Source organism: Prunus mume, linkage group LG7, assembly GCF_029339155.1.
Source record: "Prunus mume cultivar Tortuosa linkage group LG7, ASM2933915v1, whole genome shotgun sequence".
Taxonomy (NCBI): Eukaryota; Viridiplantae; Streptophyta; class Magnoliopsida; order Rosales; family Rosaceae; genus Prunus; species Prunus mume.
This window is the reverse complement of record NC_142704.1, coordinates 4209856-4280989: the sequence shown is the minus strand read 5'-3', so window position 1 is coordinate 4280989 and position 71134 is coordinate 4209856. Positions and strand designations below refer to the sequence as shown.

Sequence of the window (71134 nt, the reverse complement as noted above, 5' to 3'; positions counted from 1 at the left end):
CTATTTTGGAAAGGAAGTTAGTCAAACGTGGTAATGCTGCGGGGGTGGATGTCCTAGTACATTGGAAGGGTCACACACCAGAGGATGCCACGTGGGAGGACTACCATGACCTACAGGCCAGATTTCCAGAACAGTTTTGGATAGTTAGTTAGCCACGTGTCAAGTGTTAGTTGGGGAATCTGTTACAATTACTGTTGTATCCTTGAAGGGGGCTTTATTACCAATTTGGGGAGCCATTGTACGTGTTGTTGAGAAATATACAAAAAACATTCTTTGGGTTCCCTCTGTTCTTGGTTAATGTCTAAGGTTGAAAGATAGAGTCCTATCAGGAGAGAGGAGAAAGGAAAGAAGAGGAGAGATTGAGGCAAACTAGAGAGGTAGATGAAATTGGAGAAGAAGACGAGAGCTCCAGACCAGAGCGTGAAAACGAAGACGTGCGTGTTTTGTTTTCGCGAGAGATGGGCTCGTTATTTTGGGCCGCCTTATTTAAGCACTGCCTTTTAAATGGCCTAAGATAAGCCGCTCAGACTATAACGAGGGGTAAGTTAGGGAGCTTCTACAATGAGGAGTTAAAGTGAGGAGACCGATCCGACCGTCAAAACATTTAAAATATTTAAGTCCCATGATTTCTTTACATTTTTTGATGGTGAGATTTGACCTCCTCAAATAACCTCCTCACTTTAAGCCCTTATTATAGCCTTTCCGGGGTAAGTTATAAGGAGTTCACTTTATAGTCATTAGATCAATCCAAGGGCTGGGGAGAATTGGAATAAAGTTGTACAATCGGGTAGGTGAGGAACCCAAACCCGAATTTAGTCGTCCCAAAAAAAAAGAAAAGAAAAAAAAGGCAAGTATGAAGTTTGAACAGAAAAAACCCATTGATCTAAAACTCATAGCTCAGAGAAATCGCTAAGCTCTGAGAAACGGTTGAAGGCAACGGGCAACGACGATTGAAGGCAAAGGTTAACGACGGTTGAAGGCAAGGGTTGAACGCAACTCCATTATCTAAACCGTGAAAAAGTATTTACTTTGAGTGGAATGAGCAAAGGCATGCATTCTGAAACAGTGAAAGACGAAGCAGTAGAAGGAGAAGGAGAGAAGCCGTATTCATTGGAAGTGATAGGTTCCATTTGTGGAGCAAAGCCGCACAAAGACCCAGCACAGACACCTTGCGATTGTTCAATACCCAGCATTTGATGAGTAATTTATGGAATTTTAGTTGAGGGTTAGAGTAACCGTTTTCCCCAATTTGTATCATGAATGTTGTTGGATTTGGCATCTCTTCTTTGTGCTTCACTTGCATGTTAATTTTTGCTTGGGTATGTGTTAAAAAACAAATGAAAATCAAGTGAATAACATGTCAATAATGATATGAATAAGGTGATGGTGTTGAATTGGAGGTCTTCAAAACCTTCCACATTTGAAGCAGTGCAGAGTGCAGATTATCTCTCTGGCACTAGAATATATATAATTTTTGGAAAAAATATTATTTCCGTTGTTACTAAATTTGCCTGTGAAAAATGAGAACAGATAATAATAAACTCATGAATAAAAGTGCAAAGCATTTGAAAAAATGTTGATCTATGACGATTATGGCGGACTGAAGAAAAAGCTAGAAAGAAAGAAGGATGTGGCAATGGCTTAGCAAGCAGATAGCAGAGCAGATGCTTTGCTTTGCTTCCTTCCACCATCTTTCTTATTTATTTATTTATTTTGTGTTGTATATGAGATGACAATAATTGTCATGTGTGTGAAGTGCAGAACTTGCCTAGATTGCACTCACACTCACTCATGCATCAATCATTGATTAGAGTTTGGATCCATAAATAAAACACATGATATTGCTTGTAATTCACAGAATCATTGCATTAACAGGTATTTGCGCAAAATTTTTCATATTGCTTCGATGATGTTAAAGCTTGTGATTAGTAATCCCTATGCTCATGTACTTTGTCAAATTTGTAATGTGCTGGTTGACTGGTTATGTAAATACCAATGTAACAACCCGGTCATTAATTAATATTTAATTACTAATTTATTCTATTAAAAGACCATTATACCCCTAGAATATTTTATTAGTTTAAAAGTTGACTTTTTGACCGGGAAGGAATTTGAGGATTTCAGATATACCGTTGCGTAGAGCGCGACGAAACGAGTCCGTCGACACATAGTGGACTCGAATCGGAGTTGTAACGAAGGAGTTACGATCAAAAGAAGTTCAGTCGCATAACCGTAAATATTTCGAAGTTGAGTTCTTAAAAACCCAGATTTCTCCTATGTCGGCAGCTGTACCAGCTGACTTCAAAATGTGATATCTCTCAGCTCCGACCACCAAATGGAGCAAGACCAGTGCCAAACGAACCACCTCACTCCCCTCTTTCAGTCTCAACCCATCCCAACTGTGATCTGTAGGTGTGGTCGCCGGAATCAGCCACGAAACCGGCGGTGGTGCTTTTTTTAGTAAACTTTCGGGAGCTTGTTTGGACGCCTTCGGCCACCAAATCAGACGAGTGAGGTATGGTTTTCTAGCTATTTTTCATGCTCTAGCTGCTGGTTGGGTAGGATTTCAGATATTTCAAGCGTAGACCATTCGATTGTTTAAGTTAGGTTTCAGCAGATTTTCGGGTCACTGTTTCGGCCACTTCCGGCCCGTTTTTGGGATATGTCCAAGAATAAAAGTTGTTCCAAATGGGGTGTTTTACCAAATTTAGGAGTTTGGGCCGGCAGTTCGGAGTTTTTTCGGTCGCCAGAAATTGATCAAGCCACCCACACGCTGCCGGCGCATGTGGCGGCGCGTGGGCAGATTGGTGAAGACCACATTCAGTTTTAGAATGATCCTTGTGTCGTCATGAGTGCGTAGGATTTCGCGGATCTTAATTTGGTTAACGTTTGAACCCCTAATGATCTCGCATCTTATGTGATTTCCGGGTTCAATAGTTTTGCACCATTGGATCGTAACCATTTTCAGATAGGTTAATCTAAACATTCCCAGGATCGTATAGTATTTGACGGATCGTAAAACGGAGTCCCATTCTCCAGAATGCCAACCCTAGAACCAGTTTACAAAGAAACTGCCTTACATATCAGAATGTAAGAAAGAACTACGTGTGGCTTGATCCTCGTAAAGGATACGAGGCAGCCTACAGCTAGCAAGTGCAGCCACGAGTTGGAGTCCTCCATTTGTGTTATTGTTTATCGGTATTTTGGTCTTTATTACCCACACCAAGTGTCGATTTTAAAGGTTCGCCCGGATTTCAAAGTGGAATTTGGGTCGGGTCGTTTCAACCAATGTGATTGTGCAAATACGTGGTAGTATATGTGTTCACGTTATTTCATCTTGTATTTCAGGAAATTAGATCCAACGTGGAGTGGTATGGCCAGCGTCGAGGCATATTCCTCACGGGTGAACAACAGCTCACATGCAAATTCATCCCTAGCAGCAATTTGAGTGAAGTTGAGTGCCGAACAATTAGAAAAATTCAAGACATCATGCTTTGGCCATCTTCTGAATATAGATAAGATTCAATTTAGCGAGCATATTGTGCATGGGATTGTGTTGTGTAGAATAGCGGGGCAGGGTGTGAAAGACTTGGATGGACTGAGTTTCTTAATAGGGTGCGACGTTGCTCAGTTCACTCGTCAGATTTCTGTTTGATCACAGTGGCTTCGTTTTGGGAAAGTGCCTGAAGTTTCCAGTGGAGAAAGTGATGAAATTAGACTTCAGAAAAGATACTTTATAGATGAAGGAATTACATGTAATGCTTTAGAAGAAGCATTTCTAAGGTGCACAAAAAAAGATGACATCTACAAGCTAGCTCTTGTTTACTTTGCTGAGTTAGTGGTTTTGGGAAGGGACAAGCATTTGAACATCAATCTAAATTACCTGACCCTTGTAGAGGACTTGGATGCATTCAACAGGTATCCGTGGGGTTCGGTGTCCTTTGACAAAACCTAAGACAGTCTGTTTTCTGCACCAATAAAGTATGTGAAAAGCTTTGAAAATGAAGAGGGAAGAGGGAAGGGGAAAAGTAAGGTAATGGGAACAAGCCGGAGAAATGAGAAGGGCAAGAAGGATAAGCACGGTGAAGTGCAAAGGGGTGACTGGAGTTTTAAAGGTTTCACGTATGCTTTCCAGGTACATGGTAATAATGTTCATGTCAGTTATGTTTTGTGGACTTTAAAACTTAAATACTAACTTTTGTCCTGTGGATTGTGTAGATTTGGGTATATGAATTAATTCCTAGAATGGAGGACCTGAATTACTGCAAGGTTGTTGATTCGACAGCTCGCCCGCGTATTTTGCGATGGAGAACTACTACGGCTGTTCTCGAGATGAGAAAGTTGAACAATTATTTTTTCCGAGCAAAGAGGTTTGGTTTGCAGCCCTTGGAATTATTTACAAGATTCAATGAAATTATGAAGTAGAATGATTGCATATGACTCTTGTCTGTATTCAAATAGTCTATGGAGCTATGTTGAGTGAAGAGAAATGAGACAACCATATTGGAGTTGGCCACAGGATCACCCTGCTGTTGTCTCGGCAGAGTCAATTTCTTCTTCATGTGCTGACCTTGATGAGTTGAACAAGGCGGTAAGCTTGTTGAGGTTCGAGTTGTTTCAAGTAAAGCGGAAAAAGGACGTCCTTAAGTTAAAGGTCATACGGATGGAAAAAATGTTAGACCACTGTTTAGGTCCTCATTTTGAGCAGGAAGTGAGAAGGGACATAGCTTTACTGAAAGAGAGAACGAATTGTTGTGTCGTGTCACATCTATTTAAGGGATATAAGGAAGTGGATGACATGCAATGGGATGAAAGGCCAAGTAACAGAAATGAGGGAGAGGAAAAGGAAGAGGGGGGGATTAAAAGGGGTGAAGGGGCAAGTAAGAGAAATGAGGGAGAAGAAAATGAAGAGGAGGGTGAAGGGGCAAGGAAGAGAAATGAGGGAGAGGAAAAGGAAGAGGAGCGGATTGAAGGGGTGAAGGGGCAAGTAAGAGAAATGAGGGAGAGGAAAAGGAAGATCGAGGGGATTGAAGGGGGTGAAGTGCAAAGAAAACCAAGTGAGGTAGAGAAGCTCAAAGGAAAAGAAGTGAGGAGAGCAAGTGAAAATAAAAAGCAACAAAGGGAGAGGAAGGCAAAGAAAGAGCATTGAGGGAGAGGAAGTGAAAAGAAAAAGCAATGGGGGAGAGGAACTGCAAAGAAAAAGTAGTGAGGGAGAGGATCCACAAAAAAAAAAGAAGGAAGGGCAAGGAAGTGAAAAGACAGAGAAGTGAGAAAAAGGAAGTGCAAAGAAACCAATGTGAGGAAGCGGATGATGAAGTTATGTTGCTTGGCGATGACATTGGCGAGAGCATGGAGGGGACAAAGGTTGAGTTTACTCTCAGGGCCATTGATTTGGATCAACCTACAGCTGTGCTATCTCAGTTGAACGTTTGGTTGAATGATGAAGGTAAAGCAGTGGAACGATGGGTCCAATTACAGAAGAGGAAGAGGATTATTCCTATGTGGAAGATCTTTGAAGCTAGTGAATTGGTTAAAAAAATTTTGCCAGAGACAACCCGACTTCGGACGTTAGACCCAATGAAGGCAATTCCGCATGATGACATGGTGAAATTGCTGAAACTTTGTTGGGAATGACGCCATAACCCAAAGTAAGTCCCTTGTTTTTTGAGATAGAATGCATGAGTGTATATATTTTTTAATTATTGTGTTCTAAAACTTTTTTTGTATTCATAGTTTGGTGATGCAATTTGGCAACGTAGAAGCTGAGATTGAATTCTTCGCTTCCCTCGTCAAAGCTGACGGTTAGCTAAAAGGAGATGTAAGTTTAATTGATTATGCAATTGTTTGAATGTACATAGATTATGAGATTGACAAGAAAAACATGTGCAGCATATTGATTTGGGGTTGTATCTCATCCGGAAGCGACAACAGGAGTTGGAGGAAGTAGAAATATTGGACTGGGCAACGACTGATGTATTTTTTATGGTATGTGATGTAGGATGCATAGGACCTAAATGGTTTAGTTTCCTAATTTATTTGTTAGTTTCCTATATTCTTTAGTTTTCCAAATCCTAGTAGGATTTCTAAGTTAGTTTTCCAAATCCTAGTAGGATTTCTAAGTTTCCTATTTTTTTAGGAATAGGATTTCTGTTTTAGCTGGGGATTTTAATTCTATTGTCTCTAGGTTTTAGTTTGCTATAAATACCCCTATGTAGTTCTTTACAATTCACATTTGAATATTGATTAAACATTCCTTTAAACTCTCTGATTTATACCTGCCTTCTACCTTTTCTTCCTTTCAGCTTTTCTTATCTTTTCTGTCCTATTGCTCTGAGTGTTTAAACTAACACACCCAGGGCTGTGCTACATCAGTATGTCATAGGCCTTGACCAAGTGCAGTTAATAATTACAAATTATCCATACTTGCTTTGTGGAGGGGTTTAACCATTGATTGTTTTCTATTTCACAGAATCACATCCATACTTGCTTTGCGGATAATAAAAGAAAAAAAGAGCAAGTTGGGTGGAAAATTAGAACCAGTTTACTGAACGTTGTAAATGGCAAGGTTCCGGCATGTGGAATGGATTGGCAAAACACATATAAGGTGTATGCCCCTTGTATGTTGCCAAAGTATAAGCATTGGGTGGCTCTATAGATTGATCTGGTTAACTGTAAAATCAAAGTCTACGATTCAATGGTTTCACTCATTCCAGATCGAGCTTAAAGGAAGAACTCGCCCCCCTGTCAATTACGATGCCAAATCTTCTGAACACCCTCGACTTTTATGAAGAAGGTGTTTACGCGAACAAGTGCACCAGAGATTGGTGGTGTCCATGGCCAATACAACGTGTGGATGTTCCACAACAGGCTAATCAGTGAGCACAACTTTTTATTTAATTTTATTACTTTAATTTGTCAATTACGTTAGAATGTCATTAGTTGAATTGATCAAGTTCTTGTTTTGCTTCAGAGGCGATTGTGGTATGTTCGTGTTGAAGTACATTGAGTTGTTGAGCGTGAGATTCCCTTAGCTACTTGCACCTCGCAGAACATGCCCTTTTTTCGGTTGAAGTTGGCTGCAGAGATTGTACGGGGAGATGCTTACATGCCATGATATCGGTTGAACTTGGTTCAGGCACATGATGATTAAATAGGTTTTGGGAATGTCCAATTTCAAAGTCATGTAAATACACAATAGAGACCCACGGGTCCTTTTCGAATTCTACCTCTGCTCCTCAATTCTTCTTCGTCTTTCTCAATCTTAGTGTATTTGTGTACAGAAATTTAGATTTAAGTTATTGGACAATAACAATGTTTTCATTTCGATGCATTATAGCGGATGCATGTTTTCATTTCGATTAGTGTGATATTACGCTATGTTTATTCTCATATTGTGCTAAATGTATATGGAGCTGGATGCAGAGCATAGACAGAAAAATGAAGAATCTGAAATGGAGATGTTGAGGCTTGGTGAGGAGAAAAGTAAATGGATCTGTAAATCTATTGCACGTGGGCAATCTAAATGGAAAGGCAGATGCGTTGTTGAAGTTAGACACATGTCATTCCCATACATAGAATGTGCATATGGAGTGTAAAGTTTTTTTGGATTTAATCAAACAAACATCTGTGTAATATTGGCCTAACTCCTTCACGACATTTACCTAACCTTAACCAAACTGCATTGAATTGGGATTTGAAGACTGCATATGTGAATTGGGATTTGAAGAATGCATATGTGAGTGGGGACTGATGGCTTTTTAAGTGTATTATATCATTGCAAAGTGATATGTCATCATTTATCCAAGCCACCATTCCAAATATCAGATCCCATGCAACATGCCTTGACGTAATCGCAATGGGTTGCATCTTAATAAGGTAATTCTGTAAGGGGAATAGGCGGCTATGGCCTCGCCTCCAATGTTTTATTCAACCATGCCTTCTTTATAGAAACACATGAAAAAATGTCCCCAGGTGCAATGCTATAAAAACTCCCTATTGGTTCCGTACTGCCCCTCGGGTTTGAATCCCTCTCTCCTTTATAATCGGTTAATAAATTGGTTGATTTTTTTATTTTATTAGTTTTGGGCAGCTGAGTAGCATAAAAGTAATGTATATTGGTGCGTCTATATATTGCTTGTCTATTGTGTGCATATCTTACATTTATTGCGTTTGTATTGATTTTTATTGCTTACGAAGGAAGTAAATAACAATACACATGCAACAGACAAGCAATATATACACAACATGACAAGCAATATACACGCAATATACATCAATCCCCAATTACATCAACCATAAGGAAGTCGTATTGAATAGGAAATTCTACTTCACAGTTGTTCTTCCTACTAAAAGAAAGAATAAGGACCGTTTCCCCCCTTAAATCTTACTTGAGTCGTACTTTTGCCCCCAATAAACATGCAATATTGGAGCAACAACATGCGATATACATGCAGTAAACACTTAATCAACCTTCAATAAACATTCAATATCGGTTCAATAACATGCGAAATACATGCAGTTAACAATCATTAAACATTCACTAAACATGTAAACAATCAATAAACCTTCAATAAACATTCAATATCGGAGTAATAACATGCGAAATACATGCAGTTAATAAACCTTCAATAAACATTCAATATCATGCGATTTACATGCAGTAAACAATCAATAAACAATTTATATACACTGAATAATTATACAATCTTCAAAAAAAAGGTATTATCTTATTATTGCATCGTATTGGCCGTGTATTGTCATTTTATCGTCTTCGTATGACTTTATTTTTTTAAAGTAAGTCCAGGAAAGTTTTTACTGGGTTTCAGACAAATAAATGCTTTTGTTTCAAACAATAATTTAAACTCAATGCCTATCCACCTATTTGAAGAACAAAAATTACAAAATGGGTTTGAAAAGTTATTGGTGGTGCGTGCAACATGTGTTTTTAGGGAGAACTTTTACAATCCTTGAAACCGTGCACTTAATTGGTCATTAAAAGAACAAATAATATGACAATTTATACAACTAATAAAACTAATACCAAGTCCTTAATGGACTTCAGCATATTCAGCACTGTAGCATCATACGTGTCATCTTGCTAATCTGCTTCAAAGCGGAGGTTACATCAACCCATTCGAATCCATTGCAACTGGTGGCTCCCTAATTGCAGGCATCATATATGCAAAATAATTATGTCAGAGTTAGATCTAGGTTTTTTTTTTTTTTCACCCACATACATATTCTGGAAAGGAAAACTTACATAGGAGGTTAGACACTTCCAAAATGGCTTCCCTCGATTTTTATCTGATTTTGAAACCCGAAGCACCATTGCAACTCCACAATACTGACACCTCTTTGTTTGAGCGGGAGATGAAGACGAAGACATGTTGAATCTTATTACTTGTACCTCTTCTCACTCAGATCTTCTCACTGAAACCTCTTCATACTCATACCTTCTCACTCATAGTTCTCAATCATACCTCTTCACTCATAACCCTAAACTTCTCACTCAGCTCTGCCCAAATCGAATTATATCCTTCTTTTCTGTGTGTGGGTGGGTTGGTCACGATCTGGACACTTGTACCGTCATAATTGTGACACCTATTACCCCGAAAAGTAATATAATATTTCACTACCAAATATTAATATAAAAATTGAGGGGACACTGCTTTAAATATATTATTTTCTTTATATTTCATTAAGGCAACTAGTTGGATAAGAATCGTCATTTACTAGGGGTAGTGTGGTGTGGGAAAATGAAAAAGTATCTGATGGGACCTTCTGTCACTAGTCAGTAATCCATCACATTTGTGTAAATGAATTTGATGGTGGGAAAAGCCTAAAAATGGCTATGGAAATAGGTTATTAATTGACTTTTGGACTGTCTGACTCCCTTTGCATTTCGATGACGTTTTCCCTTCTCTTGTCTTGAGTTTTGGGTGTTGGGTTGAGTTTTTTTAAAAATGGTCAACTTGGAAAAACCCCAAGGAAACACCTTTTCAAAACACTACAAACAGAGGCTAAAACAAAACCAAAACCCCATATATTCTCATTTCTCCCTTCTTCCACTCCTCAAATCGTTCCATTCCAAAAATATTTCAATGAATTCGAAACATTTCACTACACTCGGAGGAAAAAGAATGAAGCATCTCCATTTGGATATGCCCCAAGCCTTCATCCCGGAGTTGGCTTGGTTTAAAGTGATGTTATACGTGGCAACCCAATCATCGGAAGATCTCTTTCGTATGGCATCTGTGTGCCCATTGTTCAATACATTGGCAAACACTCCACAAGTGTGGAACACCATTTCAATGGAAAAGTACTAAGACCATCCTAACTGGTACCATGCCACAACGCAGATCCGGCATTTCTTGCAACAATGCAGGGCTTGTGAGAACCCTGAGGCGATATTTAGAGAAGCGTTCGAAGTGTTTTTCATGCAGGGTAATGTGGAAGCATTGTCTGAGATGCGCATTGCAGCCACGACAGGCCATATGGAAGCGGCATATCTAGACTACTTGGCATGTCCGGAATTGGTCACTCAAAAGGGGATGCATTAGAATTCTTGTGTTCTTTGAATCAACGTAACAACATTGATATGAAAGGAACTAGGGATGCTTTGAGATGAAGATTACGCCGAGTTTTCTCTGTTGGAAGACATATCGTAGATATGTTTCACTATGGGAAGATTAAGTTCAATCACTGCAGCACTTGTAACAACAAAGAATGGTGTTTTGTTATTCAAGGCTGGCCTACTGAAGAAAAGATAAATCCTGCCTTCTAGACATGTTGCAATCGATGCAAATGGCACCGTGAGAGTGTTTTTTGGTTCAAGGTGATGTGTGTCTATGTTGTGCCAGGGAATCCATACCCTTATAATTAGTTGTAGTATGTTTGTACAGTTTTTATGCATTGTCTTGCTTTTGTTCATGTCTAGGTTGGCTGGCTACGTTGTACAAATGTTGTTTTCTATTTCATGTTTTAACTTATTTTGTCTGGTGTTTGTGCTGTCCTAAACCGTTTTATATATAAATGTATAATATATGTTATATGGTGGAATTATTACTGACATAATAGACGGCTACGAATGACATTTTACTGACACAGATATTTTGCACAACTGTAATCTTAATATTTGGTAAACAAAAACGCATGCATGAAGTGAGTATGTGTCTTTTCACCGGTGCTTAGGAATGACATTTTCCCACTTAGCATGAAACGACCTGACCCAATTTTCACTTTGGAATCCGGGTCGAAACTGTTTAAAATTGACACATGGTAACGTGGGTCGAATGACCAAAATGCCCCAAAACAAGAATGTAAACCCTAAGGCCCTAACTCGTGGCGCGCCGTAACTATAGTCGCCTACATACCCTTATTGAGGATCAAGCCACACGTAGTTCTTTCCTCTCTCGACATGTGAATCGGTTTGTTTTATCAGAAACCTCACTCTAGGGCCGACATTTATGGAGTATCCGAGACTCCGTTTATGATCCGTCAAATGCTATACGATCCTGAAATTCCTAGATCAACATACCGAACATGACTACGATCCAATCGGTTCAACCCTGCTAAACCCGAAACTCACACACTAGGCGAGATCCGTTCGGGGTTCAAACTTTATCCGAATTAAGATATGTGAAATCCTACGCACTCGTCGGGACTAGGAGATTATTCTAGGACTGACCGTGGTCCTCACCCTTCGCCCACGCCTGCGAGTGGTGCCTAAAGCGATAACGCTCGTCGGAAAAACTTCGAATCACGGCTCAAGGTTCCTACCCTAGGTGTAACACCCTATTTGGAGCCTCTTTTGTTCTAGAACTTACCCCAAAAATTGGCCGGAAGTGGCAAACAAAGGACCCAAAGTCTCTCTGAAAACTAACTTAAAAATCGAACAATCTACGCTTGAAATCTCTGAAATCCTACCCAACCAGCAGATAGAGCATGAAAAATAGCTAGAAAATCATACCTTACTCGTCCGATTTGGTGGCCGGATGACGGAGAACGAGAGCTCGAAAGTTCACAAAACCGGCCGTTTTGGCCTGTTTCCGGGCCGGAGATCTTTGTCCGGGCTGCGCAAAACATGTGGTCGGGTTGGTGGCGGTCCTATTCCGACCAGCCTCATGGTCGGCACGTGAGCGGTGATGGTGGCTTGAAGCAGCCTTACCGACCAAAATGGGGAGGGAGGGTTCTGTCAAACCAAGGAGAGAGAGAGGGTTTTAAAATCGACCCGCAAATTACCATTTTGCCCCGAATGTATTTTGACCAAGTTTCTTCGTTATAACTTGGATTTGAGCCTCACTACGTGTCTCGGACTAATCTCGCTGCGCCTCACGCAACGGTATAATCTGAAATCCCCAAAATTCCTTCCCGGTCAAAAAGTCAACTTTTATACTATTAAAATATTGTAGGGGTATAGTGGTCTTTTATTGGAATAAATTAATAATTAAATATTAATTAAGGACCGGGTTGTTACATAGCATATCCCAAATGATTTGGTTACACGTTTCTTAAGTAAAACTTGAACAGTGAATGACTTTGAATAATTATTTCATGATGTTGTAGAATGGATGACTTGTATATTTCTATTTTATTTTTGAAAACATCCCTTAAACCTAAAAAAGAAAAACATTAACAAATTGAAGAAGAGAGAAACTGATTAGCACCAGAAATGGTCTATTCACACGGAAAATAAAAATAAAAATAAAAATTTGGAGTAAATATAATTAACAAATGTACAAGCTAAAAAGTAATATAACAATAATAATAATAATAATAATTTATGATAAATAATAATAAAATACTAATGTAGTGTAACCATGAAACATGGAATTCAGGAGGAAGATGAAGTCTCAATGAGTTCGTAGCAATTTTCGGAACATTATTGTGATTTTTGGGTATTTAGTTATGAATTTTCTAAGAAAAAATAATAAAATAATAATTTATGGTAAAAGGTAAGGATGTGGCCATGTTGACTGACGTACACTTGTCAAGGGGTGAAAGGTGAGGGGCTGAGATCGTGCCAGATGTCCATTTGGCAATTATTTTGGCTTTTTTAGTGCAAAAATCTTTGAAAAAAGGTAATAAATAGTAGAAAAATCCTAAAAATGCCCCGAAAATTACTCCGGCCTCCTTGTGACGTTATAAAACTATGCAACCCATAAATCATCCATTTCACAATTAAAAATTCCAAAATTTTTACATAACTCACTTTCCTCTTAACCCTAAGTATATATGTTTGTCACTTTAACTTCAATAACCTACTTCAACAAGCATCTCCTGTTAATGTTCAGAATTGTTTTTTAAAATGCGTAACCACGAATTGGGGAATTCAGCAAGGGAGATGGAGTCTCAATGAGTTCGTAGCAATTTTCGGATCATTTTTCTGATTTTTGTGTATTTAGTTATGAATTTTCTAAGAAAAAGTAATAAAATAATAATTTAGGGTAAAATGTAAGGATGTGGCCATGTTGACTAACGCACATGGCCACATCCTCCTTCTCTTGAAACTCTTAAATCCCCATAACTATAGCCACACACAACAAATTATCAACACCAAACTCAAATATATCAAACACCAAGCCGAGCACATGCATTCTCATTTGCTAAACTTGTGGGTCTTTAGCTCCCACACTCCAAGCTCTCATGCCAAGCTCATATAATCTCATATCAACATCAGCAAGTCATCTTCAACTCATCGTCGAGCTGCCGGAAACATCAACACAAAACACGCAGTTGCTGGAAGAAGAACAAAGTACTCCCTTGGGACTTGCTTCTCCCTCGGGGTACTTTGGGCCTAGTTCTTGCTAACTCAGAAAAAGGGGCATTGAAGGCTTGATTCATCACTCTATGGCGGTCCAAGAATCAATAAGCCCGGATGAGCCTTCTGACCAAAAAGACACCAACAATATTATATTTTGTAGTGCCTCTAAATTAGTAGACCTGACGTTGTTTATTGTATCTACAGAATGGCCCTAAATGCCCACTGGACATATTTGGAATTCCTTACAAGAGGGTAAACGATCCGATCCTTGTATTTTGTTTTCATAAGAAGGTTACTTTAGTCAAACAGATAAGATCAATACATCACTACACTTCACTTTTCATCTTAAATTGGTTGGGTTTCCAGGGTAGGTGTTGCCTACACTTCAGTTTTCATATTTGACACCATGATAACTGTGAAGTAATCAAAATTGTGTTTTTTGAATACTGAACAGTTGAAATGAAATGTGCACACGATAAAACGAATGTATTTTTCATTAGCTATGCTTAATCGCTCGCTCATGCAGTAATTTGTTTTCCCTATTCTAATTATGATCCGCCTTGCAGTTGCTCATAGATGAAGCACAATATTATTTTTTGTTATGCCTCTGAATTAGTAGACCTGATGTTGTTTATTCTATCTATAGAAAGCCCCTGAATCCTCATTGGACAAGTTGGAAATTCACAAGACAGTAAATTTGTTATTAATCATGCGCTAAAAGTTTGTCCAGCCATAGAATAAATCGAATAGAATTATACTTTTTAAATTTCAGAAAAATATAGCATGAATAGCATACTGGGTAAACTTTAGTCATCACAAGAAATAAGAGTACATTTTTTTCATGTTATCTCAAAAAGGATTTGAGGGCTTATGGGAAGTAGAGAGACAAAAGTAATCTCGCCTTAGGGCAGGATAATATCCATACAAAACACAAGTGCCATCTGCACTCAAATAACTGTTTGAAATAAATACTAGATTACATAACAAAAAACAAAAGTACAAGGTCCTCAGGCATCAGCAAGCTCCTCTGATGCCTCCTCAACCATGCGCTTAGCCGTTGGGATTGACCCACCTCCGCTCGCTCACCCTATAGCCTTCGAATCTGGGGACTCACGACATCAGAGACTAAGGGGAAGCAAAGAGCAACTCCTTGCCGGCGAAATGGGAGGAGGAACCCCACTGGTGTCGGTTTATATCCAAGTTTGGATTAAACCTCGCCACCAACTTCTCTCACCCGAACTGCTCCTTAACCATTGCATCGAGCACAAGGTTCTTAAACTCCTTAGAACCCTTGTACTCCTCGATAGCCCCAGCACGAGTGGCAGCCAGCTCCTCCACCTTCTTCCTCTCATTTCAGCCCTCGGCCGGGCCTCCTCTACCTCCTCCAATCGCCTGCCGTCTCCTTCAGCTCTCGCTCCAACCTTCCTACCTTCACCAAGCGTGTTCTCTCTCGAGGGCGGCCCTGAGCTTCGATGGGTGGCAGGCCGATGTCTCGAATGGCGCCTCGCCAAGGCTACTTCCTTCTCGGCCCTAGCCTCGGTAAGGTACATGTCCCCAAAGTCCTACATAAAACACATCATCAGCAGTCAAGGTTCAACCTCAAGCATACAACTCAAAAGTTAACCGCATTACTAGGATACTTGCATTGACGATGTAAAGGACCGACTCTGGACCCGATCCGAGGAATCCGCAGCCTTCGATTTGAGCAAGCTTCGCTGGCGTCCATCTTTACCCCAGTTAGGAAGGCATTCACATATGGGCACTTCCTGGCGATGCATCGCCAGTGGTCATCTTCTTAGCCTCCGCCAACCGAGGCAAATTTCGTGTCCTCGACTGACTTGCAAGGCATAACTCCTTCACTCAAGCTGCGGCCTTCGTGGGGATCCAGTCAAAGGGCGGCAAAGCACTGTTCCACCCATGATGTCATGGATGGATGTCTCAAGTCCCCTCCACTTTTGTCTAGCTCTGCGTCAGCATACCATCATCACCGAGGCCGCTTCTCGTGGCACGCCCCTCTATCCCCTCAGTAGTGCGGTCGCACCCCTTTGCTCTGGCTCATCTATAAAATTCTCTAAATTTTTTCAAGTGCCTTCCCATTTCCACTTCGCCCTCCTTTTATATTCTCAAAAAGGACGCTTCGGAAGGTGAACAGTCGCCAAAACCCTAATGGTGTGTTTGGATGAAGTAATTCTAATTTCCATGGAAATTGCAAATGACGGAATTTCCAATTACATCATTTAAAAATTCAGTCAATTGCAAATTTCAGCGTTTGGATATCATATATGCGGAATTTAAGAAATGACAGAAATTACAACTTCACCTGTTTGGATAGTCATCACATAATTAGAATTTACGTAAGAACTTTTTTTATTTTTTTATTTTACAACAGTCTTGTATATAAAATTTGATAGGAATAATTAGCATAGCTCAGCACATTATTATTATATATATAATTAGAAAGACTTGTGTTCGCGCTAAATCTGAACAAATAAGAGTTTAGGCTAACTTACAAGTATGCTGATGGTTGAGGATCGGGGTGACTTTCTTCCGTGATGTCCGAAGGTTCGAGTGTTGGCTAGATCCGGATCTGAGGAGGGATACCGGTGTGATACTCGCCGAAGGCACTCCGATGCCAAAGTTAGTAACTAAGAGCGATTCTATTGACAGTTGAAGCACTAGTCAAGTCAGAAAGTCTTACCACTTGGCTGGGCCAAGAGGCTCTATTTATAAAGAGCATTTGTGCCTGCTCTTAGCATTTAGTTTCGATGTGGGACTCGTGGGAGTGTCTTCGGAGATCGACACGTGCTCGGCTGTGTTCCGGCAGAAGTTACGAGGTAACTGCATTGGATTGACGTGATGGTTGGTCGCTCGGCAGACTGGCATGCCGAAGGTTAGCGAATGGATTGATGGTGCGTAATCGACCCCCTGAATGGGTAGAGCGTGCCGAAAGAACATTCGTATGGCCCGATTGGGCTGGTCTCGGCTTTGAGGGTGTTCCATGTGTCATGACGTGAGTGGGCGGTCAGACATGGTACAAACAGTAGTCCCCAAGTTTTCGATCGAGGGACTACTTGGTTGGGGACTTGCTTGTCCCTGAGCTCCGCACATTCGACCCGAACGAGCATTTGTCGTTTGTAAGTCGCTGGTGATGCTCATGTAGTCCCAAAGTCCCCAAGCCAAGAGGTTGGCTTGAAGATTGGAAGGAACGGCAGGAAGAGGTGAGTGAAAACTGACCATGCGTGCGTCAAGGCACAGGAGGGCACGCCTGGGCGATCGGCGGCGAGAGAGAAGGGTGGTGAGGCCGAGCTGATCTGAGAGGCCCATCTCTAGGTGACCGAAAAAAGGGTGATCGAGGGTGCCCTCGATGTGACCCCACCGAAGAGGCCAAGAGGGTCGAACAAGGAAGCAGTACCGTCCTCTGTAAGCCGGACGAGAAGGATGTCGAGGCGAGCCGTTAAACATCGCTGCCGCGGAAGGTGGTACTTGTTCGTGAATGCTTCATCGACGGTGCTCGGATGGAGCTCCCAGAGCTGGAGCACCGAAGAAGTCGGTGCGCCAACAGGGTGTGCCTTCGCCTCCAAGCTGCCGTAAGTGTGCTTACCTTAGTTTTGTCCAAGGGTTGAGGTGATGGGAAAGTGCTAACGTTTGTGTTGTTTTGCAGGCCAACATGGAGATGTGGCTCGGCATGAAGCGGGCTATCAACGCGCTGAGTGCGTCCGTAAGAAGTACGAGGAGGGTGAGCCAAAATTGCCGAGGCTGGGAAGCTACTCCAGGATGAGGATCGGCATGCGGAGGAGAACGCTGCCAAGATAACCGAGCTATCCTCTAGGTTGGCGGAGGCGAAAGGGCGGCAGTGGATGCCAAGAGGCGAGGGCTAGGCAAAGGCGGCGAAGGAGGCCGAGCCGGTCTCGGGCGATGGAGTTGGAGAAGGCCAAGAAACAGGCCATAGCCGAGTCACCGAAACTCGCCGGAGCTCGTGGCATTGCTGGACAAGGAGGTGATGGAGCAATGTGAGGATCTCATTTACCGGTTCAAGTACTTCAATGCCGATAAAAAACTGAACCGAACTCGTCCGGGATCCGCCGCCATTACCCGATAGGGTAACCGAGAGATGGTCGAGGCGTACCTCGGGAGGATGCCGAAGTCGATTCCTCGAGCGGCTCTGAATTGGACGGTGAGGAGGAAGAATCGACTCCCCCGCCGAGCCGTTGAGTGCCCGAGAGGATGAGGGCCGGGCACCGCCGCCGCTACGAGGCCGATCCTCCAACTCCTTGACCACTGCCCTACCTCCTTTTTTTTTGTTGTAATATATAAAATTAGTGTTTGGATATTGAGGCTGTTCGGCCAATTTTGTAAAGACAATTGCCCAACTTGAGGCTTTAATCATATCCGAGTCTAATTTGAATCAGCTTCGGTGTTTGTCCTTGTTTCCGAATATAAGCATGTATGTTGATTTGTGTAGAAATAGGAAAACGACACTGCTATTGAAAGAAAAGTTGTACAAAAGTGTAGTGGCCGAAGGTCCAGTCACTTATAATAGAATTTTAAATGTTCAACATTCCAAGGGTGGCGAGGTTCGACCATCGGAGCCACGCAATCGGTAGGTGTCGGTTCGGCAGATGCCGATAATTTCATAGGTCATTCCGCAGGCCTAGAGTGCCTTGGTAGGATTTCTCATTGCGATAGACACTTTACGCAGAACCCAGTCCCCACTTTGAACGATCGGTGTTTTACGCGCGAGTCGTAATACCGAGTCGTTCGTTGTTTGTAAGTGGCGTTCCGGAGCTGTGCTTGCGATCGGTGTTCTCAATGAGATCCGATAAGGCGAGCTGATGTTCATTCGCCGAGGGTCGTAGGATGTCGTTCGGCATGTGGGCGCATGTACTTCCACCAAGATGACAGCCTTCTGCATCAAGGCTAAGGAGAACGGTGTTCGCCAGCTGACCTTCGGTAAGAGGTATTGATGGCCCATAGTTCCTCTGGTAGTATGGCAGCCAATTGCCCTTGGCGGCTCCCAGCTTCTTCTTGAATGTTTTCTTGATGATCTTGTTGATGGCTTCTACCTGCCCATTGGATTGTGGATGTGCCGGAGATGTAAACAAGATGCTGATGTTGAATCGGGAGCAGAGATGCTAAAAACGTGAGCGGTCGAATTACTTGCCGTTGTCCGTTACGATGGCGTTTGGTAGGCCGAATCGGCATAGGATGTTTCTCCATACAAAGTGTTCGATCTTGGCTGCCGTTATTGTTGAGAGGGCTTCGGCCTCAATCCATTTGGTGAAGTAATCGACGGCCACGACCGCGAACTTCGACTCGTGCGTTCTGCGGCAGCAAGGGCGATGAGATCCGATCCCCATTGGGCGAATGACTACAGCTAGTCATCGGATTGAGTGGTTCGGGACTTTCGATCAGATCCGAAACGCGTTGGCAGATCGCATCTTTGCAACAATCTGAAGTGGCGTCGGCGATTGAGAGTTAATAATAGCCTTGCGAAGCGGCCTTAAAGGCCAAGGATCGGGATCCCAGTGGTCACCACACGCGCCTTCGTGTATCTCACGCAAGATGTAGTCTCCTTGTTGTGGTGTAACACACCTCAAAGCAACGGGGAGTAGCTGCGCCGATAGAGGATGCCTTGCAAGTAGGTAGCAAGCCCTTAGAAAATGAGTGACATCACCTCCTTCTTAGCCTACCGAAGGAAGGCCCCCTCTGAAGCGGTAAACACCTATTGAAGCCCTCGACTACAGAGCCTAGAGCTATGGACACGTGTCATTTCCATGACGATTTGCACAAAGTCCTACATCGAAACTTTGTGCAAAACTTCCATTCTCACTTCTCTATAAATAAGGAACAGCCCAAGTAAAAAGGGTAATTATTTTCTCACATTTACTGTTACTCTGCCAAAATAACCACAAATAGCTTACTTAAGCATCGGAGAGCCTTCGGCAGGCACCACACCGGTGTCCAAAACTTGACGATTGCTTCTTCCTTCTTGTCTTCCGCAAGTTTCCCAGTTATCAAAGACCTTAACCTTCTCCCCTACTGAAGATCCAATACTCCCTACCTAAGTTGACCCTCCCCAAAAAGAGCATCAACAAGATCATTGAAATGTTGGATCAATGCATGCAAAAAGATTATGTTGACAATTACATCTTGTTTGGTTTTTCTTGTAAATGTAAAGGCTTAATTGTTACAGTACTCTTTCGACCAAAAATAAATAAAAATGGTTCAACTACTTCTGAAACTTCGCTCAAATCTCACATTATCATTTGGAAGTTAACGTGACTCACTTTGCCCCATTGACTAATGTTTGGTATATCACTTCTCCCTTACCGTCAACTTCATCCCAAACTCTATTAAAAGCGATGAAGTGGCATGGTTATATTGGTAAATTTGTACAAATTAGCCATTTACTCCAATTAGAGTGGATGATATGGCAAAATAAAGCCCACCTCCAGCATGGATAAAAAATTATTTACTTTTAAATAATTGGGTCAATTCCAGTTTGTGTACCATGTGATTTCACTCATAAGGCATGTTTGCCCATATCCTCTCAATTTTAACAATGAAGTACCCCATCATTGGAAAGTTATTGCGTTGTGGCTTTGTCGTTAGGTTGACATCGGGCCAAGTTGGGCCTGCTCGATTCTAAATTTTCGAGTTCAGGTCGGGCTCAGGCTGGGCCTTATGTGTTTTATTTTATTTTATGGGTAGGGCTGAGAGTTCGATTGTTAAAGCTTGAGCCCACCCATTGGGTCAGGCCTCAATGGGATTGATGGGCCGAGCTCGCATGGACCTAGGCGGCTACGGCCTCCCATGGGCCTTATTTTTGCTAAGTTTTTTTTACAATTCTTTTAGGAAACATTATTTTGAAAAAATTAACTAATCCATAACAAATGTAAAATAAAATTAAAAAAATTATTATTTCATAGAACCTATCACATTATTTCATAAAACTTTGTACTTTTAAAAAATATAAAATAAAAATAAAAAAAAAGCTCTCTGTATGTAGCTTGTATTGTAACGTAAACTTTTTTTCTTCTATGGACATGGCCCACTTGTGGATATTCAAAGTGAGTTGACCAACCATTGGTAACTTTATAGTCATTGTGGCTACTAGGGGTGAGTGTGATTTGGTTTTCATCTCAAAACATAATCGAAATCAGTACTATTTAATCAGTTTGGTTCAAACTGTTATAGTCTGGTTCGGTATGGTTTTCACTTCAATAAATAAATAAGCACAATCTATCCAATCCGGTTTGGTTAGGTGTGAAACTAGAACCGAAAACAGTTTAAACCGATTAGATCTGGTTTAGTGTGGTTTATTGACTCTTTTAGTCAACTGGTTTTTGTTCCGATTTTTTCCATCCGGTTCAACTCGGTATTCTGATTTTTCGATCCCGATGCCCAACCCTAGTGGCTACACCAACATCACTTATGTTTTGTCCTCCCAAAAAAAACATTACCTGAGAGAAGAAGAAAGACCCACTTTTTCTTTGTCTTTTTAACTTTTTGTTAAGACCTTTTATTTTTTCAGCCCACTTTAATATTAAATACAATACTAGATTAGGCCCAAGATAGTATAATGGATTAATTGGCTTATTTACTATTTTATCCCCCAGAAATGGGCGTTGGGCATTTTAGTAATTTTAGCTATTAAAGAACTTTAAAATTCAAATTAAATAATAATAAATAAATATTTTTTATAAAAAAAAAATTTGGGTTAACAAACCCCCTTCCCTTTCTTCCATTCCCCGTCAGCTCCCCTCACCTCCATCTTCCCCCTCTTCCTTTTCCAACCAGCCCTTCCCCAAAGCACCCAGCGCAGCCACGCCACCCCATCCCCTCTCGCAGCCCCAAAAGCTCTTTGGTTCCTCTCTCCCCCGTTCTTTGGTACCCTTTCGGATTCGCCGTTCTTTGGCGGGTTCAATTGGATGGTGGTTGTTGGATTTGTTGTGGATATTGATGAAACTGATCTCCCTGAGCACTGCGCCGTAGCTTCCGACACCAAAATCTCTGTAATGGGGAGCCTATGAAAAGGGAAGATTAGGAAAACCTATTAAATGAGGTTGGCTATGTTGATGATGGTGGAGTTGGGAAACACATGGCTCAGATTCGTGAATTGGAGGAGTTGCCACTGAGGCATCCTTAGCTTTTCCAATCAATTGTTGTGAAGCCCCTAAATCAATAGCGTTGATCTAGCTCTTAAAATGTCTGGAATTGACCCTAAATAATTAAAGATTAAATTTCAAACATAAAATTGAGAAAAAGACGACCCTACCCCATTACTTCTCCCCAAACCGCAGCAAATCCACCCACCTCCTTATCCGTCCTTGTAACCCCCTCCACTTCCTTCTCCGTCCTTTTAACCCCCACCCACCTCCTCAGGCAAGTCCGCAACCCCAACCGCGGCAAATCCATCCACCTCCTTATCTGTCCTTATAACCTCCTCCACTTCCTTCTCTGTCCTTGTAACCCCCACCCACCTCCCTAACCACCCAGCCCCTCCCCCGACTCGCCCACCTCTCTCTCTCAAGAAATGTTCATTTACTATTTCAGGCATGAACTTCCCCGGCCACACACACCCACTCTTCCTATATTATGATTTTTCCACTCATTTTTTTTTTCAAAAAATTGAAAAATGAAAAAACAAGAACGAACTTTCTGGGTTTCGGTTTTACCCAGCATGTGATTCAATCTGGGGCGGGTGTGTTGATAAGATTGGTGTTGGCGGCAATGGTTGAGGATGGGTGGCTGTTGCAGGTTGAGGAGTGGAGGTATAGTTGGGAATCAATCCAAATGTTAAAAAACTGAAACGAGTCTAGAAGTTTTCTTTACACTAAACCTTGAAGTAATTTTCTCGAAGTTTTCTAGGAGTGGAGATGTGGTGTTTGTTTTATCTAGAAATTTTCTCGAATCTGTTTGCTTCTTTTTTGGTGTCTCCATGTTATCTGTTCCTCAGGTTTATGGGGGTATCTATGAATATCTTTGATTACGACCCAAAAAAAAAGTCTCCAAAACCATAATGTCAAGAAGACCAAACCATAATGTCAACCAAGTGCAAACCATAATGTCAACCAAATCCAAGCAATAATGTCAACCAAATCCAAGCAATAATGTCAACAGCATTTTCATAACTGAAGTGAATCCATCCAACTTATTCCTTAGCAATTTCACGAAGAAGCCAAGCAACCTTGAAGTAAAGACCCTGTATGTTAGAAAACATCACTCTCTTCTTAGGCTGACCTTTAAACACCCCTCTTGCATACCACCACAAAAGACTATCAGAACGTCCTCCAGGTAAAGATTCAACAGCCTGCATCACATCATGAAGTGAAGGTGCAGTACTACTCTCAACTGCCTCAACAAGGCCACCTCTCTGTTGTGACAAGGTCGCAGCACCTTTCCGTTGCGATAATGCCCTCCCACTTCCCAATTTGAACCCTCCTGCAACTTCTTTGTCATTCTCTTCTTTCTTAGCTTGTATGACAAGTTGTTCAGCTCTCCTTTCCTCCATCCCAGATGAACCCGTAGGTTGAGTGGTTCCGACTGGGATGACATAACTTTCAGTAGCAAGTACACATCAACAATAGGGTTTAGTAACTACGATATAGAAATTCATCCATATATCAGAAAGATAAAAATAAAAATTAACATATAGAGTGATCACATTCAGAGAAAACTTCAACTAGAACTGTCAAAATTAACATACGACTGCATTCCGAAATGTTCATAAGCACGAAAAAGTAACATAATGAAGAAATGAATTACCTGTAGAGCTGTTCAAAAGCAATGCGCAATTCGTATAAATCAACCTCAAATACCTTTTCACCATTTTGAAAGCAATGGAATGTTGGCTGCAGCAACAATGCACACAACAGCAAAGTAAATTTCTATTTTCAGATGAAAGCAAGGCTGAATTATATATACTCAGCTTAATCAAACTGCTTACCCCTTTCCTGCCAGCTAAGTAGCATGTTTAGCTACATATTCTAAACTATCAATTAGCATATGGTAAGAAACACAACACAAGTTCCAAATTTTGGAACTGCATTCTGAAAGAAAAGGTTAAATACATGAGCAATTAGATCAATCAATGAAGTACCGGCATTTATATTTATAAGAGAAAAAAAAAGTACAGAATTTTTTACCCTATAGTCAGGAACCATATTCCCCAATATTTCTTCCATGTTCGCCTATAGATCAACAAACAATGTCAGGATTACTAATTTAGAGGCATAACATGATATAATACCATAACTCTTCTATAAACAGCTGCATGACGAATAATTTTAACAGTGGAGAAAATTACTAGACAAGCACACAGTTAACGAGTAGATAATGAAAATTCATTAGTTTTTATCAGGTACACCATTTATGTTTTATTCAAAACGCATGTAAATCAGGTAAGCATGCAAGGAGAGATATACCTTCTGCGCCTATAAAACAAACGAAGATTGTTGAATGCAAAATGCAAACATTGGCTTTATTGTTAGATCAATTTTAATGTAATAAGGAGAACTGATGCAGATAGAAAGAAAGAAAAAGAAAATTATGCAAAGGTGTGCAGCATATATTTATTGGGTCATGGAATGCGTGGTCTCACTAAGCATTTTGATGTCATGACAACTGTCCTAGGAAACTCCAGCAAGAAAACTTAATTTCTTCTTAGCATCATGGACTGTAAAATTATATTCGCCAATAATTTTTCTCTTAGGATAACAAAAGTAAAGGCAATTTGCTTCGCTAGAATCCCTACCAAAACAACATACATGCATCCAGTCAAGATGCAAGGTGTAAGCGCACAAGGATCCAAACTGTATTTGGAAAGTAAAAGATAAAAGTTTTACCAGTTTAGATTTGCGATAGTGAGATAATTTTTCTTTCATGTTGTGGTGTACTCCTTGTCTTAAAAAGGAACTTTACTTTCAACCAAGCTAGGAAGTGAAAAAAAAGAAAAGAAGCAGCTAAACTACTGTAACCAAAACACCATCAATTTAAAAGAAATATACATATATTTATATTTATATTATTAATATTAAGATCCGTATGTTGTTTTCACCTTAAGATGGGATTCAAGCACTTCACAATAAGACTAAAACAGTTCCAAAATGATTCAAGTTAAGATAAGGCCAGATTACATGACATACCACAGGAGGCTTGATAATCTTATATATGGTTACATGTGGGAATTTCATCCTCAATGCAAGCAAAAGTAAAGCTGGCTCATAACTAGAATCTGCACATGAAGAATACACCAAAAATAAGTTGAAAAGGCATAAGAAATGACTTGATTGATAAAAGTGAACTAATTAGAACTTACCAGGTATGCACTTGTGATCAATGAAGTAGAAAACCGCTGGCAATAATCCATCTATCAAAATGGAAAAATATATATTACAAACTACATAAAAGTACATGTGAAAAAGTAATACAATATATATAGGGGAGGATCTGCGGCATCATAGTTCTTACCGAAGTTATCTATTCAACCATTAGATCTACAAACTTTAATTTCTCAAATTACACACACACACACACACACACACACACACAAGCAAGTTTAGGTATGGCCGCCGAGTTGGATTTTGGATTTGCCATTTCCATCCCTTCACTGCGTCTGCGTGTAAAGCAGGAGGCCATTGAGTAGGCGAGGCCCTTATAAAATTACAGAAAAGTGCTGTTTGTCCCAACTTTTATTTCCCAATCCAAACAAACACCGCTTCAATCTAGTCTAAACCAACATAAAATGTAATCGGCATCATCAAAATAGAAAAATATTACCTGTAACTTGTTTAATTGCCCTGTCATAGTCATCCTTGTTCGAAATGATTACCATCTTTGCGGGCCTTGAAAATACAAGACCTGTAAAAACAGGTGAGTCAGTGCAACAACAAAATCTGAAGCAGAAGCATAAAGTGGAAGAGAAAAAGGGGATACCTTCATCGGAGCGTCGCATAAAATGAAGGTTTGGGGAGGACAAAGGTAATTTGCAAGGGGAAGGTAAACGTGGTGTTAGACTATGGATTGAAGATAGGGTTAGGGTTTGGATGGAAACAGGAAGAAGCTTACGACGATGACGAAGAAGACCTGCACAGGGGTTGCTCCAATTGCCAAACAAATGTCGTATCAAAATCCCTGACTTCCTCGCCATTTTCGTCTCACTCGATTCCCTTTTTCTTCTTCCTTTCTGTTTTCTGGTTCTCTGTCTCTCGGCTTTTTTTTTTCCCCCTTTTTTTGGGAATTGCCCACAACACTACGAGGAATTCTACTATGAGGATGCCTTATCCACCCAGCAATTAACCGATGTAGGATTTTGATCCTCTACTAGGGATATTGTCTGCCATATTATATTAGACTTTATCGACACCACTGAAGACGATCTAATGGCTGACAGGCATGCCACGTATTTAATTACCCTTACTTTCATTTGGTTTCAGTGTCACTCAAAACAGTTCCTCTAGTCATCGTGTGTCTCCAATTTAGTCGTTGTTTTTTAATTTGGCCAATTTAATCCATGTATTTAGAAGAGTTAGTCGATGTAGTCTAATGCATTAATGACATGTTTATTAATTCATTATCGGAATCAAATTAAGTAGTTGAATATATTCATGTGTTTACATCACACTAGCATCTTCGCACGCGCTTCCGCACCTACGAGAGTATTTTTTAAAATTTTAAAAAAATATTTTAGAATTAAATAAGATAATTGGTAGTTGTATTCCATAAAAATAGGATTCATTATCTGATTTTTCTTTTGATTTAATTTTTTAAATATGAAAAGTGTAAATTTACCATATTATCCTCATTTAATTAATAAATTCAATTCTTAATGTATGGATTAACCAATGGCATTTTCTGGTATTTTGAATGTTTCACCATTCTTTACTTTTTGCTATATATATATATATATACATAGGAATTAAAATGCGAGTGGGGCCACACAAAATCAAGAATTCAACTCCTGATTTTAGACGAATTTGACTCTTTTATCATTTATAGCCAAAATTCATAAACCTCAGTTTTTATAAAAACTTTCAAAAATAGCCAAAATCATACTTAAATGATTTAAGGAAATGGGTCATGTCAACGGTGTAATACCTACCAACCCACTAAAAATGTAAGGAAATGTAGACTTGGGTATTCCTGCCCGAGAGGCTTTGTCTTGTAATTTATTTTTTCGTATAATAAAAATAAATATATAAAAACAGACACACAAGGGGTTTTAAATCCCTTCCACTTTCATTTCTCTCCAACACCTTAAGCACTATACTACAAACAACTTAATGATTATTTGCTACACCATTTGATATTTATAATGTTTCTACATACAACTTTGTCTTTTCCTTCTCTTTTTTTCTCTCCTTTTTTTATTTATTTTTTTTTCCTTGTTTTTTCTCTCCTCTTTTTTTTTAATTACAAATATATTAATTAAATTTAAAAATATAGTAATTATCATGGAGGCGTGGAGCTCAAGGTGGAAAACACAAAGCAGAAATTATGGAGCAGCCCCACAAATTACCTTTTAAAAAAAATTATTATTATGGAGCGGCCTCACAAAATATGGACCATAAATCACGGAGTCGTGGGAAAAATCAGAAACGGGTATCATAATGGACGTTTATAAAAGGAAATAAGGGAAAAATCTAAACTCGAACTCCTCAAACTCCACCCATTTCTCACAACTCCTCAAACTCGGAAAAATCTAAACCTATCTCCTCAAACTCAGAAAAATCTAAACTCATCCCCTCAAACTCAGAAATAAAATGGCCTCTTCATTCCCATTTTCTCTCTATCTAAACCTAGCTCCACCAACACAGACATGGGGGCAAGGGGATGTACCAGGGTGGATGCTCTACTTTGCATCCTCATGAGGACTAGTGATCGTAAACGACTCATTACTCCTTGACAACGATGTTGTCATTGAAGTTGCAAGGAGTTTTTGACTCCCAGGGATGTGCGTGCGGGAACAAAGGATGATAACTAGCTAGTGAGTGATGCCATGACACGGAGTGTGTAAATTGCGGCGCCAGTTGCAATTAGGTCATCGCCATTGTGAAATCTCATGAGGTGAAAGTGCTAAGAAGTTAACTGGTGGCAGAACGTAATTTGGTTGCAGAATGTTAGAGTACTATAAGGAGATTGAAAAGGGAGAGGGCAAAGACTTTGGAGGAGACGCGACACTAGCTTGAAATATTGCAGGAAGAGATCAAAAGCTATCAAAGATGATAGATGTTTACTCTAAGGACATGCAAGAGCAGTTGGAGGCCTTAGATTGTGAATAGCAAGCTTTGCTATCAACAATAAACGGCATAGATCCAAATGACTTGATAACAAACATAAGCTTTTAGCCAAGCAACTAAGTCATTATTAACAAGATCCATAAAAACACAGGAAATAAAAAATACTTACAGAGAAGAAGTCTGTCTTCCTTTAGATCTGGGGTAATACAAATATAAATGAAGAAATTTATAAGAAAATTGTAAACGAATACCACCTAAAAGATTGAACTGGAAAAAATTAAAAATAATACCTGGAACCTCCAGATCTGGGCTTTTATTAGAACTATTTAGAATTCTTGATTGACAAAGTAAAAGGACTAAGAGACTTAGAGAAAGTACTCAATATCTAACATAAATAATTTCTGTGTGTAAATCAATTCTATGATCCTAGATATTACCATAAATTACAACACCACCAAAAATAAATGAAACAAAAACAGATTCAGATCAGAGAAATTACCTAGAGCAAGCCAATAGTTTCCTATGCTCCCAAAATCATTTCTGTCCATTTAGATAAATCACAAGAGTCATATTAGATAAATATAATTAACAAAAAATTGTCAAATCCCTAAATTTTTAGGGCTCACACATATACCTCAAACTGAGAGAGAGCAAGTGAAAGAGAAAGAGTGACAGTGAGATCGGGTGAGAAAAATCTGGAAAGAGAAAGAGAGAGAGCGAGTGAGACAGAGAGAGTGACTGAGAGAGATTGAGTGATGAATCTGGATGAGTTTCATAGGCAGAGGCAGAGGTGAGAGGTAGAGAGGGAGTGAGAGAGAAGAGAAAGGAGGAGGCCGAATGAAAAAATGGAATGAAGTTAAAACATTTAGGGTTTCGTTCGATCTGGTGTAGCCAAGAGTAGCGAAATCGGCTAAAAATCCACCAATCATAACTTGACACATGTACTTATTATTTTAATAACATAATTTAAATATGCGGTCAGGTTTGATTTTTGGCGATTTTGGACAACTAAAACCGTCCAACCTAGCTCTAAGGGCGGTTTGGGAGGTTTTTTTACTGGTTCTTCAATTTTACAGTTTAAAAACTAAACCAAACCACCTTTGGCGGTCCGATTCGGTCGGGTTTTCGGTAATAATGTGCAGCCCTATATAAATTAGTCGAGAGGTTAAATTGGCTGTTTTTTTAGTTTGGGGGGTTAAGTTTGATTGGATCCTAATTCAGGGAGTGTATGGCAATTTCCTCGAATTAAAAACTAAATAAACCATAAAATATTGTACAATTCCACTAGGACAAGCACCATTTTTTCTCAATTTCGAAACTAAAGAAGAACCCATTAAGTTGCATCAACCACAAAAAAGTATCCAATTGCGAATCATGTATCCACTGAGAAGCTGTCTGAACAACTCAAGGTCTTTGTGCATCAGTTGTCTGCTATTGATATCCCAACCAAGGTTGCTGAAGCATGTAAAGATCATAAGTGGGTTCAAGCTATAAAGGAAGAGATGAAAGCTCTTGAGAAGAATCAGACTTGGACATTAGAAACTTTAGCACGAGGAAAAAAGACTGTCGAATGTAGATGAGTGTTTACCATAAAACACAATGCTCTCGAGCGATACAAGACAAGATTTGTGGTGAAATGGTACACACAAACTTATACTGTAGATTATGAAGAAACTTTTGCATCAGTTGAAAAATTGAACACGATCTGTAACGACCCGGTCCAAAATAAATGTTTAATTATTAATTCATTTAGATAGAAGACCAATTTACCCCTAGAATATTTTATTATGTTTAAAGCTGACTTTTTGACTAGGAGGAATTTGAGAATTTCGATTGTACCGTTGTGTAGAGCGCGGCAGATGAGTCTGTAGACACGGTGGGCCTCGAATCAGAGTTGTAACGAAAAATATATGATCAAAATACCCTCAGCAGGACAATCCTAAATATTGCGAAAAGGGTTTGATAAAATCTAATTTTGTCTCTCTCCTCTCTCCTCCGTGCAATCTCTCTTTCTCTCTCTCGCAATGACAAGGCGAGCCTGCCACTTTGGCCAGAGCTTGTTCTCTCATCCGCCACCAAAGTCAATGGGGCCAGTACTAAAATGACCGCCATGTCCTCTTCCAGCCCCAGCCCTTCATCGCCCACCCCAGATCAGCCGAAAAAGCCGTGAAAGGGCGGTTTTTCACTCAATTTCGCGGCTTTGTTCTTGTTGTCCGGCCGCCATTTTTGGCGTTCCAGGTATGGAAATTCATCTATTGCTTGAGCTCCAATTGATGGTTGGGTAGGATTTCATTAATTTTGAGTCTAGATTGTTTGATGTTCGAATTGGATTTCGGCCGATTCTGGGATAGCGATTTCGGCCACTTCTTGTCACTTTTCGGGGTAGGTCCAAGATCAAGATCAAAAGTGGTTCCAAATAGGGTGTTACACCTAGGGGGAGTTTTTCCGCGATGGTTATTGCTTTGGACACCCACGCTACCGGGCGGCGTGTGTGGCGGCACGTGGGCACTGTAGAAAAAGAGCATTGTGTCCCGATGTAATCTCCTGGTCCTCACCAAGTGTGTAGGTGTGCTCGGATTTCAATTTGGATACCGTTTGAGTCTCGAACAGATATCGCCTATTGCATGTTATCTGGGTTCGATAGGTTTGAACCGTTGGATGGTCTTGAATTTATTATATGTCAATCTGGACATCCTTAGGATTGTGTAGGATTCGACAGATCATAAAACGGAGTCCCGGATACTCCGGAAATGCCAACCTTAGGTCTAGGGTTACAGTAACCGTCCGATCGTGCGATCATGAGCGATCCGACCGTCCGATCGACCTAAACTTGCAGGACGTGCGTCCTGAGCTTTGTAGAACCTATAGGATCTTTCGGATCGGAATTTGGAGGTGGTGGGCCCCGTGAGCTCCTTTGACCAAGGTTGGATAGTTTGATGCTGGGTTGACCGTGAGACTTCCGAGATAGTTCTACCTTCCCAGGAGGGTTAGAATGACCTGTAGAGACAGGTCTTGATCGTTAGTTGAGTTATGTGGATTATGTGGGATTAGGATATTAATTTATTGTTTTAAACTAGGGGAAATCATAAATAAATATTATTATTTATTGTGGGAAATGATATATGATAGTTAGGTCACACATGGCGTAGGATTTTCTGGCGTGTTGACCGACCTCCATACGTGGCGCTGGATTTTCCAAAGATATGGGGAGATTATGTGATATGATTGCTAGGTCCTACGTGGCGAGGATTTTCCGATGTGTGGACAGACCCCACGTGGCGTTGAATTTTTCAGCGTATGGGGAGATTGTGATATGAGATGTTATGTCACACGTGGCGTAGGATTTTCAGGCGTGTTGACAGACTTCATACGTGACGTTGGATTTTCTAGCATATGGGGAGATTATGTGAATAACATGGAGATGAATAAAGGTATTGTATGTGGTTGGAATCGGGATTTAGTGAAAGAACTACGTGTGGCTTGATCCCTTAGTAAGGGTACATAGGCAGCCTAGGTAGTGCCGAGATGCAGCCGCTTGGCTGAACTTTACTCATGTTGTTTTATTGAGATTGGTTCGGACCTTGTCGTTGGTCTTGAAATTTGGGTGAAAATGAGATGCAGTCGTGTTAGGAGGTTAAAACTTCGTATGTTGGATATTTGGGAAGTTAGATGATGGAAATTGCATTTGGCATTCATAAGTGTGTTTGAGTTTATATTTGCCTTGTTTAAGGTATTATTTGGCTTAAGGACCTTGTTAGTAGTCTGGTTACAGATTATTTGAAGGCTGGAGGCCGAGTTTGTGAATTGCATGAAATTATCTTGTGCATGTTGCTGGTTTGAAATGCAGGTTGAAATTTTTGGGAAATGTTCAATTTATGTGGGAGACTCCAAATTTCGTAGAAAGTCTCGTGCCCTTATTCCTTTATGGAAAAAGAGGATATAGTTTCAGAAGTGGGCCCGATATCGGGGTGATGTCGGGAATTCCACAGGATTCGTCTTGAGTTCGAGGAATTCGGTGGTATCATCACGATCGAGTCTTACCGCCCATCGTAGCTAATTTGGACTGGCCACTACACCAGTTTGACGTAAAGAATGCTTTCCTACATGGAGAACTCATGGAGAAGGTGCATATGGACATTCCTCTTGGAAATAATACTACTCAAACTAGAACAGTATGCAAATTACAAAAGGCGTTGTATAGACTAAAATAGTCACTAGGTGCATGGCGTGGGCGATTCACCATGGCAATGAAGAACAATGGTTTCAGATAGAGTAACTCAAATCATACTCAGTTCTTGAAACATCAGAAAGGGAAGGTAACAACTTTAATAATCTATGTTGATGACATGATTATTACTGGGAATGATAAACATGTAATACCCTGCTACAAGACTATTTGGCTATTGAATTTGAGATGAAGTATCTAGACATACTCATATATTTCTTGGGGATTGAGGTGGCCCGATCACAACAAGATATATCTCTCTCTCAAAGGAAATATGTCTTGAACTTGTTGACAGACACAAGAATGCTAGATTGCAAACATATAGACACTCTTATTGTTTAGACTCATCATCTTAGAGAATATCCAGATAAAGTTCCAACTGACAGGACTCACCCCAAATTCCTCGGAATCCAGGACGAACCTGTGGTAATTCCAACATCATACATATGTTGGGCCCACTTACTAAAAGAGATGAGACCTTTGCCGAAATTTCGGCAGAGTCTCCCCTGAAAAATGGACATTTCCAAATTTAATCCACCTGTTCAAACACATTTAATAGCACACCCAGCAGCATGCACAAGATAATATCATGCAATTTATATAATAGGCATTCGGCCTTACAATCAAACTTATACGGGGAAACAATATAACCGGTGGATTGTTTGACTAGTCCACATGGAAGAATCCTCAATTAACCATGTGGTTGGGGAACGAGCCGTTTAATCAAGACTGGGCTCACCAGACGTACAATGTAATCCTCAAGTACTCGTACGCTGGACAAGTCCTATTCGTGCAAACTAACCCCACTAAAAGTCTACGAACCACCCCGTGAAGGGTGCCCAGATTCCGACATATCCAAGTATCCTAAGAGTTTCAATGTATCCAAATCCATAACTTCCAAATCCTTGGAGGTACATAGGGTAGTGCTCATAACACTCAAACTGACTTAAACCACAACCTAATCCACATTTCATAAACTCTTTCTAACAACCCCATATACCCAACACATATCCAAGAATGAATATTCATTCTCAAAAATAGTACATATCCATTCCAAAATAGTCATAGTCTACAATTATTCAAATCTACTTCATTTACTTTCATAAAATATTGTATTCATCATTTAAATAAATAATAAATCAATAATCAAGAAATCATTATGTATATTTTTCTCATCCTTGAAAATAATGATTATAGTTTAAAACAAAGTCCACTCACAGATAGTCCCACGTTGCTTGACCCTGAGAGGGTCCCGCCATTGCTGCGTACGCGGGTCAGAGTACCTATTTAAAAATACGAGGGCGATATTAACATAAAACGCTTCGAACGAGAACTTTAAAATAAATTACTAATTTCCCGAGATTTAAATGTGTGTATGACGAATGAGGAGTTCCTAAGATCCAACTACATATTCTGGATGATGAAATAGCCTCGAAAGACGCTCGGTCAACCTAGTGGTCAAACTTTCCGAATTTGGTCAACAGGGGCCATGGGCCCAAAATTTCCGATTTCCGATCCGAAAGTTCATATGGGTTCAACAAGGTTTATTATACATGTCTTGTAAGTTTGGTCCGATTTTCAAAGAAGAAAAATCAGATTTTTAAAACTGAACTTTGAAATATTTACGGTTGTACCACTGAGCTTATGTAGATTATAACTTCTTCGTTATAACTCTGATTTGAGTCCACTACTTGTCTACGAACTCGTATCGACGTGATCTACATCATGGTGCCATTCAATTCCCCAAAGTCCTACCAAATTAAAAAGTGACCCAAATAACCCTACCTTCGAGGGAAAGTTGTAATTTCATAATTAAATAAATCCTAATAATTTAAATGGGTAATTAAAATAAGGTCGGGGTGTCACAACTTACCCCCTTATAAAAATTTCGTCCTCGAAATTTTCGTACCTGTCATTCAAGGAAATATGGGTATTTGGCCCGTATCTATGCCTTGGGTTCCCATTAGCTTCTTCAACGGTTTGACTTCTCCATAATACCTGCACCACCGAGATGGATCTAGAGTGCAGAACTTGCTCCTTTCTATCCAGAATTTGCACTGGTGGCTCTTAATACATCAAGTCTTCTCTCAACTCCATGGGTTTATTTTCCATGATATGAGAAGGATCGAGCATGTACTTCCGTAGCATAGATACCTGAAATACGTCATGAATCCAAGATAGTTCTGGAGGTAAAGTAAGTCTGTAGGAAACGGGTCCGATGCGTTCCGTGATCTCATAAGGTCCAATATAACGAGGGCTTAACTTCCCCTGTTTTCTAGAACCTCATCACACCCTTCCTAGGAGATATCTTCAAGAACACCCAATCCCCAACTGCAAATGCAAGATCTTTGGACCTGTTGTTGGCATAAATCTTCTGTCGGTCTTACGTTGTCTTTAACTTTTCTTGGATCATCTTCACCTTCTCGTTTGTTTCTTGGATACTTTCTACTTTCTCCAATTTCCTGTCACCCACCTCATTCCAACATATAGGAGTTTTACACTGCCTCTGATACAGAGCTTCAAACAAAGTCATTCCGATGCTTGAATAATAACTATTACTATAAACAAACTCCACCAAAGGTGAGTAGCCCAACTATCCTTAAGATGTAACACACAGGATCTCAACATGTCTTCCAAGGTCTAGATTGTTCTTTCCGACTGTCCATTGGTTTGTGGGTAAAAAGCAGTACTAAATCGTAACTTAGTGTGAGAGTCCATTTTTCTTAAATGATGATTAAACAAAAATAATTGTTATATATATAGTTTTACATAATAAAAAATTATCTGATTCTATTACATATATCCTATTCTATTATATATATGTGTATAACTTATATATATGTATTATATATATCTTATTCTATTTGTATATTCATTAGTAAAAGGATTCTTGAATGGGTAGTTAGGTGTCAACAAGACATGCTAGTAGCCTTGTCAACTCACCATGAAGAAATTAGAATAGGATTGTAGTCACCACAACGTGTCTTCCTAGCAATTCTTTTCTTATTTATTGTTGACTTGGAGTGCAAGGCCATATTGATATATTACTTGGAAATTAAGTTCTTACATAAATGTTGATATTATCATGTATTGTAGCTACAGTCTTCACCACACTATATATAGACCATTCCATTCCTTTGTTTTTCATTCTCATTTCAGCCAAGTTGCGAAGCATTTGTAAGTTTGCACGAAGAAAAAATTAAAATACAGAGAGAGAGAGAGAGAGAGAGAGAGAGAGAGAGAGAGAGAGAGAGAGAGAGATGATGATGATGAAATTATTGGAAGAGATATAGGGCTTAGCTTGTATTTTCTTAACTTGGAGCAATGCTTTGGAATCGAGGTAAGGATTTCTTGGAGGCTTTTACAGGGATTGATCTAATTAAATTTTGTGAGCTCTATATTATGTGTGATATTATAATGGATGTTCATAATATTACAGTTTGGTTGATGTTCCTTGTATTGGGTGTTTACGTATTCTTAACTATTTGAACAATGTTGGCATAATTGTATATACATTGGTGATGTTTTAAATAGTTACATTGTTGTGAGATACAAGGGATATGTGAAAGACATAATTATATCATGTCATGGAAATTGGTTGGAGTTGTTGGATTGAGAAAATAATGATGGAAAATAGGGTAATGGAAATAGTCTTTTGTGTAGTTAAGTCTAACTCTTGGCAAGTACCAGGTCTTAGGGATCCCACAGTGCACATTATTATTAATAATGTGATATTTTGGTTGTGTGTTTGCATGTCACTTAATTTAGTTATATCAATCTACTGTGGTAAGGTCTCATGTCCCTACTGAGCTGTGGTTGCTCCCCCCTCACCCTGTTTAATTTTGCAGATAAATTTGTGGCAAGAAAAGGACTAAACCAGTTGAGGCTGAATTAGATGAGAGTGATAGAGCTTTATTTATTGTAAAGTTGTAAGATTTTGGATCTATTTTTATAAGAGAAGTTTATTTCAAAACCAATGTTTCGGCTTTTTTTATATTTTATTTAACTTTTTATCTTCTCACGCACTGGATGCGGGTTTTCTCGACCCCCAGTGTCCGAGGCATGATAGAATGGTATCAGAGCTTTAGGGATTAGATACCCTTGGGAACTATGATATAGTATTACTACAAAATAAGTTTGAACTGGTGAAGTGAGTTAGTGACATAATTTTTTAGGAGCATATTTATTTTTATGATTAAGTGTAGTTTTCGTAATAATTGTTTCGTATTGTTATATATATATATATATATAGGTATTTGGTAGAAATATTTGGTAAAGGTTCAATCGTTATGATAGCTAGAGTAGATGGGCAACATGACAATGATAAGAATACTAATCATTCAAGATATGGCCTCTGCAATACGAATCAACATAACCAAGAACCCCATTAGGAAACTCAAGATGCTCAAACAATGAGTGTTTAAGGAGAAGGATGAATGAACAAAGAGTTCTAGGAAATCTGAAAGTGACCATTGCTTCTACCTATTTGGTAGGAGCAAGGAGACTAGAATAGCTCACTCAAGGACAAGTGTATGCTATTGGACAAGTGGCAAAACAAAGGTACATTTCTAGTTTCCAACTCGTGGGCTAGGATATTGTTTGACCCTGGTGCTACAAATTCATTCCTATCCATTTTGTTTGCATCTATTCTTGGATTAGAATATGAATTTATGAAAACTTCATTAATGGTTGGATCTCATTTGGTATAAATGTGTCAAAGTTAATGAGGTGTGTAGATCCTGTATAATAAAGATAGCATATCATAAACTTGTTGTTGACTTGATGATATTGGAATTAATAGAGCATGATGTAATATTAGGGATGGACTTGCTTACCCAATTTAAAGCTATTCTTGATTGTGGTAGAAAGATGGTGATTATGACTCTTAGCGAAGGGAAAACAGTAGTTTATGTGGAAGTAGGAATACTCGCATCAATCTTGGATAATAAAAATTGTAATTATTTGAGATTGATTGCTCACATATTCATTGAGGAATACCAAGCTTGAGCTTATCCCAATAGTGAAACATTTCAATGATGTTTCCCCATAAGAGTTATATGGATTACCCCAGAGCTTGAAATGAAGTTTTCTATAAATATTTATCATGGCATGTCGCCTATATCTATAACTCTACATCGAATGGCACCAGCAGAGTTGAAGGAACTCAAAACACAACTTCAAGAACTTGAAGGTAAAGGTTTCATTCAACCTAGTCCCTCACCATGAGGTTTTTCTGCATTCTTTATGAAGAAAAGTGATGGAAGTCTTAGGATGTGTTTTGATGCAAGCTAACAGAGTTATTGCATACGCCTCTCATCAATTGAAATGACATGAAAAGAATTAACTGACACAGGATCTAGAATTGGTAGCCATTGTTCACGCACTGAAGATATGGAGATATGATTGGTATGGGGAACATTTTTGAACTCTTTTTGGATCATAAAACTTTAAAGTATTTATTGACTCAGAATGAGTATGAGTATTTAATTATCTGTTTATTCATCACCTGCGTATATAACCAGTGGTTGAAAAGAAAGAACTATCGCTTTTGGTTTTTATCAGATTTTGGTATATATATATATTTTAAGCTTAGTTGATAACCAATTTATTGAAAGTTTATATAAATGACGGGTTATGGTTTTCAAACCCACCGCGAGGGCACCCCCCAGTTGCCTTGAGACAGTTTGTTATCTATGATATTGCCCCACGAGTTTCGGGGACGCCTGAACCGTGTGGTGCTAGGATTGCGGCTCGGCTGATCTAGTATCTCCGAGACCTGCTAGGATTGCGGCTCGGATGGACTTGGTGTCTTCGAGACCGCTAGGGTTATGGCTCGGATGGACTTGGTGTCTCCGAGACCTGCTAGGATTGCGGCTCGGGTTGACCTTGTGTCACCGAGACCTGCCAGGGAATTGAGAATATTAGGAATTGACGAATATCAGGAATTGACTGAAATAAAGGAGGTACGCCTAGGTGGAGAGAATTTAAGTTATAAAATGCTTTTAAACTACACTGGGGATTTTATACAGTTACCGTTATTTTCTAAAGTGTCATAATTGTTTTGCAAGCGATAGATGGAAATATATAGATTTTAATCAAGTTAGTTATATATATATAAATATATTTATGTATCTATGAACTTTACCTGAGTTTAATACAAGGGTATTCGGAGCTTATAAATCTTTAACTTATTTTATTTTATTATGGTTATTTATCTCTATCTTGCATTATTTTATACAGTACTAAATAGCTTAAGTTTTCTAGCATATTTTGCCCTACGAGTCTTACAGATATCCGGACTGTGGGAGCGAGGATTTGCGGACCAGGTTGATCATATATCTCCTGAGTCCAGCCAGGATTATAGATCATGACGTGTCACCATTGGTGTCACGAGGAATTGATGGTTATGACTTTCCAAGCATGGTTATTTGATATAAATTCTTTTATTTCTTTATTTGATTATATATTGCCATGTGAGAAATGTCAGGAAGCTTGAAACAGGAAGCTGAGATGAAATTTGAGAACTATACTGGTTTTGAAATATTAGAACTACGTGTGGCTTGATCCTCAAGAAGGGTCACGTAGGCAGCCTATGGTTACAAGGTGCAGCCACGAGTTAGAATGTTTGAGATTGCCAATGTATTATTGTTGTTCTGAAAGTTGAGATGAATTTTATTAGCAGATTGATTTATTTGAATTGTTGCGGCCTGAGGCCAGAATAATATGATGCTTGATTTGCTTGGATATACTTTATACATGCTGAACGATTGGGATATATAAATGTTTGTTGACATGTAGAAATTTTGGAAAATGTCCAATTTACAGGGGAAACTCTGCCGCAATTTTCGCGTAAATCAAACTTGAGATAAACTATTTTTGAATGGAAGGGTAAATAAGTCATTTGTGCCCGGCATCCGCCAAGTGTCGGACAAGCACAGTGGTTTGGCTCAATTCCAAAGTGAAATTTGGGTCGGGTCCTGTCTATTTATTGTTGTTGTCATTAGGGCAAAGTGGGCGCCGATCCTAAATTTTTGAGTTCAAGTCGGGCTTAGGCCGGGCCTTATGTGATTTTTTTATTTTCTGGGTCGGGCTGAGTGTTCAAATGTTAAAGTGGAGCCCACCCATTGGGTCGGTCTCAATGGGATTGACAGGTGAGCCGTGTGGACCTAGGTGGCCGGGCTCCCATGGGCCTTATTTTTCTTAATTTTACTAAGTTTTTTTACAACTTCTTTAGAAAACATTACATTGAAAAAATTAACTAATTCATAACATATGTAAAAAATTATAAAACAAGTTATTTCATAGAACATATCACATTATTTCATAATACTCTGTACTTCAAAAAAAAAAAAAAAAGCTCTCTGTCGTTAACTTGTATTGTAATCTTTATTGTTATTTTTTTTTTTTTTGTGAACATGGCCCACTTTTGAATATTCAATGTGAGTTGATTAAATTGAAACCCTAAACCCTATAAAGTTACCAATGATTAAATTGAAACCATCGTTGACATCCAGGAGGTACTGTTCATAACCCTTTTCTTTGAAATGTAGGGTTTTTATGAAGGTTTTTGGTGTATGGATTTGTAAGAAATTAGTTGGTTGCTCAGAAATTGGGTTTGGGTTTATGGGTTTCTATGAACTGGGTAATAACTCACACCCACTGTCACCGCTCGCAGCACTCACGAAATCAAACTCTTCATTTTGTCACAGAACGTTTGGGCTTCGTTCACTGGGTAAGTCCCAACTATCTATATTGTTTGATGAGATTTTAACAATTGAAATGACTGCATTAAACATTCTTATGCTGGATAGAACATAAACATTCTTATGAGATTTTAACAATTGTATGTCATTTTCTGCATATTATGAGCTTTTAGTTCTTAATTCATAAATTCAAATTACAAAACTTCTAGTTTGATGAGCCTGAAGCAAAAACTTCTGACATTATCAATATGGAACTTGTTGATGCTCAAAATGATTAGGCCAAGATTGAGTCCAACTTAGTGATGAGGTGTGATGGATGATGAATGAAGGTGAGGACCTTAAGCATGTGTGTAAAGACTTGGGCAAGCGATAAATGTAAAGAAGACAAGATATACGTGGTTCACCCTTAATGAATGGGCTACGTCCACGGAGAAGTATGTTCTCATTATAATAGTGTATGATTACATTTGTACATGGGGTTGGACCCGAATATAAAGATGACAAGTGAGATGCCCAAGCTAGGGATCTAGAAGAGAGTCCCCGGCCCTAGGGTCTAGCTCTAAGACCCGAATCCTCTTCTAAGTGGAGAGAGGAAGTCCCATTTTCACATGGATACTACTCCCTACTTATAGGGAGGTGAAAGTGGGAGGTTTGTGTAGATTTCCGATGTGGGACTTTGTGCAAGTCGTTGTGGTGGTTACACGTGTCTGCCTTGGTGCTAGTTGTTTTGAGGCTGGATATGTTCGGTTGATTATGGTGTAAAAGTAGTCCCCAAAGTTCGCGGTCAAGAAGTAACTTCTGGGTTGGGAACTTGTGAGTTTTTTGTGCAATCATGACCGAGCATTCCAGGTTCAGTGGGAGCAGTATGGCATTCCCTAGTCCCCCAAATTAGCAAGCTAGAAGTTGCGTCACCACTTGAAAGGTATAAGAAAAGCTGTGTTAGCCTCTAGTATTGTTGGTAGCTGGATACCTGGGCATTTGGTGAGGAACCCGGGTCTGGGGCCTTGATGCTTCGGTGGGTGTCTTCGGTGGCTTTGGGAAAAAAAGGGCTGGGCTTTTAGCACTTTCGGTGGAGGAGTGTCGTGTGATCCCTCCTTTAGTTTCAATGCTCCCTAAGCCATGCAAGCCATGCAAAGTATGGCCACAATTTTTTTTTTTTTTTTTTTTGGGCAAGGATTGTAAGCTAAGCCATGCAAGCCATGCATCCCAAAAACCTTTATGCTACTTGCCGTTCGGCAAGGAGGCCAAACCCTTTTTGTTGTTTTTTTTTTTTTTTTTTGTTGGGGCAGCTTGAGACCTTAAGTAAAGTTAGCATGGCCCTTGCCGTTTGGCAAGGGGCCAGGATGGGGCTGGGCGAAGTGCTGAGCTTCGGCAAGGCTTAGTTAAAATAAGATTTTAGTGGTTTGGGCCTCTGGGGCATGTCGACAAGTTTAGCCTATCTTGAATAATAGCTGGGCTTGAGGTTTGGCTAGGAAGCTGCGTGAGTGGCTGAGTCACAAAGCTGGGTCACTGGGGCTGAGTCCTTGTGTTTTTGTAGTTAGGATTTTTACACCTTCGGTAAGGGGGGGCCATGTGAGCCTCAAAATTTTTGAATGCTCCTTGCCGTTCGGCAAGGGGGCTGCAACCTTGGAAGTGCTGGCGCAAGGCTGTCGATCGGCAGGGCAGCCTGGGGGAGAATTTTGCGGCAGCTCCAGTCGGGTGGTTTGGGTCTTGCGAAGATTCGGAGATGGGTCGCCGTCTTGATTTTGGACAGTGAGTTTTTTTCCCAGCTTCGGTAAGGCTGGTTTGGTGACTTGGTTTCAGCAGGAGCTTGAAGCTAGGCTATTCCGAAATTTTCGAGGAGCTGGGCTGCTTCGGCAAGTGGAGGTGCCGAACGGCAAGAGACATCTGCATGGAGTTTTGGTGAACCTCCGACCTGCCAGTATCCTTGGCGTTGAATCCGGTGTCCTGGTACGAGAGCTGAGGTGCGTGGTTTGGGAAGTTGGAGTCGGGCCCTTTGTGGTGGCATGGATTGGAACTGGGTCACCATAGCTTCGGCAGCAGTTGGGCTGCACGATCTGCTTCTGTTTGAGGTACGTATCTTGAAGTCAAGGAGCTGGGCTATTCGGTTTTGGATAGCCTTGTTGATCGTTGACTGGGTCCCAGAGGTGTAGGCAATAGCCGGGGTGTCTTGGGGCTTCGGCAAGACAGAATTGGGGCTGGAGCCAATTCCTTCTTTGGGTTTTGGCAGAGTCCGGAGCTATTCCTCCGGCAATAAGGTACCTTTTGTTAGGGAGCTGTGTTTTGGAGCTGGGCTGCTGTGGGTGGCTTTGGTAGCCTTGGCTCCATGGGTGTCTTCATCAAAAAGAAATTTTGAATTTGTGTGTGTGTTTTTTTTTTGTCTTGCCGTTCAGCAGGTGGGCTGAGGGTTGAGGTCGGGTTCGGCGAGAACCGCAAGGAAGCAAGGAGGTGGGTCCTGTGATCTTGACGTCGAAACTGGGGTTTGGGTCTTCTTGGCCGTTCTCTGCGAGGCTACCGATCGGCCAGGATCGTGAGCCCTGGTTGTTCTTGAGCAAGAACCTGCTGTAGTCGTCACAGGCCTTGACTATGTGGTGTTTTGCTTCAGGGTTTGAGAGGTCCACGACTGGAATTCCAGTGAACAAGCTGGTTGGCTTGCATGTTTTGATTGTACAAGATAAATGGTCTAATCCAGCGGGTTGAGAAAGAACCACCATATATGTGTTGGCAGAATCGACAAGGAGCTAGGCCTTCTGAGTTGGTAAATTTGGGGAGAGCCGGGGTGGCTTGAGATGTTTTTGGTGTCTGGGCCAATTGGCTAAGCTTTCAAGATTTGCAGACTTGGAAGTTGGGCTGCTTGAAGAGAAGCTAGGCCCAATCTCAAAGGGAGGGTGTGGGGCCGTTTATTCCCTGGTTTTTTCAGCTGAGCTGGGGCTTGGTGTTGGGCCATCAACATTAGGCAGGTGGGCCTTGAGGGCAGATGTGGAATCCTTGAGGCTGGGCCCTCCGTGGTGTTGGTTTTTGGCAAAGTAGGCAAGGCTTCATCCTTGCGTGTCCCTTGGTGTTTTAGCTCAAGTAAACTTGGAGCTGGGCCTACTTGGGTCTGGGTATTTTTGGCAAGAAGGATTTTGTGGACCTGTGGGCTGGTTTGCTTTATCTTCGGCAGCTTAGCAGGTGTGGCCCTTGACAAAAATTCCTTTGGTAAGAAGCTTGATCACTTGAAATTGGAGTTGGGCCATTTGAAATTTGGTCAAAAATTTTGTTCTTTGTACTCAATTGGTATTAGCTGTAAGGCATAAGGTGCTGAATTGCTAATCGGCCAGAGGTCTGGGCATGATGTGTCATTCGTTAGCTGGTCGAATGGCATAGAGATGGTGGTCTCTCAAGGCTCTTTGGGTGGCTTGAGCAAATGGGTGTGCCATTCGGTGTTTTGAACAAAGACCAACCATGAGTCAAAAGACTTGGGAGCCTCTGGAGCTTCTCATAGATAGGCTGACCAAGCTTCCGAGAAGGTGGAGTGTGGCTGCCATTTGGTGTCCTCGGGTGCCCTGAGAAATTTTCCAAGTGTCCTTGGGTGCCCTTGAATTTGAAGCTGCTAAAGGCCCTTTTTTTTTTTTTCTTTTTTTTTGGTAGCTGAGGTGCTGTTCCTTTGTTTGAGCATGGATTTTGACAGTCAAGTAGTTGATACTTGCCTTCCCATTGGGTGTTTTGATAAGTTTAGTGGCTGGGTGCTTTATGGCTTGGCCATCTAAATTGCTCCAGACTTTCAGCTAGTTGTCATGTGGGCTTCTCATTGGATTGAAATGGTGGTTGGCCTCCCTAGCCCTGCAAAGTGATGTTGTTGGTGACTTGGAATACTTGGCAATTGCCAAATTGGAGCATCTTCAAAGTGGCATGGACAACTTCTATTTATATGCAATATTCATGAACCATATTGTTGAATAGGATTGTGCAATGAATTATTTAAATATTATATGCTCGTACGCAATATTTATATATAAGAAGAGAAATCTTATCTTGTGGTGAGGATGTGCATGGGCATCGCTCATATCAAAGAGGTTTGCCGAAGGCATTGCATGCGCCTCATGATGACGAGGTGCCGAAGGCATTGCTTGCTTCGAATGATGATAAGGTGCTGAAAGGCATCACTCAAGCCGAATGACGACGGGGTGCCAAAGGCAACATAAAGCTGGCATGTTGTAAGGCATTGTGACTAGACACGAGGGTGCCGGAGGCAACACAAAGCTCGCATGTCGCAAGGCATGTGGCTAGGCACGGAGGTGCCGAATGGGACACAAAGTTTGCATGTCCCAAGACGCCGTAGGCAACATAAAGCTCGCATGTCGCACGGCAATGTGGCTAGGCACGAGGGTGTCTGAGGCAACACAAAACTCGCATGTCACAAGGCAATGTGGCTAGGCACGAGGGTGCCGGAGGCAACACAAAACTCACATGTCGTAAGGCATTGTGGCTAGGCACGAGGGTGCTGGAGGCAACCCAAAACTCGCATGTTGCAAGACATTGTGGTTAGGCACAAGGGTGCCGGAGGCAACACAAAACTTGCATGTCGCAAGGCAATGTGGCTAGGCACGAGGGTGCCGGAGGCAACATAAAACTCGCATGTTGCAAGGCATTGTGGCCAGGCGTGTGGGTGCTGGAGGCATCTCTGGTTGATGGTCGGGTGCCGAAGACATCGCTAGCGCCGGTTGATGGTTGGGTGCCAAAGGCATCGCACAAGCTATATGATGAAGATTGTATGGGTGCTGAAAGGCACTGAGGAAGTGGAGAACAACATAAGCCTTTTGTATCATTTCCCACAGATGGCCCCAAACTGTTGATGCTCAAAATGATTAGGCCAAGATTAAGTCCAACTTAGTGATGAGGTGTGATGGATGATGAATGAAGGTGAGGACCTTAAGCATGTGTGTAAAGACTTGGGCAAGCGATAAATGTAAAGAAGACAAGATATACGTGGTTCACCCTTAATGAATGGGCTACGTCCACGGAGAAGTATGTTCTCATTATAATAGTGTATGATTACATTTGTACATGGGGTTGGACTCGAATATAAAGATGACAAGTGAGATGCCCAGGCTAGGGATCTAGAAGAGAGTCCCCAGCCCTCGGGTCTAGCTCTAAGACCCGGATCCTCTTCTAAGTGGAGAGAGGAAGTGTTGGCTATCGCAAATCTCACAGGTGGTGTTCCGGCAGAGGGGATGTGCGTCAACACGTGACGCCCTTCTTTTGGATGCGGCGCGGTTGTGTTGCTGTTGAGATGGTGGTGCTAGAGCGGCCGAGAAAAAGGGTCCTCCTCGTTCTTTCGGAGGCCGAGGACGAGGAGGAAGTCCTCATGTGATTGTGAGTGAAACCCCTCTCGTGACCGTAAGTACTCCTCCTTGAGTTCTTTACTCCTTTTTCAGCCACGCCTCCCTCTTTCTTTCTCGTCCATTCCTCGTACGAGGCAGCAGCTGCAGAGGTGCCACCATCGAGGAGGCCGCCGGACGTGCGACGACGAGGTCCTTCCGTGGACCCGACGCTGGCCACCCCGTGGAAGTTCCTTCGGCCGCTTCGCGGCCTACCTTGGCCGCTACGCGTCTGCCGAGCCGCTGCCGCCCCATCCTCGCCGCCAAGCGGTATTGTGATCCGCCTCATTAAGCGCTTGTTTTCACCATACTTTGTTTTATTTTTAGAATTGCGCCGCTTGCCTTTGACCGAAATTTTGCTTCCAGCCTCCCGGCCGCCATTGTTACCCGCAGCTTGTCGTAAGCATGCTCGAGGCTATAGCTACGACGCGCCGAGCCCGCTCTGTCTCTCGACGGTCCCGACCGAGTTTGTGGTTGCAGAAGCTCCTAGCGCCCGTCGGCCGGTGAGTATTTAGATTTTCACCTTGTCGCTCCCCATGTCCTAGCTGGTTGTGTCCCATTTAAATTTCCTTTTCCATTTTCGGGACCACCTCCTCCGATGATCTTGAGCAGCTTATATGCCGCCATGAAGAGGGAGGCAGCTCGGCCTCGGTTCCTTTGGACGAGGACTGGCCATCATCGAAAGGCTCCGAGAGTACCTATTCCTCGGGGTCCACTAAATGACCACGCTTGAGGCATTTATGGAGTTCAGTCCTGTCTGGATACGCCATGGCGTTGGTCCGCTCGACTCGGCCAACCGGATGAGCTGACTCGCTTGGCCGAGGGCGAGGAGATGATCGGTTGGTACGCTGAGGCAAACATAAGGATGACCGAGGGATACTAGCTCGAGTAAGAGCTGTCGGTGATAAAAGACCAAGTCCAACCTGCCATGGCCCGCTTGAAGGAAAATGACCTCGTCATCCAAAGAGAGAATGAGGAACTTGTGCAGGTCGAGGTCCAGATTGCCGACCTCCAGGCCCGTCGAGATCTCATCCTTCAGCGCCGAGATGGTGCGGTCGCGGTTGGAACTGGTCTAAAGTCTTCGCCAGCAAATCCTTAAGGCGGCGAGAAAAAGAGGGCATTGGCCAAGAGAAAGCTGATCCGGGCGAGGTGGCGGGCGGATATAGACGGTGGGGACATCGCCTGGAGAAGGATAACATGCCTAATATGGGGGATGTTTAGCGAGGAGGTTTAGGTGGGCGGCCGTTCAAAGATTTTGGGATGTAATATTTAAACACTTTTTCTTTTCCCACATACATATAGATATACGCATATATATATATATATATATATTTTTTTTGTATTGTGATCGCCATGACTGGCCGTTCTCTCTTTTTTCCCTCTTGTAAAAAAGAAATGATCCCTTCATCTAAATACAAAGCGTAGGCCTTCTTCTCTGATTGATTGAATGTATGTTGTTTGCTTCATATTGGCTGCGCCGTTTGTTTAGCTTGCTCGCCTACTTCCCCCTCTTTTTCTTTTTGACTTTTTTGTCATAGGCCCTCTGCCATTTTTCTTGAACTTGCACCGAATCAGAGCGCGTAGTCTTGATTCTAACCTTTCCAAACTCCGGCACGGTTTTGCGCGTAGCTCTTCGTCTTTCGCCTAAGTCGTGTGAAAACTCAAGAAATCGAACCTCTAGCTCCATTAGTTTATGAATGTCATGGCCGTAGGTCAAGATATAGAGAAGTGTGCTCATGGAGTGCTTTGATGTGCGGCGTGCCCAAGAAGCCCTAGAGAGCAGGTCGTGCCAAATCTTGGGCTTTCCGGTGGGGTACTTTAGCATAACTTGGTGCCCCGCCGCCTCTAGGCTAAGCCGCCCTGGTCGCGGCGCCGAGTCTTCGGTCCAAGATCCTAAGGGGGCGACTCCATCCGCTGGAAGTGGCGCGGTCGCGCATCGCCCCGAGGCTTGATCTGGCCGGGCCACTTGAATGAGGTGCTTGGCCGCTACGACCAACCGGGCGGCATTGGGTGAGCGCCGAGGTTTGACTGGGTTCGTATGTGTTGTTGTTGGAATGGCCGAACCGCATCGAAGATGGGAGCCCGACGCCATAACGACGCATGTAATGGTGAAGCGGTTGGATTGCTCGACCGTATTGCCGGACGGCAGCGGTCGAGTTGCTTGGGCCGGCCGGTCCGACGGCCACGCGGTGAATCGCCAAGTTGCCTTTGGACCGCAGAATGTGTGGGGCTGCTTTGCCCAGCTGACACGGCCAAAGCACGAGTGGGCCGACGCCGTTTCGCTAGGTAGGTCGGTCCGGTTTACCCACGCTGGCTGGGATTACCCCACCGCTTGTCGACGGCCGAGAATGCCGTCCGTAGCCCGACGCTTGCGCGCCGAGACGCGAGGCTTCGTCACCGTAGGGCTCAAACCTCTTGCGCTTTTGGCTTCTCCGTCCGGCTCGGGAGGCGTTGCAGAGGATGTTACGGCATCTTCTCCAAAGGCGTCCGTAGCTCGAGGAGAATCGTCCCTGCGCCATAAAGGATGTCTCTATCTCGTAGGCTGCCGCCATCGATCCTCCACCACCGCTTGCTCTCCCATGGACTCGGCCGCGCGATCCGTCGTTATTGGACCGTTGGCTGAGATTCTAACCGCGTGTTTGGTCTCGGTGATAGTGATTGGTAAGGTGGACTCAGGAGCCTCGGAAGTCATTTCGACCGTTTTGTTTTTGAGCTTTGCTTGTGCCCTAGTTTCCACCATGAGTTTTTGACAAAAATCCCACTGGGCGTGCCAAAAGTGTTGGTTGTCGCGAATCTCATGGCCCTGGTGCTCCGGCCGAGGGGATGTGCGTCAACACGTGACGCGTCCTTCTTTAGGATGCGGTGCGGTTGTGCGCGGGCATGCCAGTACGGTCCACCATGCGTCGAGATGATAATGAGGTTTAGGTAGAAGATGGTTTAAATGTTGCGCTGTTTTGCGTTCGACTCCTAATCAAACGATTGTGGCCGAGAGAGGAACCGATCTCGGCCGTGTTCACGGCCTGAGCTATAAGGCCGTTTAGTGGTGGTGTTGGTGGCGGGTTTTGGGCGTGCTCGCGTTACTCGTAGAGCGACGGTCGTATGATATATAGGGTGAATGAGACGATAACAAAGATGGTGCTCCGGCGCCTTGAAAATCAAGGGTCGTATGATATATTGATGAATGGATTTTCCTTACAATCTACCACTACTCCTAAAAAGCAAATAAAGGTATTGAAAATGCATTGCAGGAAAATATAATTTGCTCCGTGGGAGGCTTTTGGTTTGGTGTTTGAACCCTTTGAACGTAGTCTTGAGCTTAGTATTTATAGGAGTCCTGGAGGGACAATCAAGGCTAATAAGACCTGCGTGGTGGAGCCTGACCGGGCAAGTGGGTAGTCAAATCGGCATTTGGGATCATGAAGCATGGTGGTTTGGGGTTGAGAAGCATGGTGGTGTGACTCCCATAAATCTCGGTAAATCTCGGCCACTGCCTGATCGTAGGTTCGCCCCCTTGGCCGTGGGAACGCATTTAATGCCTTGGTCTGGTGGTTGGTGATCTGACCTCAAGTCGTGAGATTACTTGTGAGAATGTCCGCGCCTAACCACCCGATTTCCATCACCAAATCCCGACTTCATTACTTCCCTTCTTCCCTTGTGCATTGAATGTAAACGCGACTAGTGGGTCTTTGCGAAAGTCGAGGCATTACTTTATTAAATGGGGCGTGGGACCCGAGGCCACGTGGCGATTTACCCACTGCTCCTTTGGTCGTGTCTTTACGGCCTTCGGCCTCACCTTTGCAGCTTTTGCAGCTTTTCTTTTGTTTTCGGAAGGCGAAATGCTTGACGAAACGGTAGGCGCTAAGGCCCAAAGGAAGTCCCTTTAATCAGTTTATGACCGTGATTTATTAGGCACAAACAGGAAGTCCCCTTTTCACATGGATACTACTCCCTACTTATAGGGAGGTGAAAGTGGGAGGTTTGTGTAGATTTACGATGTGGGACTTTGTGCAAGTTGTTGTGGTGGTGACACGTGTCTGCCTTTGTGCTAGTTGTTTTGAGGCTGGATATGCTCGGTTGATTATGGTGTAAACAGAACTAATAGGATGAATGTCACAGCTGGTTAGGTATCAGCTATCCATATGTGATGTGCCATGCCTTAAATGTATGCAATTTAGTATTTTAAAATCCTGTATTCCAATTTAATGTAAATGGAGTCTTGTAGCATATGAAATATATTTTCAGCATCATCTCTAAATTTGGTTACAACTTATGAAACAAGTTGGTGATACAAAAAGAAGTATTAAGGAACTTTACATTACCGTGACTGAGTTGCAAAGTGCGGTTACTAGATTGGTGAGTTCTGCTTCAACATGTATTGGTGTAGGCCAAATTTGGTATTTTTGAGAATTCCTAGAGTTTCACATTACATGCGCTGTCTCAGTTTGTTACTTTCCCCTTATGTACTCATTTTCCTTTACATCACTCTGTCTGGGACAACTTTTTCTTTGAATTTCTAGCAACTTATCTTACTTTTCCCTTTGGCAGGATTACAAGCTAGGTTCCATTTCAGAAAAGCAAGTAAAACAGCTTTTTTTTTTTGTTCGATTAGAGAAGCCATAATTAATGAACGAGAAAGTGTAGTATTTATTAGAAGCCATAATTAATGTGCATATAACTCTGTTGTTTCACCAGTGTGTAACACTTTTGTAAGTAAGATATGTGTTTGCTTTGGAGTACTTGCAGTGGCTGTTGCATTTATTTCTATACACACATCATTTTATTTATCCGCTTAAGGTTGTACTGATGGAAATCCCTCGTGCAAGAATTAGTAGCTGGGGTTTGAGCCGTTGAATTAGTAAGTCAGTTGTAAATAGTTGGGGTTTTGTTTATGTGCTGTAATTTGTGTTTATTTTTCACTTAATATCCTATAATAGGCCGTTGAATTGTGTATTGCTTGTTATTGTCCAGATTGCAACGGACTGAATTTTTTTAAATAATATTGGTGTGCAGGGAAAGATGGTTTCTCCAATTAAGTTGATGATTGCAGAGGAAGAAAAGTTCCAAGGAAAAGCATTGGCCCTATCCCATACAAAGAGTGCAATCAGTACGATAAAGGAGAAATTCAGTGAGCAACAACTACGAACCTTTGAAGAGAGTTGTTTTGGTCATCTCCTACTAATTGAGGACTTGAAGTGGACGTCGCCAATTGTACACGGATTGTTTCTGAGGAAGGCTGATCCGAAGACTGTTTCCCAAGTGAACAGGATCAAATTCATCGTTGGCAATAAGGTGATCCAATTCACAAGCAATAATTTTGCGTCGTCACAGGGCTAAGGTTTGGAAACCTTCCCTTTATTCCGATTCCCAGTAATGAGAACTGCTTATTGAAAATGAAGTACTTTGGCGACAATAAAACTGTCAACCTTTTGGAATTAGAAAAAGCCTTCCGCAGACCGATGACGATGTAATGAAGCTTGGATATATACTTTGCTGTGTTTGTGCTGTTGGATGTGAAAAACATGTCCACATTGACATGCGATATTTGAAGTTGGCGGAAGACCTTGAAGAGTTTGGGAAGTATCCATGGGGTGCTGTGTGTTATGCCAAGACAAATGCGTCACTTCGAGGGCACTTTGTGCAAATTACCATGAGTGAAAGTGCCCAAAAAGCTGCGAAAACAAAGAAATCTGAAAAGAAAGTAAAGACAACGGCAACTGGTAGACCAAGAGAGTACCACCTCAAGGGTTTTGCCTTTGCACTTCAGGTGAGCAAATTTCCATTCATGTTGAAGTTAAATTTCATTTGTTTACAGTAATGGGTTCTAAAACAGTAATGAGAGAGAGAGAGAGAGAGAGAGAGAGAGAGAGAGAAAAAATTGAGAGCTGGAGAGAGGAGCTAAAACAGTAATGGGTTCATGTTTATTTTCTGTAATTCTTACTTTTTGGGGGGATTGATTGGTTTAGCTGTTGAAGAAAGCGAGAGAGAGAGAGAGAGAGAGAGAGAGAGAGCAAATTGGGTGGCTGTTCTGGGCGGTTGTGGTATTTAAAAAAAGAAATCTAAAAAGAAATAAAATAATTGATTACTTAAAAAATTGATGGGAAAGGGGAGAAAATGATGGGAGGGGGTCAGGGGTAGAGGGGAATTCAAGAATAGAAAATGAACAGAAGGTTTTATTTTATTTAATTAATAAATTATTCTTTTTTGGCTGAATATTATATCATTAATTTTCATGATTGGCCCCGTGTTTTACTATCAACAACCCTAAGTTAACAGTAATTACCTCGTTATAGAAATAAGTTGTCAGAAAAACAAGTTTAAATTTTCACCCCTTTATGGAAGTGGGGGATATTGGATATTAGGAAATCATTTTTTTCCTGATTTCTGTTGACTGCTCTTACACTAATGACTAATGTGGCCCGAACCACTTTTAGCCTCTATGCATCTCTACATGCCTGTATTTCTTTTAACTTTTCTCAATCATAGGGCAAGGTTTAGACTGCAATTAATACATGCTAATTATTTCTCTTTATTGTATGCTTGGCTTTTCATGCCCTATTTAAGCTTATAGAATGTGATCTCTAAGGCTTTTCTTCCTCAAACCAGATTTGGGCTTATGAGGTATTTCCAGCGTTGGCTGCACTACATTTGGTGGTGCACGAACATAATGCCTACATCCCTCGTATACTACATTGGAGGAGCAACACTTTGCCTCGTTTTTATGAGCTAATGAGCCAAGTATTCGAGAACCGTGAGGTTAGTTCAGTTTGTAATGATAATGTTAGGCATATGAAAATATAATATAATAAGTTTACTGATGTTTATTGTTTGCGTAAATTGCAGGTTGATGTGCAACTTATCCGACCATCTGTAATTGACAAGCAGCAGCCGTATTGGACTTGGGGTGACAAAGTGTTGACAACATCTGAAGAACTTGTTGAGTTGTTTGGCGATGGCGCTAAACAAAAAACCTGCACTTCTGCCTCTGTAGAAGAAAAAGATGAGGACATTGAAGAAACTGCTAGCCTTCCGTCGTCTTCTAAGGCAAGCATTACCTTTTTTCCAATATATACGTCATAATACAATAGGAAAATAATTGCTGTTTTGTTCCAATATATTTTGGAAATATTGTAACACTTGCATTATATCTGAATGCAGGGTAAAATGGCGTTCACTGAGTTACGTACTTTGAAGCATGACTTTCAAAGGATAGAGGATGAATTGGCCACAGTTGCGGTTCAAATCGAGCGCTTCGCAACACAGTGCATGAGTTGGAAGAAATGGTACAGAGGGAGTCATCCAAAGTTGAAAGAAATAAGAAGTGTGTGGAGGATTTCCGCAACACCTTGGCTTCAATGGAGCATTATTTTAAGCTGGAGATAGAGCAGCTGCGAAAACAAGATGGTGGGGTGAAAGAAGCTGGGGAAGGACATGACGACCTCGGTAGTCCTCATATGAATGAAGGAGGCGACAATGACTTGTCGCCATTACATGACAATGTGACTTCGCCTACAGAACCGGCAACATTGGAAACACAAGTCCCCAGTGATGGAGCCGAACCTTCCGCAGCCATGGTGACTCAGTTCCTCACTTACAAGTGCATGAAAGCTGCGCATGCACAATCCGAGAAACTGCCTACCCCGGAAGATGTGGCCGGGTGTGACGAAATCTGTCAAAGACTTATGTTTTTGTTAGAAGATTGGAAAATAGCTGACAGTGTGCCATCGGGAGGTCCGATGAATCCTCCAAGTATACCCACAATTAGTATGGCTGCTGATGAAGAAGGTAGTTCGAGTGTTGAAAAAAAAGAAGTGGAAGGTAAAGGGTGTAGACAGAAGCGCCCGGCCCAGACATTGTTAAGTCCATTTACTGATCCTTTGAGGAAGAAGAGGACAATGAGTGTGTCGGATGCGACTGCAACCCCGCCATGTTTTGATCCATCAAAACTCCTGCCCATTGAAGATGTGAAGGCAGTAATAGAGTTTTGCACTGCCTGGAAAAACTATATCAGGTTCGGATTCTTTACCTTCGAAATCCAGTCGTCATCCTATTCTAGTATGTAGTCATATAGTAATGAGAAAATGTAAAGTTTGCTTTAATATGCATGTGTATATTTGTCATCAACAAAGTCAGAATTATGAGATGAGTACAAATGTAACCGTTGCAAGTTTGCCTTTTCTAGTGTGGAGATGCAGCTGGAAGCATTTTCAGTGGGCGCTGATTTTTTCTACAAACTCATCGATGAAACGGCATGGATTAGCTCAAGGGTAAGAATACACAAATCTCTACTTTATTACGATAATTCAATTCTTTTCTCACCTTTTTTAAGTGTACAATTGTCTGAAAATGTGCTCATATTATATGTCAACTTTCAGCACCTGGACATGGCAACCTTTCTTATCCGGAAAAGGCAACTCTCTCATCCGTTGGTATTTGGAACTCACTGGACAACGGCAGATTATTCCTTGCAGGTAAACATGTTACCATGTTACATTCACTGCTTCATTTGCTTTCGGTTGTCATTATGTAATATGCCTTCATTTCAATGTCTGCAGCAATTTCTAGAGCCATTAAAAGCGACTGCCAAGACACGTGCATCGAAGAAGGCAGCTGCTTCAAACACCAATGACCTTCCACCCAACAACCTGAAGAATATACATCACCTTGTGCACGGTACGTGGCAACACGGGTATGCCCAAGCTTGGACAAAAGTCCGGAAAGTCTATTTTCCATATAATCTTCGAGGGTCCCATTGGGTTGCAATCGAAATTGATTTCGTTAGATATACTGCAACTGTGTATGACTCATATGTTGCTTTTACCAAATCTTCTCGTTACACTTCGCACCATTAGCGATACGCTGTTGGCATGAGTGCTGTACAATATGAAGTTTAATGAAGATTCTGAGGTTGAAGAGGTTAAGCAAAAGGGGCTGCAGATGTCGAGCTTTACGCCATTCTCAGTTTGCATCGTTGCAGATGTGCCACAACAACGAGATGGGTAAGCTTTGTGAATTGAGTGCAGTTTATCCAAATTTTACATAAATGCAGTTGTAATTTCCCAACTTATTGGCCTCACAGTACGTCTTGCGGAATCATGACCGTTCAATTCATCGAGCATCTCAGTGCCGGGCTTTCGATGAATAAAGTTGACCCGTTGAAGATCAAATATTACCGACTGAAGCTTTCAATAGAGGGTTTAAGGGGGGAGGCATATTTATGAGGTAAATGTCTTAATGTGTGTGAATTAACCTCAGTGTGGACTTATGACTTGGGATTCACTTTGCTCATTATTTATGTCAGAAACTCCTTGATATGAAGATGTAGACGTGGCAGCTTTGCTGGGGGTACTTTGGCTCGTAATCCTGCCCTTTTGCTAGAGCTAGTTGGTTTTGTTAGTATTGTGAGGTGTAATATTGTACAATCTAGAAGCAGTGGCTAATTGCCTTACATGGCACACACACTGTTTCGATTTTGAAGGTTAACTATTTTGGACACCTCCATATGTAAATATAGTTGCTGTTTATGGATGCTTTTATAGTCACTGTTTATGGATGCTGTTATAGTTGCTGTTAATGGATGCTTTTATAGTTGCTGGTTATGGATGCTTTTGTAGTTGCTGGTTATGGATGCTTTTATAGTTGCTGGTTATGGATGCTTTTTATAGTTGTTGTTTATGGATGCTTAAGAATGGTTAATTATCTGACTTGATCGGTGAACTTCAGGTACTATTTTCATAATTTTTACTCTGCGTTGCCAGTGGAACTCGTACAACATTTTTATTTGGTGTTATTTTTGTATGAGTTTTTAATTTTTTAATGCATTTGGTCAACTTTTTATCAGTTAGTTTATTTATTTAGGAGCTTGTGTCTTGTTGCTGAAAAAATTGATGGATTTGTGTTTATTTCTGTTTTGTTTGCAGTCTTTGTTGAATGGAACCGGAGAACAATCAGAAGGTGACTTTGAAGCGATCGCATCACAGGTATTGGAAAAACTGCTATAAATTTAATGTTGAAGGATGCTTGATCGAGTTAAATTATTGTTTTTTCTAATGGATATCAATTTTCCTGTGTTACTTTCTTTTAGGTGCGCCGACTGGCAGCTGAGGTCCGGCAACTTGGCTCGTCACGTCATATAACCGGCCTGAAGGGGAATGACAGCCAAATTGGTATCTTACTTTCTCTGCTGTGTTCAAATGAATTCTTAGCATGCTTTGTGCTTTTTCCTCTTGCTTATAACCACTAAATTAATGCATGGTCCTGCCCTTACTTTTTGGTTAATTTCTAAAACTTCTATTCGTTACATGTTATAATTGGTTATATTTTTTCATTGATTTTTTCCGTAGGTTTGCCATCACTAATAATGCCAGCAGCTACCTTGGGGGCATTTGGTTATGGTTACATGTGGTGGAAGGTATCCAGATGATATATTTATGTACATATTATTTCATTCATTGGTTCTGTGAGTTGTTGTCTTCTTTAAGAAAATCTAATATATGCTCTTCACAAATGGTTAGGGTCTAAAATTCTCAGATCTTATGTATGTGACAAAGCGTAGTATGACTGCTGCTGTTTCAAACTTGCATAAACATTTGGAGAGCGTGACAGAGGCTATTGCTGTAAGTTTCTTTTCAGCTGTCTATTCTGTTTGTGTGTGAGGCACAGGTTGTCTTGGAGTGACTCCAAGGCACCTTCGGTGTGATGACGGAATTTATCTAATTTCTCAACTTGAAACCTTTGGTGCGATGGCAAAGGCCAGAGTGAGTCCGGATCTCTCATTTCTTCCTATCTTCCCTTACCGTTCTACATCAGTTTGGTATCAGAGCATCCTCCACCATGTTCTTATATGGTGAGAGATCCTGTGTACTGGGGGCAGATGTTCACCTTGGCAACCAACTTAAGATCATTCTACCTCAACATGTCAAACTCGAGGTCGAGTTTTCTGCAACGAAGGGAGAATGATGCACGAGCAAAGTTCAAGTTTAGTAAGTAGGAATCTTTCTAGTTTCCTATGTAATAAATGCAATTTTCTAAGGTATACTGTCTTTGAGTCTCCCTATGGGACACGATTAATGTATTAGGTGTAATAATTATGTCTTTATAATTCCCAAGTGTGTTAATGTGGATCTTTCAAGATTGATGTACCAATTATCCTATAAAAGGGCTACTTTGTAAGCATAAGATCAGAGTTAGTGAAAGAAAAAAAAAAAAAAAGTTCATATGAATTTTTGATTGTGTGTGAGGCACAGGTTGTCGTGAAGTGATTCCAAGGCACCTCCGGTGTGATGTCCGAATTTATCTAATTTCTCAACTGGAAACCTTTGGTGTGATACCAAAGGCCACAATGAGTTTGGACCTCTCATTTCTTCCTATCTTCCCTCATTTTCCTACATCATGTATTTTCTGGGTGAAAGATAACTTAATCCGGTGCATGATAAAACAAATGTCTTTTTCATTAGCTATGCATTATTTGCTTTCTCATGTCATGCGTTATTTTTTTTTTCCCATACTCTAATTATGATCCGACATGCAGCTCCTCATAGAAGAATCATGATATTATATGTTGTTGTGCCTCTAAATTAGTAGGCCTGACGTCGTTTATTGTATCTACAGAATGGCCCTAACTCATTGGACATATCGGGAGATCCTTACAAGAGGGTATATGATCTATTCCTTCTATTTTGTTTTTATCAGAAGGTTACTTTAATCAAACAAATAAGATCAATACATCATCATAGTTTATACTATTCTACATTTCACTTTTCATCTTAAATTGGTTGGGATTCAAGGGAAGATGTTGCCTTTTCTTTTGTAATAACAGTAGAAATATTGTTGGTGAATATATTTGACAGTCCATGATACTGAGAAATACTCAAAATTGTCCTTTGAGAACTAGTTCATTGTCTTTGGAAAAAAAATGTTTTCTTTGATTGATATGATGTAGAGGAAGATACTTTAATCAAACTGATATCATGAATACATCACCATAGACAAGAAGTCCCCGTATACAACAATACAAATGTAGTCCCACAAATCCTGACAAATCTAAAGTGCTAACAATTTTAGACCTTTTACATTCCAAATTTTGTTTTGTCTAGACTACACTTCACCTTGCATCTTGACTGGATGTGTAGAATATGGTTAGGAAATATTGTTGGTGAATAGATTCTGACAGTCCATGATACTGAGAGGAAATTAAATTTTCTTCTTCTAGTTTCCCTGAACAGTTGAAATGAAATAAAAATGTATACTGCCACAATACATAGAGGGTTTTATCCTATGCTTGTCTTCTTCTTTGAGCTTTTTGTTCGGAGTGAAAGATAACTTAATCGGGTACATGATAAAACAAATGTCTTTTTTATTAGCTAAAAATGAGGCCTCGCTTGCTAAATGGCTTTGGAGGTACCGGAAGAGCGTAATTCCTTATGGCACAAGGTGATCAGGAGTAATTATTGTTCGGTTGAGAATAGATGGGATGCGGTTCACCTGGGAAGAGTTGCTTGTCGTAATCCCTGGAACGATATCTCTTCGGGTTATCCTGCCTTTTTACAGTGTTGTGATCTGGTTGTGGGTAAGGGGAATTTGGTGTTGTTCTGGGATTTGTGGCTGGTCGACGGTGCTTTGAAGATTTTTTTCCTAGACTGTATGCGCTTTCTAGCAATCATTTTGGCTGCGTTTCTAGTTTTGTGGATTCTTATGTCCACCCCTATAATTGGAATTTCGGCTTGAGGAGAAATCTTAACGGTGGAGGTGGATGAGTTGTCTAGGTTGCTGCATATTCTGGAAAGGGTGCGTTTGTTTCAACCCATGATGACCGTAGGAGCTGGAAGCTCGATAGGACGGGGTTGTTTTCTTGCAAATCCTACAATTTTTTTCTGCTCAACAGTGGCAGCAGGCAACTTTCATTGTTCTTGCCCCAGATTTGGAAGTCAAAGGTTCCCCCAAAAATTAAATTTCACGTATGGCTCCTGGCACTTGGGAAGCTTAATACGTGTGATCAAATCCAAAGGAGAAGGCCTTCCTTCTATCTTTCTCCTCAGTGGTGTGTTTTGTGTAAATCTCATTTGGAAAGCGTGGATCATGTGTTTCTTCATTGTCCTTTTTCCTTACAAGTCTGGTGGAGTTTATTTAGGGAGTCCAGCTGGGTTATCCCTAAAGACTGTTTTGATTTCCTGTGCACTAAGTTTGAGGCTTTGGGTAGGGGGAAGAAAGCCACAACTTTATGGGAGTGCTTGGTGTATGCTGGTTTTTGGAATATTTGGCTGGAGCGCAACAGAAGAATTTTTTATGATTATCAGGAAGAGGGTGTCGAGGAAATCTGGAAGAAGGCTAGATATTGGGCTGCTCTTTGGGCTTCAGTTACCCCAGTTTTTAAGGATTATAACCCTTCTGTCATCATGTTGGATTTAGTGGCGGCTGTGAAATAAGGGTGTTTCCTTCTTTCATGTTGCCACTTTTCTCTTCTTTTCTGTTTATTTTCTTTTGGTTTTTTTGAGGCTGCTTTTGTGTTTTGTTTTGCCTGGCTGTGGATGCCTTATACGCCTTTTTTATATATCGTTTCTATTAAAATAAAAAATAAAAAATTTGTCATGCATTAATTTGTTTTCCATACTCCGACATGCAGTTGCTCATAGAAGAATCATGATATTATATTTTGTTGTGCCAATAAATTAGTAGACCTGACATTGTTTATTTTCTATATAATGGCCATGGATACCCTGTTGACTTGCGTGGATTTTATGACAAAGTGGTAAATGATTCGATCCTTCTATTATGTTTTTATCAGAAGGTTACTTAAAATCAAACAGATAAGAGAAATACATCACTACTTCACCTTTCATCTTAAAATTGGTTGAGATTCCAGGGCAGATGTTTCCTATACTTTTGTAATAACAATAGATAAATTGTTGGTGAATATATTTGACAGTCCTTGATACTGAGAAGTAATCAAAATTGTCTTTTTTGAGTTCTGAGGCATAGTGGGTTTTATCCCATGCTTGTCTGCCCTGATCAGTTTGTTCTGGGAAAAAGATAACTTAATCATGGACCTGATAAAATTTATGGATTTTTTCATTAGCTATGCATTAATGCTTGCTCATGCAGTAATTTTTTCCATACTCTAATTATGGTGCGCCATGCAGCTGCGTATAGAAGAATCATCATATTATTTCTTGTTATGCCTCTAAACTAGTAGATCTGATGTTTATTCTATCTGTAGAATATCGCTGGATCCAGATTGGACAAGTTGGGAATTCACAAGACAGTAAATGATTCGATCCTTCTATTTTGTTTGAATGTAAATGTCTGCACTTAGTTCAGTGATGTAATTTCTCATGTGTTTGACCTTTTCTTTCTAAATTTGGCTTGTAGTTCTTACCATATCCTAATTAATAATTCAGAAAAGTATAAACAGGCTATGCTTATCTGGGAAATGGGGGTTAAGCTTTTTGTTCAAGCTGTGTGAATATATTTCTGCCCTGTTTTTTATCTTAAAATGGAATATTACTCTGCTGATGTGTGCATTTTGCTGCAGCCAACATTCCATTGCTATCTAAAAGGGGAAAGGGTAGATGAGGTTTCCAATGCTTCTATCAAACACTTGAAAATGTCTACAAGTAATTCTTCTCTCGGTTACCCTACTTCTGTGTGAATTTGTGTATTTGTGAATGGAGTCATATTTCGGTGCCCATTAAGGTTTTTGACTGTTTTTGAAGTCAAGATGTGATCTTTCTATATGTTTTTGTTTCTATCTTTGTGATAAATGGACGAATGATATAGCAAGTTACTAAATTGACCCTATTGTTGAATTTTCTCATCTGCTGTACTTGCAACTCAATGTACGTAAAGTCCATCCTGGATGAAGAAAAGGAGAAGACAAGGTAAGAAAGATGAGAATAATGGAGGATTTGTTGCGGTACTTCCAAGTGTGTTTCCTGAAACATCGTTTCTTGAGATGAGGGCCGAACTTGGACAAGTAATTTTTTATTTTGATGATGAGGAAAAGATGACAGATGATGAGGATAAGATGCCAGATGATGAGGACAAGAGGGCAAAGGACAAGATGTTGTGGTTTGCGAAAGGGTTGTTTTCAAGTAAAAAGAAGAGAGAGATGTTTTGTAAATTGAAAGATCCTGAAGCCAAGCGCGAATGGCTTAAGAGTGAAATGGCTAAGGAATGAACTGGAAGTACTTGTGTCATGGTACATGTTACGTTGTTTGACTCTGTCTGTGGTTTAGACTTGTGTGGTGCTGGATTAAGATATCCTTTTTTTTTTTGTTTTATAGCCACTTCTAGCATCAATATTATTAAGATATCCTTTGTTTTTCGAATTATTAAGATATCCTAATTCATCAAATTTGGAGAAGGCTTAAATGTCAAAATGGTGCATGTGTTACTCAATTGGTCAATTTAGTCTCAGTGTTTTACACTAGTTAGCTAATATTGTTCATTCTGTCAAATTAATGTTAAAAAATTAGTTTAAAAAATTAGAAAAATTAGGTATTAAACATAATTAACTTTACTAATTAGTATTTGACACATTGGGTATTTTAGTTTGGGTTTTAATACCTAGGAAAGAATTGTTATTTTGGATTAGGCCAAAGAGGAGGCTTAGATTCGTTGGACCTGTCTAAATTATAAAGATAAAATACAATTTTATCCTTTTTTTTAAATACTTCAACTGTGACATTCTTACTAACTTTAGCTGACGATAAAACCTAGAAGAATACAGGGATTTAGTGCCTGAATAACAAAAAATGGCGAGGAAGTCAGGGATTTTGATAGGACATTTGTTTGGCAATTGGAGCAACCCCTGTGCAGGTCTTCTTCGTCATCGTCGTAAGCTTCTTCCTGGTTCCATCCAAACCCTAACCCTATCTTCAATCCATAGTCTAACACCACGTTTAACTTCCCCTTGCAAATTACCTTTGTCCTCCCCAAACCTTCATTTTATGTGACGCTCCGATGAAGGTATCCCCGTTTTCTCTTCCACTTTATGCTTCTGCTTCAGATTTTGTTGTTGCACTGACTCACCTGTTTTTACAGGTCTTGTATTTTCAAGGCCTGCAAAGATGGTAATCATTTCGAACAAGGATGACTATGACAGGGCAATTAAACAAGTTACAGGTAATATTTTTCTATTTTGATGATGTCGAGTACATTTTATGCTGGTTTAGACTAGATTGAAGTGGTGTTTGTTTGGATTGGGAAAGAAAAGTTGGGACAAACAGCACTTTTCTGTAATTTTATAAGGGCCTCGCCTAATCAATGCCCTCCTGCTTTACACGCAGACGCAGTGAAGGGATGGAAATAGCAAATCCAAAATCCAACTCGGCGGCCATACCTAAACTTGCTTGTGTGTGTGTGTGTATAATTTGAGAAATTAAAGTTTGTAGATCTAATGGTTGAATAGATAACTTGGGTAAGAACTATGATGCCGCGGATCCTCCCCTATATATATTGTATTACTTTTTCACGTGTACTTTTATGTAGTTTGTAATATATATCTGGTAAGTTCTAATTAGTTCAATTTTATCAATCAAGCCATTTCTTATGCCTTTTCAACTTATTTTTGGTGTATTCTTCATGTGCAGATTCTAGTTATGAGCTAGCTTTACTTTCGTGTCCCTTGAGGATGAAATTCCCACATGTAACCATATATAAGATTATCAAGCCTCCTGTGGTGTGTCATGTAATCTGGCCTTCTCTTAATTTGAATCATTTTGGAACTGTTTGTCTTATTGTGAAGTGCTTGAATCCCATCTTAAGGTGAAAACAACGTACGGATCTTAATATTAATATATGGATATTTCTTTTAAATTGATGGTGTTTTGGTTACAGTAGTTTAGCTGCTTCTTTTCTTTTTTTTCACTTCCTAGCTTGGTTGAAAGTAAAGTTCCTTTTTAAGACAAGGAGTACACCACAACATGAAAGAAAAATTATCTCACTATCGCAAATCTAAACTGGTAAAACTTTTATCTTTTACTTTCCAAATACAGTTTGGATCCTTGTACGCGTACACCTTGCATCTTGACTGGATGCATGTATGTTGTTTTGGTAGGGATTCTAGCGAAGCAAATTGCCTTTACTTTTGTTATCCTAAGAGAAAAATTATTGGCGAAATATAATTTTACAGTACATGATGCTAAGAAGAAATTAAGTTTTCTTGCTGGAGTTTCCTAGGACAGTTGTCATGACATCAAAATGCTTAGTGAGACCACGCATTCCATGACCCAATAAATATATGCTGCACACCTTTGCATAATTTTCTTTTTCTTTCTTTCTATCTGCATCAGTTCTCCTTATTACATTAAAATTGATCTAACAATAAAGCCAATGTTTGCATTTTGCATTCAACAATCTTCGTTTGTTTTATAGGCGCAGAAGGTATATCTCTCCTTGCATGCTCACCTGATTTACATGCGTTTTGAATAAAACATAAATGGTGTACCTGATAAAAACTAATGAATTTTCATTATCTACTCGTTAACTGTGTGCTTGTCTAGTAATTTTCTCCACTGTTAAAATTATTCGTCATGCAGCTGTTTATAGAAGAGTTATGGTATTATATCATGTTATGCCTCTAAATTAGTAATCCTGACATTGTTTGTTGATCTATGGGCGAACATGGAAGAAATATTGGGGAATATGGTTCCTGACTATAGGGTAAAAAATTCTGTACTTTTTTTTTCTCTTATAAATATAAATGCCGGTACTTCATTGATTGATCTAATTGCTCATGTATTTAACCTTTTCTTTCAGAATGCAGTTCCAAAATTTGGAACTTGTGTTGTGTTTCTTACCATATGCTAATTGATAGTTTAGAATATGTAGCTAAACATGCTACTTAGCTGGCAGGAAAGGGGCTAAGCAGTTTGATTAAGCTGAGTATATATAATTCAGCCTTGCTTTCATCTGAAAATAGAAATTTACTTTGCTGTTGTGTGCATTGTTGCTGCAGCCAACATTCCATTGCTTTCAGAATGGTGAAAAGGTATTTGAGGTTGATTTATACGAATTGCGCATTGCTTTTGAACAGCTCTACAGGTAATTCATTTCTTCATTATGTTACTTTTTCGTGCTTATGAACATTTCGGAATGCAGTCATATGTTAATTTTGACAGTTCTAGTTGAAGTTTTCTCTGAATGTGATCACTCTATATGTTAATTTTTATTTTTATCTTTCTGATATATGGATGAATTTCTATATCGTAGTTACTAAACCCTATTGTTGATGTGTACTTGCTACTGAAAGTTATGTCGTCCCAGTCGGAACCACTCAACCTACGGGTTCATCTGGGATGGAGGAAAGGAGAGCTGAACAACTTGTCATACAAGCTAAGAAAGAAGAGAATGACAAAGAAGTTGCAGGAGGGTTCAAATTGGGAAGTGGGAGGGCATTATTGCAACGGAAAGGTGCTGCGACCTTGTCACAACAGAGAGGTGGCCTTGTTAAGGCAGTTGAGAGTAGTACTGCACCTTCACTTCATGATGTGATGCAGGCTGTTGAATCTTTACCTGGAGGACGTTCTGATAGTCTTTGTGGTGGTATGCAAGAGGGGTGTTTAAAGGTCAGCCTAAGTAGAGAGTGATGTTTTCTAACATACAGGGTCTTTACTTCAAGGTTGCTTGGCTTCTTCGTGAAATTGCTAAGGAATAAGTTGGATGGATTCACTTCAGTTATGAAAATGCTGTTGACATTATTGCTTGCATTTGGTTGACATTATGGTTTGCACTTGGTTGACATTATTGCTTGCATTTGGTTGACATTATGGTTTGCACTTGGTTGACATTATGGTTTGGTCTTCTTGACATTATGGTTTTGGAGACTTTTTTTTTGGGTCGTAATCAAAGATATTCATAGATACCCCCATAAACCTGGGGAACAGATAACATGGAGACACCAAAAAAGAAGCGAACAGATTCAAGAAAATTTCAAATCCATAAACAGCCCAAATTCATAAACCTCAGTTTTTATAAAAACTTTCAAAAATAGCCAAAATCATACCTAAATCATTTAAGGAAATGGGTCATGTCAACGGTGCAATACCTACCAACTTGTTCACTCGTTTTGTGTTTGCTCTTGTGATGGAAGGGCAAAGTTCCCCATTGCCTCGAAAACCATTGACTGGTCAACAAGTCAACTTTCTTTAGTGTGCGAGTGTGCCACTGCTAGTAATACAAATTCTAGCAGATGACTTTAAAAAATATATAACTTGCGCCCCAAGTTACTGATTTCTAAACAAAATATTGTGAATTTGGGTGAGGAATATCTCCAGGTAAATTCTTTTCTTGCCTCAGACTGGTGAGGACTTTACAATTTATCACAGTGCAATGTTGGTAGTTCGCCAAAATAAGTAGAAGGAAAATGAACTGTTTTCACGACTTTTACGAACTCTGACAGAAAAATCAACTCTAGAAAGACAAAAAAGGTTGACTTCTATTTCGCCAGACAAGCTTCGATCCGGGCTGGACTAGGTATGCCTATGTTGGACTGAACTATCCTCAATTTCAATCGCTAAGCTTCAGAGAAATCAATACCAAAGTTGAGTTTGGCAGAGCTTTAATCTATTTCGAGCCCTATGAGGCTTTTTGAATCGGCATAATTGCAGTCTTTTCAGCGTATGGTTGGACTTGAGCATTATTGAGCCGTGTGGTACCTGCTCGCTTGGTCGTGGCTCTCCATAAATTTGTTGAGGTTTTCATATTTGTAAAAAAACTCAAACTCTGTTTGCTTTGGCTTCTGCTGAACCAAATTTGTAACGAGAGAAATCTCGTTTTGAATGACTTATTTTCTTAAGTATGAATTGGAAGTTCTGATTTATAGCTGGCTTCTTCTGGGCCTCGAATGAGCTTTTGATTGCTTCAATTTGTCTGAATGTTCTAAGAGATCAAGTGATCATTTTGAGTTTTTGTCTTGGGTTGATTTTTTGGTTGTTTTATTGATCGTCTTTGCGCTGTTTCACCTTCCCTTACATTTATAGGAATGCTAGAATAGAAGTTCTAATCCTTTAATAATGGGCGGCAAAAAATCCTCAAAAGATCTTCCATTTTTATATGCAAAGGAAAAATGGGGTTTTATCAATTCTGGCATATAAGCTCTTAATCGTCAGTACCTATGGCAATCACTTACCTGTTTTTTTGAAAAGGAAATCTAACCCTTCTTCCAATTTAATTGCACTCTGTAGGGGCTCAAACTGTGATGGTTAGTTTGATTTTCCAGTTTTGAACAACTCCCTGTTTCCTGCTTATCTTTTTAGAAAAAATAGTCTGCGTATCCCTTGAAAGATGGTGCCTTCTTTGGAGCAGAAACAATATCTCTGAATATATAAAAGGGATTTGATCTTCTGGTGGCAAAGATTCAGAGATGTCCCTTCTTTTTGCCTGCCTTTGTCAACTCCTTATCAACCCAGTTGAAATTGCTGACTTTTCTATGTTAAAAAAAAATCACGTGGGTCTGTTTCCTTTTGGGCTTCTTCTTCTCTTTTAATCACACCAAGTCCATTTTGGTTTTTCTAGAGCTATGGGCTGACTGCTTTTCTTTTTCGAGGCCTAAGTTTTGTTTGCCATATTTTGATAGATCCTGGGCTGAGCCTTCTTGGATTTTGGGCCTTCGATTCCTATTTATTTGCAAAGTCCAGATTTGGGCCCTATGGCTTGTTTGTTATCCTAGGCTCTTCAGTGTTGGGTTGGGTGCGCAGGATTTTGGCCCAAACAATGCCCCTTTGAATCTGAACTGTTTCTGGGAACGGTTTTTTAACCTTGTAATGGTTCAAATTGAATCAATTGGCCAATTAATGTTGCGCGCCACCTTCTTCTGTTTTTGCTAACCCACGTCTGCCACATCTTGTCTATTGAGCTAGAGTTCGTGGGTAACTGGGTAGTTATTAGCTAGTTACTAGCTTATCTAACGACAGATGATGCTTAGCCTTCTTCTTCTTCCCACGTTTCTGAGCTTTTAAAAAGAGATTCAAAACCCACAGTTCCTGTTCATTTGAAAACCTAACCCCTTCAAACTTCCGAATTTTTTCAGATTTCTCAAGACCTTTCCCTCATTTCTCTGATCAGACCTTACTCCTTCCTGGTTACTTCTTTTGCTTCAACTCAACTTCTGAGAATGTCTTCTCCAAAAACTTGTGCCCAAGGTTCCTCTTCCTCAGTTCCTCCTGATTATATCACTGGGACTGAGGTTGACAACCACGCGATAGAGGTTAGAAGCAAGCTCCATCCTTTTGGCAAGAAAAACTTGGACGAGAATGTCCTCCATCTGTTCGAGAATACCCTAGTTATAGGCCCCCACTGGTTTAGTTCTGTCCCTGCCAAAATGGCGAACTATTCAAAACAACTGCCAAGCTCCTGTGTTTCGAGAGCTCTTACTCGCTTCTCATTCTTGGGTCGGCAAGAATTTGAGTCGTTCGTTCTCATCCAGTGAGGTGAGGAACAGTTCTGAAATGGGCAGACTAGATAGACAGACTTCTTCCAAGATATGGTGCCCATTGGAGGAGGGCAAGAATTTATGATGCCATTCTCCTATCCAAGCAATCCATCAACAGGGATGATAATTTGTTCGCTGCTGCCCTCTGCTTCTGGAATTTACCAGCAACACCTGCGATTTTCATGTGGGCCCAATGGCTCCAACTATACTGGATATGGCTCAAATTTTTGGGTTTAGGCCCCATGGAAGACCTGTAGATGCAGTGGGTGACTATCACAGGAGAAAGAACTAGGAGAAACTGGCCAAGCCATTCACCGTCTCTCCAGCAATAATCAACTAGAACTCTGCTCATTCTCTAACCATCGAAGAAGTTCAAGTAGAGAAGGACAAAGATCAACAGCACATGCTATTCCTTCAGTATTGGCTGAATAGATTTGTCTTCACCAACCTTTCCTCATCGCTGCTTAAGTACAGGCACTTGGTAAAAGCACGCACAACCATACGGATGTCGATCTTGGGCCTACAGCTCGGCCCACTTATTCAAGAATTTATACAGTGATACTCTGGAGAATCCCGAATCTTTCCGGTCCTCGTGCATTCTCGGATGATCCAACTTTGGCTGCGAGGTTTACTTCCCATAGCGAGGTTTCCAAACATAGTTCGCTCAAGATCGTTCGGCTCTTCCTCTAATGTCAGCATAAGTGCCTAAACGCTCCATCGAAGAGTACGTGATGTTCTTTAGGCATTGCACCAAGGGATCTGCTGCTCAATGGCAGGTGATGATCAGAAGAACATATCCTTGGTTTCAACCAGGATACCAGCTGTTTGAGAAGGAACCAGAGGAGGAAGTGGCCAGAATTGACTTTAGGAAGAAGTTCCTAAGTGTCACCCTGCCGAGAGATCTGCCCCATGAAGGTGGGAAGCCTCCAAATTATCATCTAGGGGCAGAAGTATACGATCCCGGCTGCGAAGACACTTGCTGCCCTCACTCATTCCGCTCAAATCATACAAAATCTGCAATCGGGCCACTTCCTGGAGAGATTCAGATGATTTGGAAGTGCACAAGGATGCTGATGTGCAGTGAATAAGATAAACAACACAGATGCTCTCTATCCAAAGATGGGAACCGAATTCTGCAGTTCTACCGAGTTTGACGCTTGGTGGAAGGCTAGGTTTCATGAACTGCCTGCCTCAATCACTGCACTCAAGGTGCTTTTTGATGGCTGGGACTCTTGGGCCATCTATGCAAAGGCAGAGGCAAAGAGCTTTATGGTGCAGACCATCAAAGACATCAATTTTCAAGTCATAGAAGGTAGATTCTCGATTCTGTCTGTGATTTATTAGTTCTGCCTCTGTGATGACTTCTAACATTTTGTTCTGTCTGCAACATATCCTTCTATGACGAGGAATATAGGTGGACAGTCTGTCCAAGCTGGAGAAGTTATTGGTAAGCTTTCCATCATCCTGTTCCTTCCGTTATTCTTCTGGATTAGCTCGACTTGTTTATTTCTTGTGCGCTACTTCATTGCTGCTGGAGATTTGGAGCTTCCCTCTGGAGATGAAGAGGATGAAAATCTAGAAGAACAACTATCTGTTAAGGCCACTCCTGGTAGAAGGAAGAGAAAAGAAATCATGCTTAGGACAGTCTTGCCACCAAGTTTCTGGTAAGATTCTAACATTCCCAACTATTTCCTTGAATCTATTCTGTTTTGCCCATTCTTCTAACCTCCATTTCATTGTTCCGTGCAGCTGAAAATCCTCCTCCTTCTCCTACTAGGTCAAAAAGACTTAGAAAGAGGACTGGAGTTGAATCTGATAAGACAGAAGAGCCTGCAGTTGTTCCAACTGAGACTTAGGAACTGATGATGAGTTGCGAGAGGCTTTCGAAGGTTGAGCAAGAAAAAGAAAAAGAAAAAGAAAAAAGAAGAAGAAGAAGTTCCCATGAAAGAAAAAGAAAAGGAGAAAGAGTTTGAAGAAGAAGTGAGATTTTATTCTGGCCGTGTGATTATTTTACATCTGCTCATCTTCTAACTTCGACTTGTTTATTTGTAAGAGGAGATTCTGCTGAAGAAATAGCATAAAACATTGCCTTGGCTCGAAACAACAAGAAATCCCAAGGGCGAAGACCAGCTCGGAGTTGGCCCTTTTCGAGGATGTAGAGGCAGATCTACATTGCAGTCCCATAAACAAGTGGAAGTAGCTGCTGCTGTCCCTAACTTATGGTAATTTTCATTTTAACTTTGTCTATCTATTTCCTGCAATTCTGTCATGTCTTTGCTTCTCTAACTATTTAGTCCTTTCAGGCAAAAGTGCCTAGAACTGCCGGGGTTTTGGCAGTGATGACCAGCCCTCTGAGGCCTCCAATTATTGCTATAAGTACTTACTCATTATGGATTTTCCCTTAGTTTCAAAATTTTACATAGAACTGAATTGAGTTCTTCTTGCAGATGCCCATCCATTCCTTTCCAGGTTCGTCTACCACTGCCTCCTTTGCTGATCCGGAGTTGGGGAATATGGATCTAGATGCCTAGCTAAACAAGCTAGAAAAACTCAGTTCTACCCTTGGCAAGGCCAAGTCCAAGGCAGTGAAGGAGGCAATAGAGAGGTGAAGATCTGGCAATCTACTAAGCTAGAATGGACGAGAACAGGGAGGCTGTTGATCACTTGATGAAGGACCTGGACCTCTTGCATAGACAGAACATGGCTCCCAAGCCCATACTTGAGATGATCCTCGACTTGGCAAGAGATGTGCTCAACCTTCACGACCGTTATGAGGATCTCAAGCCCAGCTTCAAAACCTTTGAGTTCTGCAAGGCCACTTATGAAGCCAACTTGGCTGATTATGCAAAAACAGAAAGCATAACTAGATCAGATGGTTGCGGGATACAAGGAAGCCAAGGCCACTGCAGAGAAGCTGCAGTAGATTGAAGAGCTTTAAAAGCGGTTGGCGAGAATGCGAGGTGCAAAGCAGGCTTGGGGTTGGACTGAGTTCCAAGACCAAGGCTACCTTCCTTATACAAAGTATGGTTTCAGCTTCTAGGCCAGCCTTGGAAATTGCAGAGGCTTCATTCCATGCGGGGGTGCTGCTTCAGAAAGAACTCTCTATCAATAAGGCTAGCTTGCAGGAGACCTTTAAGAAATTAGGGTTTTAGTTTTAAATTCAGACTTGTAATAAACAATTCAGTCACGAGAGTGACTATATTTAAATAAAGGGTTATTTATTTTTTTTGGAATTTTCTTTTTGATTTCTCTTGACAACATAAAAGAAGGCAGAAAAAATAAATAAAAAGTACTTAACAAACTTATATCAAAAGAGAATTCTGAACAGAGTCTTTAAACAACAGGTTCATTTTTCTGCCTCTATATTCTAGAATCTGTTTGCACAGCTTGTGAATCCCACATAGTTGGATAGAATTTCTTTAACCATTTGCCATTAATTAGTGTAGCATGAACATCTCCATGTCGATCCTGTAATCTGTATGCCCCCAATCCAAGGACTTGCTTAATTATGAAAGGACCTTCCCATGTGGGTGACCACTTTCCATAACTAGCTATATGTGTTCCAAGGGGCAGAACTGCTTTCCAGACTATTTCTCCCCCTTTGAAACTCTTGTTTCTAACTCTTTTGTTGTAGGCCCTTGATACAGCTTGTTTTCCTGCTAAGAGTTTGTTAAGGGTATCAACTCTACTTGTATCCAATTCTTCCAGTTCTAGCAGAATGGCTTGAGAATAGTCTTCTCTAGTCAGATTGTGTTGATGAGCAATTCTGAGAGACTAGACTGCTATCTCCATAGGCAGAATTGCATCGTGACCATAGGTATGGGGTCATGCCAGTTGCTTCCCTCTTTGAAGTCCTATATGCCCATAAGGTTTCTGACAGTTTCTCATGCCACTGCTAATTGCTGATGCATAGTGGAAGGAACACATAGGCTTTGGTGAATCCAATCCCTGCCAAGCAATGCATTGTAAGTGGTAGAAGTGGTGTCTACCATAAAAAATTCAATCTTCAACTCTTTGGTTCCAACTATGACGTCCACATCCAGGATTCCATGAGTCTTAGTGATGCCCCCAGCAAAGTTGGTAACAGTCAAGCGTGTTGGAATTAAATCCTTCTCTGTTCTACTCATCTTGGTCAGTAGTCTGTGAGTCAACAGATTAATGGCTGCACCTCCATCTACCATTACTTTAGGAATAGGAATACCCCTCAAAGTTTGCTGTTATGAACAGAGGTCTGAGGTGATTGGCCATTTCCTTGGTTGGTTTGAGAAAGCAGTGCTCTGCAGCCAGTTTTATGGCGATTCACTGTCTTGGCGTGGGTATTTCTGCTGGTGCTTCCTCTACTTCTGCCAATCTTCACTAAAAACTTTCTTGGGAGAATACATCTCCCTCCAAAGTGTTTTCTTGCCCTTCTATTGCC

General features: G+C 40.8%; 2 protein-coding genes, 1 long non-coding RNA gene and 2 pseudogenes across 16 annotated transcripts in view; 3 read left to right on the top strand and 2 right to left on the bottom strand.

Moving 5' to 3' along the window:
• The window catches only part of LOC103343637 (uncharacterized), an 11463-nt gene extending 10957 nt beyond the window's left edge, over positions 1 to 506 (bottom strand). The window contains exon 1 of one of the 2 annotated variants that reach the window (XR_016122163.1): positions 415 to 506. This is a non-coding gene — a long non-coding RNA (uncharacterized LOC103343637). Of the gene's footprint in view, positions 1 to 370 lie in introns of both variants that reach the window. The other variant, XR_016122164.1, reaches the window with a different exon arrangement.
• Positions 507 to 22787: 22281 nt separating this feature from the next.
• On the bottom strand, positions 22788 to 26079 carry LOC103343673 (thioredoxin O2, mitochondrial-like). Of its 3 annotated transcripts, none has more exons than XM_089041632.1 (7): positions 25700 to 26079; positions 25544 to 25624; positions 25083 to 25133; positions 24910 to 24998; positions 23911 to 23955; positions 23531 to 23616; positions 22788 to 23322 (listed from the first exon to the last, which is right to left on the bottom strand). In XM_089041632.1, exons 1-7 carry the CDS (start codon positions 25911 to 25913, stop codon positions 22917 to 22919), a joined length of 972 nt encoding a protein of 323 aa, XP_088897758.1. In that variant the 5' UTR covers positions 25914 to 26079; the 3' UTR covers positions 22788 to 22916. The 3 variants fall into 3 exon arrangements, with proteins under 3 accessions (XP_088897758.1, XP_088897759.1, XP_088897760.1); XM_089041633.1 differs by having other exon boundaries at positions 25832 to 26074; XM_089041634.1 differs by having other exon boundaries at positions 23222 to 23362; positions 25700 to 26071.
• Positions 26080 to 50306: 24227 nt separating this feature from the next.
• On the top strand, positions 50307 to 58711 carry LOC103343674 (uncharacterized; annotated as a pseudogene). The gene is made up of 16 exons (XR_016122266.1): positions 50307 to 51054; positions 51894 to 52043; positions 52131 to 52331; positions 52446 to 52523; positions 52577 to 53298; positions 53470 to 53554; positions 53663 to 53758; positions 53843 to 53960; positions 54187 to 54286; positions 54607 to 54679; positions 54877 to 54978; positions 55208 to 55267; positions 55372 to 55453; positions 55631 to 55698; positions 55802 to 55903; positions 58469 to 58711. The product of XR_016122266.1 is annotated as an uncharacterized LOC103343674 (transcript).
• Positions 58712 to 60848: 2137 nt separating this feature from the next.
• LOC107880313 (uncharacterized) lies at positions 60849 to 64031 on the top strand. 10 transcript variants are annotated; one of them, XR_016122228.1, is made up of 6 exons: positions 60906 to 61253; positions 61329 to 61409; positions 61574 to 62948; positions 63045 to 63147; positions 63244 to 63329; positions 63538 to 64031. XR_016122228.1 is itself a non-coding variant. In XM_089041814.1 (5 exons), exons 2-5 carry the CDS (start codon positions 61355 to 61357, stop codon positions 63777 to 63779), a joined length of 558 nt encoding a protein of 185 aa, XP_088897940.1. In that variant the 5' UTR covers positions 60977 to 61253; positions 61329 to 61354; the 3' UTR covers positions 63780 to 64031. The 10 variants fall into 10 exon arrangements, 5 of the variants coding, with proteins under 5 accessions (XP_088897940.1, XP_088897939.1, XP_088897938.1 ...); XR_016122230.1 differs by lacking the exon at positions 63045 to 63147 and having other exon boundaries at positions 60849 to 61253; positions 63498 to 64031; XR_016122226.1 differs by having other exon boundaries at positions 60909 to 61253; positions 63045 to 63329.
• Positions 64032 to 69164: 5133 nt separating this feature from the next.
• Positions 69165 to 69869, top strand: LOC148915284 (uncharacterized; annotated as a pseudogene).
• Positions 69870 to 71134: the final 1265 nt, after the last annotated feature.

What these genes read in the sequence shown, in the direction of transcription:
- LOC107880313 (XM_089041812.1), top strand. Translation starts at nt 61,355, where the DNA reads ATGGTAATCATTTCGAACAAGGATGACTATGACAGGGCAATTAAACAA. An exon ending in GGCAATTAAACAAGTTACAG is followed by an intron (nt 61,410 to 61,876) that starts GTAATATTTTTC and finishes CTTCATGTGCAG; the next exon opens with ATTCTAGTTATGAGCTAGCT. An exon ending in GCTTTTGAACAGCTCTACAG is followed by an intron (nt 63,330 to 63,537) that starts GTAATTCATTTC and finishes TGCTACTGAAAG; the next exon opens with TTATGTCGTCCCAGTCGGAA.
- LOC103343673 (XM_089041632.1), bottom strand. Translation starts at nt 25,913, where the DNA reads ATGGCGAGGAAGTCAGGGATTTTGATACGACATTTGTTTGGCAATTGG. An exon ending in GGCAATTAAACAAGTTACAG is followed by an intron (nt 25,134 to 25,543) that starts GTAATATTTTTC and finishes CCATTTTGATAG; the next exon opens with ATGGATTATTGCCAGCGGTT. An exon ending in TGATCACAAGTGCATACCTG is followed by an intron (nt 24,999 to 25,082) that starts GTAAGTTCTAAT and finishes CTTCATGTGCAG; the next exon opens with ATTCTAGTTATGAGCCAGCT.